We start from the raw sequence: 53,931 nt of genomic DNA, 5'->3' as shown, positions 1-53,931 counted from the left end.
ATGGAGATAAATTGGCAAAAACATACTCCTCCTCAACTGTCATAGCTGATGCGTAACACCATTGACGGTAACACGGCTTGACATTTCACCCATTTTATGTTGTTGTGCTAACTGAGGACCTCAGAAGTTCCACCACAACACCTTCAATTCATGTATTTGTATGCTTTATCTGTGTTTTTCTACATGTGATTTCTAATTCAGATTCTTATGAATATGTTGATAACACAGTTGTCAGGCAATTTTCCCGCTATGAGAACATGAGAAAGAATGGATTAAATTATGGAAGGATGACTTACCAAAAAGTCTTTCCATATCCTGCCAAAGAGGTTATGACATCACGTGATGTTATTCGTATGGCCTAAGACCAAACCATTACTGATTTATGGAGGGGGTTTCAGACCGTGACACGGTTAACAGTTTTTGTGGACACACACAAAGTTGCAAATTTCATGTATAATGGAAAGCACAATGGTCTTTCTCACAGTTTTGTCATATGGTGATGATTACTGTGAATCAACATTTGCAATCGTCTTGGGCAAAACAAGTTTCTTTACATGCTAATATGAAGACTGAATGTGACATTTGGAAAACGGGACGGCATGAAAACGCCGAAAACCAGTATTAAATATTCATTCTTGCAGAGGGAAATAATGCCATGTCTTCACTTTCTGTATTATATGAAAGACAAATATGTGCTAATGTCCAAAACATCATTGGATGCAGTTAATAGTTAGTGGAATTGGCAAATAAAATCCACGGACTTAAAAGCACAGCCAAATCGTATAATGACCCACATACACACATTGTGCACACACTTTAAACTAAGTAGGCCTACACAAATGAAAATGTAAAGGAGTAAAATCACACCAAAAAGTAAACTTTTACTGCAACATGGATGCCGACTCTCCGGTACAGACAACCCCCACCCCACCCAGCCACGCACACACACAGCACAAAAATACACTTAAACATTATCATACATACATTCACATTCACACATGAACACACATGAGCGTGTGCGTAAATTCACGGACGATGACCGCTCTTACACCAGTGGTGGTGGTGACCACCGCGTCTCTGGCTGGATCCAGTTTTCTGGCTCACGCTTGGTCACTTGACCAGGCCATCATACAGGAAGCGAAAGAGGAAGGACACCCCCCTGTGTCCTGACCCAGGCCCCCATCTCAGTCCTGTTGCTCACGTGAGTCAGCACACACACGCACACGCTTACATACACATCACACACACATGCACACTCTCACACACACACACACACACACACACACACACACACACACACACACACACACACACACACACACACACACACACACACACACACACGCATGCACAGCACACACATCACACGAGCACACGCACACGCACACCCACACCCACACACGCACTGTGCATGCACAGACGAGTGCACAAACGGACTGGTTCTGACCAGACGAGTCAAGCTGGGTACCAAAGGGACTGATGGGGAAAAACAACTTTTTTCCTCCCTTAGTATTATAATGAATGTCAGCTGATATGTAACATTTGTCAGCAATGTTGAATTGACATTTACACACACAAAAAATCTGGAGCATAGGTTCTTCTGAAGGCGGTATGGGCAGGCAGACATTGTTGAGGCAATATTTTAGAAAAAGAGGAGCAGGCAAACTCCCATGCATGTAATTAGTATAGGATTATAATTTTTCGTTCACATTTTTTTTTTCATCCAAGATTTGTATCTTATAAATAGCTATATGTCATCACTTTCAATGTGACCTCCCTCATTTTATACAGGGAACCCTCTTAAAGGTGCAGTGTGTAAGATGTGGACAGAATAGGTATTGCAGCTATGCTTCTCATTGAAATTGTGCTACGTATTGCCAAATTTAATCTTTCATGAATATTTACTAAGTAATAAACTACTATTTACTAATATGAGCAAAGTTAAAGTAAGTTTTGCAGCTAAAAATGTTTATTTCTGGAAATTCAAAATGGTGGACCATGGAGAAGATCCCCCTTTTCATGTATGAAAAGTGCAATTTTCCCAGTCATATTGAATACTTTGAATTTGATGATGGTTTTAAGTATTTGTTAAAAATGTAACATTTGTGGATGGGCATCATGGATTCTGGAAATAAACAATTAAAAATATTACACGATGCACCTTTAAGTTTTCCAAGAAAAAAAAAATCATGTGAACTCTGTTAGTCATCTCCTTCTGTAGTTTTCCAGTTGCTTGTTGTGATGTTTTGCAATGAGCTGATTCCTAGATGCCTTCAGCAGAACTTTAGCACCAGGGCTGGACTGAGGGAGAAATAGGGCCCGGGCACTTTGCAAAAATGCTAATGACCCCTCATAATTAACCTTTTTTTTTTTACATTTCTGAAAATATGGGCCCATGAGGGTGCAGGGCCCACCGGGAAATGCCTGCTATGCCAGAAGGCCAGTCCAGCCCTGATTAGGACTCTTGCTTGATCCTGATGGTCATCATCAACGAAGCTCACCAAAGAGGTGTGGCAAATGTGCAATCTTTCCTCGAACTACAAAGGCCTTGCACCTAAAAATCAGTTCTAATGGCTCATTCTTTTGACCCGAGTTCGTTCTCCTGACATACCCATTCTATTGCACTTTCCCAAGGCGGAGGTCAAGATTTCCAAGTAACGTGTTTCAAAAGAATGAGCCATCAAACTTGGAGCAGAATATCTTGCAAGGACTCCCTTAAAATATGGCACCACAAATTACAGTTACCAGTTACTAGCCTGGCTCTCGCGAGACCCCTAGTGCTTCGTGCATCTTCGTTACACTTCGTAACAACCATCGAGTGAGAACCAGGTTAACCAGTTACCGCAATTGTATGGTCATTTTAACGCAAAAATGGGGCCTACGTAGGAAGAGTTTATTTTTGTTTTATGTTTTTTAATTTTTTTATTTATGCTTTGTTGCAACTATGTTTCCCTCACAGTTATGGTGCTGTATCATTTTGTGTTTTGCCTTAGGCCTACAGCAGACTTTTTCACAGGCCCCCTGTCAACAATGCACAACTTTGAGATCTACTGCCTTATTACAGTTGTGGACTAAGATTATGATTTACGGTAGGCAGATTTCTACGCTGCACTCACATAAACACCCCTAAACACCCCTACACCCCGTCCTCTTAGCCTCTTTCTCTTCTTACATACACTCTGTTCACACATAGCCCCATGCTGCCCAGCCATATGCATGCACGCGCGCGCACACACACACATACCAGGGCTTAACACTAACACCCGACAGCTAGCCAAATGCGGGTGAATTTCGGCTTTGGCTAGTAGATACCGAAGGTTCACTAGCCATTCTGGCGGGTCCGTTAGGCCTACTATTCTGAATGATTAGGCACCGCATTTGGTGGATTTTTTCCTCTGACCGTCCGTGCTACAAAAGCAATACGATGCGATTTCGCGAGCCTACAATACACATGAAGCACCTGTGTCACTTGTCACCTGTGTCTCACGCACGCCAGGAATCTGATAGAGCTAGTCTTGCGAAGAGGAGTGGCAGCGCGCTACCGGCACATCAGCGTGCGTTTGGAAATGTCACTGAACCTTCACATGAAAATAAAGTAGCGAAGTTCATCTCAACTGACCTGTTTTGCGATCAGTCATTAGTTACAATACTTAGTAGCCTGGTAGTGGACATTAAAATGACCAAGGCGAGAGGAAAACAGGTCAGTCTGTCTTGCGAAATTCGTGAGACTAATTAGCGCAGTGATAAGACAATGGCATTAATAGGCTAATGTTCGGTTTAAATTATTTTCTGATTTGCCTGTATGTCTTCATACCTTAATATTCCACCATGTTTCTTGTGCTGTTGTTCCCGACTGTCAAACCGGGTTTAAACAACGTGTGGTAGTCTTCCAGACGGCACAAAAGCATGTCCCTTCGTAGGTGTCTTGCCTTGCGTCCGTTTGTAGGCCTATTTTAAACAACTCACTATTAAACGGAATGAAATGAAGTCGTAGCCCGTAGGCTAGTTACCGCATCTGTGTGTGCTTTCTAGTGGATACTTTTATAAGAAAATATTCCAGAAGGTGTTATTCCACATCTATTGCCGAGGACAGGCGAACTTGGCAATGACTTTGCGCTATCTACTTTGCGCATCAATTTAGACGGCGACCTCCACAGATATAGGCATATATAGGCCTATGATATGAAGAAAGTGCCCTCCAGATCAAAGACGAAAATATTTTGCTCTCATGTAGCTTACATTTGTGCCCTTCCACAACACTGTGCTTGGTGTTTCTGCATGGTCAATAAAGTCTATACCATTCCTCAGATCAGTAAATCTGTTCTTTCTATAGCATGCATGCATGGGCCAGTTAATAGGCCTAACAATTCTAATTATTAGGCCCTATAGCATATTATATTATATTATATTATATTACATTATATTATATTATATTATATTATATTATGTTATGTTATGTTATATTATGCTAGCCTACATTACATTACAGCCTATATTATATAATTCATTAAAGCTGCTATGATGGTTAAGAAAATTATGGCTAGTGAAAAGGCCCAATGGCTAGTGAGTCAGGAAAACCACTAGCCAAAATGGCTGGTAAGCGAAAAAGTTAGTGTCAAGCACTGACACACACACACACACATACGTCTCTCATTCTCACACTCACACTCACACTCACACGCGCACACACACACACACACACACATACACACAGCCCTCTGCTGCATTCCGGTACACCTCACGGCACACTGCTTCACATCTCATGGATTCCAGCGCCTGTGTTTTCTGCGAAATGCACAAGCAGTGAGCAGAGGCCACTGACCTCCCCAAACCACGAGCACACACACAAACACACACACACACACACACACACACACACACACACACACACACACACACACACACACACACACACACACACACACACACACACACACACACTTGCAAACTGCAGTGACGTTTCTGTTCATGTGCCTACTTGGTACGTATCTTCATTCACAAATTTATTTACAGATTTATTTCTAACAAATTGAAGCATGCCACATAACACCTTAATTACAGTGAAAACAATTTGTTACGTAAATAAGAAAAACTAAAGAAATAGGTCATGAAATAGGGCCAACAAATAATGAAGTTGTAATTATTTAACATTGACTAACAATTGTTTGGAAGAAAGCAAACACAAAACACCACACTCTTCAATTCACTGTATATAAATTATAATACACAGGGTGAGCCTATAGCATCCATGTAACACACACACAGACCTTAGCATCCGTCTGCTAGTTACAGTAGCGGCGTGTGTCACGTAGCGTGAATCGTGATGCGATGACCTCACTCCTCTGAATGTCATGGAGAATTTTGATGGCGTCTTGCATTTTCTAATCAGAGCGGGCATCAGACAGAAAACATGCTGACAAGTAGGATGGGGCCGAAACGCTGGGGGCAAAGTTATCATAATGAGATGTTTACACGGTATCCAGATACACTGCACTGCTACCATCACCGTTCCCCCAGCTTTTGGATTGGAAAGCTAGAAGAGCAACAAAAAAAAAGAGTGCAAAAAAATGAAAGAGAAAAAAAAGTGAATGTTTCCAACCCCGATGAGATCCTTTAGGATAAGGTTGCAGCTGGCCAGACAAGTATTTATGTCCATGATTACTGTGATACCCAAAGTCTGGTGGTATCAGGTGCATGGTACAGTATAGGAGTGTGGAGCACATGTCCTTGTGAAAGAGCTTTGTGGATGTGAGAGGGGGGGGGGGGTCGGTCAGAGTTGTGTGCTGTGCATGCGTGTCTCACTCCCTGTTCATCCCTCCCGCCATCTTTCTTTTCTCGTTCTCACGCTATACCATGCTCATATCCACCTCTCATGGATTCTCTCTCTCTCAACTCCGGTCATAACTCCAATCACTTTAGTATTTAAAAAAATTTCACTCATTCATTTTCTGATTTTTAAAAAAATCTTAATCTTTTTTTCTTTTTATATATGTTTGCAATCTCTTTTTTGTCTCTCCTCCTCTGCTTGCGTTGCCATTCCAAATACTTTTCTCCCAGACTTCCACTCGTTGTCTCACCTAACCTTTTTTAATTTCTCTATCTTTTTCTTTCTCCCCCTTTTTTCGCTCATCTTTTTTCTATCTCTTCACTCTGAGCCTCAATCTCATTCAGTCTCACTGCCTGCCAAATCCTTTATTTTCCCGTCTATTCCGCTCTGTCTATTGCTCTTTTTGAGGCTTTCTCTGTCCCTCTGTGTCTATCCAAACTCCCCTCCCCTCTCCCCCACACTCATCCTTTGCTTTCCCTCATTCTCTATCCAAACCCCTCTCTCTCTTCCTTCCTCTCTTTTTTTGCCTCCTGTGCCTCTCTCCACCCCTCCCCCAGTGGTGCTCTATCTCTCTCTCTCTGTGCTGTGTGTAAGTATGCGCCTGTGTGTGCATGTGCATGTACGTGTGTGTGTGTGTGTGTGTGTGTGCGTGTGTGTGCGTGTGCATGTGCATGTACGCGTGTGTGTGCGTGCGTGCGTGCGTGTGTGTGTGTGTGTGTGTGTGTGTGTGTGTGTGTGTGTGTGTGTGTGTGTGTGTGTGTGTGTGTTTCTTTGACGCCACAGGGAAGCAGACACCTTCGGTTCCTGCTGACTCAGTCTTGAGCCGCAGGCTGTGTGGCTGACTGGGGGTGGGGGGTGGGTGGGAGGTTGGATGGGGGAGGGGTAGTGGCGGTCAGCCCTGTGGCACACTATCACATGGCTGAGAAAAAGAGCTGGCTAATGCCTTTCACAATGGCACCCCTCCCAAACGTGTGAAATGGGTGGCAAACAGCAAATATTGCATTTTTCTCGCTAAAAATGCACTCTCTATATACGCACACACACTCACTCACCGTACATTTTTTTCATTGGCGGGGGGGACGCGGTGGATACAATGCATCTGCATTTCTTTTTATATGCACGTTGAAAACGTACACACACTCACACATGCGTACGTATAAAGAAACGTAAACACACACACACATAGAAATACATCGATACGTACAGTAAATTAAGGTTAAGGATTAGTGTAGTCTAAATGGGCGAGCTAAATGTGTTTGACAAGTAGCCATTAGCTGTAGCCTTTCCTTTTGGCTTTGTTCTGGTTGGCTTGGAGTCTGCCACCAGGGAAGAGTCCGGGTGTTGACTGGAGCGAGTGACTGCAGAATAAACAGTGACATTCATGGTGCACCGCATTCCTACACAGTCCCTAAATTCACTCTCGTCCACACTGCTGCCTTCGCGTGACGAATTCATACATAGCACACCGTGAATCATAGCCAGATTGCATATAGGTTTTTTTTTACATTTAGATTTGGTTATAATAATAATAATAATCTGTTAATTATTAGAAATTATAGTATTACCTCACAGGATATTATTTCATAAGTACAAATATTTTTAAGGCATAGTTGCTCTGTTCCTCCTCTAATTTCTTTCCTGAATATTTTGTGGTAAAATTATTTTTTGTTACTTTTTTCAAAGATTAAAAGAGACACTGACGAAGGCAACAGCCGAAACGTTTGTCTACACTTATGCTTTGTAAAAAATAAAATAATAAAAAGAAGAAAAGAAGAACCTGAGCGATCCACTTTCTCACCTTCTAAAGATTAAATGTGAAAAATCATAATGCTGAGCCTTACGATTCAAGACATCTTTTTTGAGGGAAGGCTCCTGCTTAGGAACGAGAAATACATTGATGTATGGCCTCAAATTACCGTTTCACAGAGAAGTTACAACACGCTTCCAGTCCACACGCACACACACACACACAACCAGCTCCATGGCACAAACAGCTGACTTTAGTCTTCACGGACCCGAAACAAGAGGGATGTCTTCAGCCAAGCTACCGTACGTACAAACAACGTCCTAAAGAGGGAAAGTGTGTCGTAATTCTGTCTCTTCCTTTCACAGTCCTGGACTGTCCTGTCCTGTGCTGTCCAGGGTGAGAAAGTGCTTTTGCACCTGTGAGTCAGGACTGTCCGTCACAGGCGGCCCTCAGAGAAAGCACAGGTGGCCACGCGCAGGCCGCAGCGGTGAGGTCACTCCCGTGCACGCACACGGCTACGGAGCAGTTGACAGCAGGGCCAAGGGGTCAGAGGTCAAGATGAGGCACCTGCTGTGTGAGAGCTTGGGAGAGAGAGAGAGAGAGAGAGAGAGAGAGAGAGAGAGAGAGAGAGAGAGAGAGAGAGAGAAAGAGAGAAAGAGAGAGAAAGGAGATCTGTGTGCAGAGGAATGCGACATGAACAAATAGCTAAGACGTGCACAGCGTTGTTTATAATCTCACTGATGGAGGTCTTCTTCAGTGATGGTAGTAGTGAGGGGCCTGCTACTGCTGAACTGTGGTCAGCTGCTGAGAGGGCCACACAAACAGGCCGACAAGTGGCCAGACAGAAATAACACATCTCAACATGAGGCAAAAGTCTTCGACTTCATTAGAGAAAAGCTGTTATTATAGATGTGCATTTTCAAGACCTGGCACCATACTTTGGATATACACACGACACGTAGTCAGACAATGAGGCTCGAGGCTCGTAGGTCCTTTGAATTACTGGATTTTGTACTAGGGGTGTAAATAATTATCGAAATGTATCGATCCATCGATATATCGGCCGGCGATTTAATCGAATCGCATCGTATTGTGGGGCATTCTTAAGTATCGAAAATAATTTAATTACTGGCCCCTGTCCATTGCCCTAGCTCCATAACATAATAGTATTATCAAAAATAATCTAATGCCTGCTTTAAGAAATCGATAACGTATCGTATCTTCATGTAGGCTGTGATTTACACCCTATTTTGTACAGTAGTTCTTTGCCACATCTTTGTGGTATGAATGAAAAAAGAGCCAAGAAGGCTAATTATAATAATTTGAATTGTTCATGTAATTGTACATTACTTTCGTGGAAATTAGCACACATGATCCAGTAATGCAGGGGTATGGCAGCCGTAGCCTAATTGTTTAGCGAGGTGGTCTTAAGATTAGAGGGTCGCCAGTTCGAATCCCAGCCTTACCTCTCCCTGCAAGGCACCTAACCCCACATTGCCCCAGGGCCTGTAACCAATAACCTGTAAATAATTGTAAGTCGCTTTGGATTAAAGCGTCAGCTAAGTGTAATGTAATGTATTTTCTTCTGAGGGAAAGGAGGCTTTAAATGTCAATGACCTGAGAGATTTGAAAAAAAAACAGGGGCACCTCAACTGAGTTTCCAAGCAGAACCATACTGTAAAAGCTTCCACATTCTGGCTGTTGTTTTGTTTTAAAAGGAATTTCGATGGAAGCATACAGCACGCGGACACTCTTTTCCTCTTTCTCTCCCCACCCCCCCTACCCCGCCGCTGCTCATACCGTCCACGGCTTCCTCTATGGTGGAGGAGCGCTGAGCGCTGCGCCTTTCCTCTGTGCCCGAGAGCGAGAGCTGACTGGGGCCGATTTCCACCTTTGCCATTATCTCTCTCCCCCATCCATGCAGTCTTCTCAGGCAGGACCTCCCCCCCACCTACCCACTACCGAACCTCCCTTCTCCATCCCTTACTGCAAAAATACCCCCCCACACACACACACACCACTACCATCACCACCACCATCACAGCACAGTACAGCGACTAGGGGTCCTGGAGGAAGCAGGCCGCTCCAAGGGTCAAAGGGTAGTTTGACAGAGGAACACTGGTGGCAGCTCCATCCATACCCCTCTGGAGAGAGACAGCCAATGGGGAAGGACAGAGGCCAGAGGCCACGATTAGGGGGCTGGATGAACTGGAGTGAAGATCAAGAACGAGGGCTTTGTGTAAAGTGTAAATAAAAGAAGGTGCCAAACTACTGTACTAAAAATACAAAACGATTAAATTGCTTAGTATTAACACATCCAAGAAATTAATCGGTGAACTAAAATTTTCTAGAGAGTCGACACTCATTTCACCTTTACTGTCTTGAAACGACTAAAGCCCACTAGCCTTCGGCCTCTAGGCAGCCATTGCTTATTACCACATACAGTACAAATGACGACAATACAGGATCGCAGACCTTTTTTTCGTGAGGGTTTGTCATGCAGATTGAAGAGACGTGAGATGTGATAGATGTATGTTTGCAGAGCATGTCCCTGGACATACACACGCAGGTTTAAGGCAAGCTCCTGTTTAGTGCAGCAATATACAGTATACGTGACGCCAGACACAATGTCAGCTGACAGGGTGTGGGAGATGGGTGAAAAGCACAACAGTGACATTGTTTTGGCCATCTCTTGTATTGCCTGTCCTTGAAAATCTGCAAACACTACAGATACAATACACACATGTATGCGCAAGCACACACACACACACACACACACACACACGCACGCACACACACACACACACACACGCACGCACACCCACCCACATATGTCTGCATGCACACGCACGCATGCATGCAAATATAAAGCTACAAGAAAATTCATACTGTCAAGAACCCACCATCGCATCATATCCTGCTGTGAGAAGATTTAGGAAGGTCATGGATTTCAATAAAACAACAAAAGGCTTTAAAGCGGGAAGGCGTCAGTAGTAGCCATTGTGTGAAAAAAAATATGTATTTTGAAATTAATAAAAAGTAAATCCTATTTGGTGTTACAACTGTACAATTTATCAGTGGTAACTACAGGTTTAATCTTGATAATTAAGAGTAATTTGAAAGATTTTTGAATGAACAAAGCAAAAAAAGGTCTTGCACGATGTGTGTGAGCAGGCTCAAAATATTTGGAAACATCTGTCTGTTCAAACTGTATTAAAGAATGCAAAATTCTTCAAATTAAAACAAATCTGAACTTCACAATTTAACAACAACAACAATTACACAATATGTGTTATGATGTAATGATTTTAATGAACAACTTGCAAAACATCCCCATACCCCGTAAGATGAATAGCAAAGGAAAACAAAAATAACACATCAAGAGTTTAATTTAAACAAAAACATATAAATGAACATATAAAATTCTGCTTTGCATGAAAATTCAACAAACATAGTATATTCAACCAAGGCAAAAAATGAAACACACTGCATTGACTGCACACAGCAGGCACATTGTCTTATGGGGTGTACAATCACATTCAGAGGTGGAGACACACTCACTTCCACCAGTTTGTCAATAGCCAACAAAACACTCTTTAACATAACATCTTTAACAGTGAAATGGGCATCGGGTGATGTGATCACATTGCTGTTCATCCACTTTAAACAAAACAAATGGGCTTCTATGAAATTCAGAGTTTGGGGTGACAATATGGTTATATGACGTAATGTCTTGCTGGCCTATTTCATCAACATAAACATAGTTTGCTTTTTTTTTTTTTTTGCTTAAGCCATGACACAAACGTTCAGCTGAATAGAAACTGTGATGGAGGATAGATTACATTTGGTATTTTTGTTGTCCAGGCCAAAAGAATAACCTGTGAAAAAAATCATATCAACAGCAAGTTCATGAAGTACTGCTCAATAACTGTACCAAAGTCAAGCAGAACAAGACTAAAATCCCTGACTATTTTTTACATTAGGAAAACAAAAACTTTGACTAGAATTGATAGAGAATAGAATAACCTCGTTGCATAATAGCACATTAGACAAAAGAACTAGAAACGAGAAATCCTATCAGTGACCAGCACAACTGGTTTCTCTCACCACTTTAGTCATTTGCATGATCATAATCACAGGATCATAAAACAACAAGCGATGAATAAATATGTTTATGAAGAGAAGAAAGGATAAGAGGCCGGTGTTCATTGGAACAGTTCACTTCAGAGTGTCCACCTGGCTTCATAAAGAAAGAGACTCCCTTTCCAACAAAAATCTGGTAAAAGAGTAGCCTATTTTATTGCAGTCCCTAAAAGCGACTACCTTAGCTCGCGCAGCAAAGTCCCATAACAAACTCACATTAAAAATTCGGGCGAGGACGGACTGTCACTAGTGGACCCAGTTTCGCGAAAACCGTTGCCTCCAGCCAGTCTCTCACACTTGAGTTTATATGCGTCTCTTTCTCGAACCAGGCGGTTGAGCTCCAGCTTCAGATGCTCCACCTGAGACACGAGGCTGGTTTTCTCGTGCTCCAAGACGTGCTTCTGCTGCACACGTTTGTGGCGGCAGGACTGTGCGTAACCCCGGTTCTTGAGGGTCCTGCGTTTCTGCTTCAAGCGGATCACGTCCTCTTTGGTCAGGCCCCGAAGATGACGGTTCAGCTCCCTCACTGACATGGACACAAGCTGGTCGTCTGAAAAGCGGCTCTCAACCCCCCCGTTCCTCTCGTGTCGAGTCTGGTGATATTGCTGATGCTGCAAACTTAGCTGCTGTTGTGTCAGCGATGGCGACATTTCATCGAGGTCTTGCCTGCTCGGGTATTCGCTCTTCCCTGCATTTGGCACCCCGGGGTGACCCTGGAGTGAGCCTGGGTGATGCGGGAGCCCATACTGCTGCTGGAGATGATGCTGTGCCGGATATTGTTGTGCTGCTCGGTACGCATCAAACTCTGCCTGCGGATAAGACGAGTGCATCTGAGGTGACGATGGATGACCATGAACTGAGTTTGCAACAAGGGCCTCCACAGCATCTTCTGGTAGCCCCAGGGCATGCTGGTCCAGATGAGACGGGTAGGCGCCACTGGCCATGGCCCAGTAGAACTCGTCTTGGTTGTTCCTTTGCCCAGTTGGACTGAAGCCAGGCGACGAGGGCTCGGAGTTGCAAGGGGTGCTCATCGGTGTTGTGGACAACGAGCCTGGAGTTTGGACCTGGCACTGCTGAATGAAGGTGCGGTCGAGTCCCAGTAATTGTTCTTTTTTTACGTCAAATTTCATGAAGTCAAAGTCGTTGGCGAAGTCCAGTCCCCCTTGATTCTTTGCAACGGTCAAATGGTGTAGTTCAGCTGCCATGCTTTAAAAAAAAAATCAATACCAGGAAAGCTGGTCAAAAGCCCGTAGCCAGCACTTTCCTTTTACGCATGCGAATGTCCGTTTAGAACTCGACGGCAGGACGTTCTGAAGTCTTATGTTGAAAAAACGCAATCCAAATTGCAATCCAAAGTCTCCAGATAGTACAGCAACAAAGGACAGCCAAATAAAATCGTAAACTGTGTCCCGTGGAAAACACAGACTGCTCGTCGGCAGGAGCGGTCGGTGGAGCGCACTGCCTCAACGGACATAAACTCCAGCGTGTTAAACCTGTCAAAGAAACACGCCTTCTTATTGAAGCACCCTTTCGTGATGTCATTGCTAGGTGGCCTACCTCCTCTCTTTCTTCCAATCAACGCGCGATAACATTTGTGGATGAGTAACAAACTGAATTTCAACCATAGGCGTTCTTTGAAGACTTAACAGCCGCTTTGACAACTAATTGTTTAAGACAATGTTCTTGAAATTACATTTAATGCTGCCACTTTGGCTATTGCGCTTTTAGACTACGTTTTGTTGTAGGCCTATGGGTCTAAAAGTTTAGATTCTGATTTGACATCGGCGAAGTTGAGTCAGAGTAGGCTAATTTTGCATTGTATTAAATAGAGAATAGAGTAGAGTAGGCCTATCATTTATTGATCCCAAGGGGAAATTAAGGTGTCCAGTAGCCTACACACATAGGCTACATACATACAGAAGACATACACACGAGACATTACACATAGGCTATTCTTATGCATAGCCTATATTAAACATACTAACATATTAAAAATTCAGCCCAAGGCAGCTCTCTCCCTCTCTCTCTCTCTCTCTCTCTCTCTCACACACACACACACACACACACACACACACACACACACACACACACACACACACACACACACACACACACACACACACACACACAACCACCCCCCCACACACATACACCCAAACACACACACACACACACACACACACACACACACACACACACACACACACACACACACACACACACACACACACCAAATGATAGTGTCCACAGTGTCACATGTGCCTTAGCTGAGTGGCACAAAGCACTAAATATTAAGTTGGTGAAAAAAATTAAAGGTTAAAAATCTATTCAAGCAGCTGATTTTATAGGGAAACATACACGACAAGTTGGGCTACCACTACATGACGGAGTAAAACTATATCCCCTACATTATTTGTTTGTCTTTATTAGACAATAATAATAAGACAGACACCTCTGACTTTGTGCGCGAGCTGTGGAATTTAAAAGGAGGCGACCTGCTGACACCTTGTGGTCATTGTTTTGAAGTGCTAACTAAGCAGGCCTACAGCCACGGACGGGGCAATCTCTCTGGGACGGGGAGAAGGTTTTTGATTACATTTTAAACAAACAGAGGAATCATTTGTTGTATAACAAATCATAATTGTCGACTTACTTTATAGAATATGTTCATGAACATGATAAGAAAGGTTATCGGGACTGAGCAATTAAGACAATATTGTGTGTGTGTGTGTGTGTGTGTGTGTGTGTGTGTGTGTGTGTGTGTGTGTGTGTGTGTGTGTGTGTGAGAGAGAGAAAGAGAGAAAGAGAGAGAGAGAGATAGCAAACTGAGACAGTGAGGCAGGTAAGGCAGTATTTGTGTACATAATATCATCCAACATTGTGAGTGGGTGCTTTCAGACCTTTCTTTGCTTTTTGGTAAACAACAAATCCGAGACTAATAGGGCTTTGGGTAAAGAAGAACGAGGCAGTAAGCCACCCAAGAGAGACTGAAGAACATGGAGAGAATGGGAAGTATTCACAGGAAGGTTATGGTCAGACAACACAAGGCTGAAGTCATGATCGCTGGAGAGCAACTCAGGTAAGAGAATAACAAAAGAGAATAACACAAGAGAGTGCTAAGAGGAAATGTGCAGTTTATTTTAAAAATCGCTATAAGGTCATAATTTTGTGGTAATCTCTCCATGCAATTCATGGTAAGAACCAGTTTAACTTAATTGTACACATTGCCATGCCGTGTCCAAACAATTCCTCACATTCATTTCACACGTACATGCATACATGTGCACAAGAAAACACACACAGTGCATTTTCTCTGAATCTCAATTGTAATCGTGTGTGTGTGTGTGTGTGTGTGTGTGTGTGTGTGTGTGTGTGTGTGTGTGTGTGTGTGTGTGTGTGTGTGTGTGCGTGTGTGTGTGTGCTCTTTTTTGGTAGTCTGGGCCATGTGCATAAACTATGTTTGCGTGGTCTACAGATCTGTGGACTGACAAAAAGAAGGGCCAAGCAATTCACAAAATTTTGCTCAATATCTTGCATCATTGGGAGCCTCTTCATATGGAAACGCAGGTGCCACCTTTATCCTTAGGACATTATGAACAGAAGATTCTAGTGCTGTATTGGACTCCTTTTAAACCAAATTTGGATTGTGCCATGATAATTGTATATCTGTCAATCCAAATAAAGAAGTAAAATGTGTGCGTGCGCATCGTGTATGTATGGATGCATCAAATTCATGAGGCTGAGTAATTGTTTGAAAGCTGCTTGCATGGTTAAATGATAATTACTATGGAATAACATAGAAATCACAATAAAAGTACCGCCTTCTTAGCAATCTATATTCTGCACTCCACTCCAAAAGAATTCATTCCTTTTCATGACTTTTTCTGCAGTTTTCTCTCGTGTTATTCAATAGTAAGAAACAACAAATTCAAAGTCATAGAAGTTGGCTTAGGCCAGCACGTCTGTCTTGTCATGCTTTCCAGATCAGCCATATTAAGACATCTTACATTCGAGAGTGCATCTTCTCACTACTGATTAGCACAAGAGAGAACCGCAGAAAATGAGCAATTCTAGTAAGGATAAAACTTTAGTGCTTGTGTCTTGGGACCCCCCACACTGATGATGAGCTGAAACAGGGACCCATTTATATTTGCTCATAGTATTTGGCACTGTATAACAAAGTCCAGTTTTTAAAACAACATTAGTTCTTGTAGCTTTTACAGTACAGTAGCACTGTACTGTACTGTACAAGTCAAACGCACTATGTAAATCTGCGGGAATGGGCCCATTCTGTGTAGTTCAATAGAGAGATCAAGTCAAGTCGACTTTATTGTCAATTTCTTTACATACAAAGAATTGAAATTAAGTTTCCTACTTTCCATGCAGACATAGACATAGCTTTTAGGTGTGGACATAGACAATTAGACATAGACAGTACACATAGCAACGATGGATGGCTCGTCTGAGGACGACCTAGAGAGAGCACATTTTTGTTTTGAAAAACATGATCAAATCGATCAGATTGTATCAATATAAAATATGAGTGTACAGGAGGCCTGGGACAGGTTCAGGGCATTTGAGTCACCTGGAGGTTAGCTTGAGAACTACAGTGTTGCTGAATGCAAAAGGTGATGTTGTTACAACGTCTTCTTCCAGCATTACTCTGTTTGCCACAATGTGTTGTTTTCAAGTGAATTGTATTGTGTTGTATTGAATCAAGTAAATGTATTTAAAGACATTGTTGGGGGGAAAAAAGACTACATATGACAAAAAGTATAACAAACCAAAGATTTCACAACCGCCCTGGTGTTCCCAACTGCCTGTTAGAGAGCTCTGCTTTAGAGGCAATGCAAAATAGTTTCTTTCACAATAAAATTATTTTACAAATTGCTGGATAGTAGTTCATCAGCATATAATAGTGTTTAAGTCTTTGGAATTCACTTTACTGCCTTTCAAATGCACTACGTAAATCTGCGGGAATGGACCCAGTCTGTGTGGTTCAATTGAGAGATAATATCACCGGGGAGGAAAGCTACTTACTATTACCTTACTATCACTGTTACCTGTCCTGTCTTGCACTTTATGTCAATCTGTAAAATGTCAGTCCTGTGTATGTCTATGTCATGGCATGGTATAGAGAGAGAAACGTAATTTCGTTTTCCTTACATATGAAGAAAGTGACAATAAAAGTTGACTTGACTTGACCTAATAATATGTTCTTACTGTAAGTGCACTGTACTTCAATTGGTTCATGTGTGTGTGTGTCCGTATGATGTCCATATGTTAACACATAATGTGATAAAAAACATATGATAACACATCCCTGTGTTTGTTTTATTTATCTATAAAATAGTTGGAAATCATTTACAGATTTACAGCTCATAATGACTATGATCTTTGAATTGTTTGCCCCCCACAAAATTGTGCATTTGAATTTCAGGCTGAGACTCCATGATGGCAAATTGATAAAGGATCACAGATATCACCTGCGCACCTACCCAAACTGCTTTGTGGCCCAGGAGGTGATCGCTTGGCTGGTCAACCACAAAGAGGCACCCAATCGCCAAGTGGCCCTGCAGCTCATGCAGCACCTGATTGAACATGACATCGTCCACCATGGTACAGGATAGGACTAGGGAGCTGTTTCCACGTAGCAGGATATTTTTATATGTGGATCTTTCTTTTTTACTGTGGAGTCATTGAAAATAATTTACTGCCCTAGTACTGCACTACTACCACATTACACAGAGTTTGGCACATTTTTGACCATTGTTACGGTAGCATGAGAGCACTTCAGTGCACTGAATTTAAAGAAGTTTTCAGTGTGGGTGCCCTACGCACTGAAACATAGTGGCAGAAGTGCACACATGCACCATTTGGGACATGAAAATTAGTGTGAAGTGAACTGAGAAGCATCCAATTATAGAAAGTACAATCTATGTTGTCAAAAGTGCTATTTGTGCCTTGAAGAAATGTTCATATTCATTGAAAATTAATTGGGTTATTATTAGTCACCGCCTTTTTCTATTTATGTCTATATGACGTATAAGGTATTAATATTATTTTGGTTTAACCAATAGAGTTTGGTTTATTATTCTGAAAATAAATTGTGCTGTGTATTTGTGTCTGCAGTGTGTGACAAGAGCCCTGACTTCAAGGATGCCAAGCTGTTGTACCGCTTCAGGAAGGACGATGGAACTTTCCCCTTCAACACTGAGGTTAAAGTTTTCATGCGCGGACAAGTCCTTTATGAGCAGTGAGTAAAATGTTTTTCAAATGGTCTCACAATGATTTTCCACATTCCACAAAAACAGAATGTCAGTGTAAAGTCCCAAAAGGACTGGGAAAAAAGAGAGCATTTTGAGTGTTTGAGAGTGTTTGGTTGATTAGTTGGTTACTAGGAATGTTAGTTACTTAGTTGGTTACATGGAATGTTAGTTGAAAAGGTTGTATAGTTTAACCAGAGACGTTCCATTAGAATTAAAAGAATCTTTGGTTTAATATTGATACCATCCTCAAACTTTTGCAAACCAACTGTACGATACGATTTACAATCACACGATTTACTCGGGAATCACGAAATGTCCATTTGGAAACAACATTATTGGCACTGAAATGGCTAAGCTATCAATCAAACAAGCCTAAACTGTCAGGGTTCATGAGGGCATAAACATTTCATCTCAGAGTCATCATCTCTGTTGTGTAGACTAAATTGGCTTGAATAAGGCTAAAATGACTGATTTTTATCTTTTTTGTTTAAAAAATGTACAAATTTGTAACAAATGTAAAAAAATAATGTTTCATACACATACACACTCACACGCACACACTTACATGTGTTTGTGCTCAGTCTCAGTGGCAGGGACTCCATCCTCCAGCTACGGGAGGAGAAAGGGGTGTCGTACCAGCGCTCCTTCCCCGGGTGCCAGCTCATCGACTGGCTGCTGCAGAACGGGGAGGTGCCAAGCCGCCGGCAGGGCCTGGAGCTCAGCAGAACCCTGCTGGAACATGGCATCATTCAGCATGGTCAGTCAATCACATCAAACCCCCATCTTGAATTAAATAAATGCATTTGTGAATGAACCAACGCAATGGTATTGAAATGTGAAAAAAAAGAGAGGAGGGTGAGAGGGGGTTCTGGCAGCCATAATTTTAAATAAAGAACCGCCTTAGATGTCTTTGTATCGTGGGAACGTTTACATGCTTTTTCATATTCATCATAATCACATTAATAATATTTATCATCAAACAGCATGGTCAGTCAAACGCATTCAAGTTTTGTTGATGGTGAAATACTGCGTCAATTGAAGAAGCCCCTTCAATTACATAGCGTATGTGTCAGTGGCTGCTCTGAATGCATATACCATACACGTAAAGATGGGGCACATCATACAGCGTTTTCACACCTGGTCCCTTTCAGGGAACTCAGAGTAGTGACTCAGTCAGCATTTTTGCCGCATATGTGAACGCTCGAAAGCGAACCCAGACCCCTCGGAAGCGAACAGCACTGAGACCTTGGTTGACGTGGTCTCAGTTCGGTTCGCTTATGAGTTCTGACAAGTTACGCTTGTGACCAGGTGTAATCACTTAAGGAGGGCTGTAGCGAACCGGGTGAGATAAAAAAAGAAGACTGACACACCATAAAAGTCTACCAGGACCAGAAAGATCAGCCAGTTCTTTTTGTAATAGGCCTACACTCACAATATGAACAAAACAGAACTGAGTCCTTTTGCTGTCGGTTTTGCTGTCGGTTTTTGGTCCACTAAGTTTGAGGACTGAGTTTGGTTCACTTAAAGGGGGCCAGGTGTGAAAACCCTATAAGTGTAATACATTTTTGGAAATCACTTGTTCAAATGTTACAGATTTTGCAAACTCCAGAACACATACAGCAAGACACTCAAATGTATTGTACTAGCACCCCAAACAGAAGTCTCCTTATGCCGTGTACAGACCAAGAGCGAACGAAGCGACGGAAGTCATTATTTCTCTATGGAGGGCACGCGACCTGCGCTACCAAAGCGAATTCGCCAGGAGCGAAGCTTCTTGGGCGACCAGAGCGAATTTTGAAGATTAAACTAAATCTAATCGCAGGCGAATTCGCTCTGACGCTGTTCGGCGACAACCAATCGGAACGTTCATATCTCCGAATGTCCCAGGCTGTCAAGCCAGAGCCGTTATGTGATTAGCTGAATCAAACATGCCAATGCTGCGTCTCGAGCGAATACAGCTAATTCAAGGCGAAACTTCTTCTGCTACCCACGCTACCAGGCAGCGTAGTTCGCTCTTGGTCTGGACACGGCATTAGACAGTCATATGGAGAAGACACTTGCACACGTATATCTGGCTTTATTTAAACCTGAGTCTGTGTTTTATATTTCACTCCTGATCCATCTCTATTCACCATTACATTATTCTTCTCATATTCACCTTTCCTCCGCTCCACCCCCAAAACAAATACAACCTAGAAGGTGTTAAATTGACTCTCTAAGCATTGATTTAACACTGCAGTTTTTTACTGTACATGTACCATTATCCTACAGTCTCTCTGAAGCACCACTTCTTCGACAGCGCGCTGCTGTATCAGTTCTGCATCAACTTCCGGCGGCGGCGGCGTCTATCGGAGCTGCTGAGCGAAGGGGAGGCGGACGCGGAGGGCGTGGCTCCCCAGCGGCAGGAGGAGGAGCATCCCGACAGCCCCTTCGTCCTGCGCAAGAACGCCCCGCCACCTGTGGAGGGAAACACAACCTTCGTGTCTGGTGTGTACTCTACGCAGCACAGTCCAATACTGTTTCCCATTAACCCATTTTAGCCTGATGACTTGTATATGTTGTTTGACCTTTGGTGCCTGAAGTGACATATATGCTGCATTCAGGCTCTTGAGATTTTAGCTTTTTTTAATAAAAATGTGGGTATGTTACAGCTGAATGAACACATTCTAATGCAAGATTAGGGTATTATTGTTTAAATGCAACTCATTTCATGTTTTTATGTCCATCAGAGGCTGAAATATTTAGGTTTTTATAGGCTGAGGGCAACTTTCCCAACAAGGGCTTAGGCATTCAGCAGGCGTTTTTAGCAGGGGCTTTAGGCATCAATGGATTAAGTAGAAGGAGGAACTGGGGAAGCTGACAGGTGGGGGCAAAGTGGCCCTGGGAGGAACCATAACCACACTAGATAGCTACAGTATATATAGTATATCTATGGGACAGGGCTTGGCATTGGCGCCTGCCAACTGGCCAAATGCTGGTAAAACTTGGCTGTGGCTAGTAACAATTTCAGTCTCAATAGCCACTTTGACAGGTAACTTATTCTTTGGTGTGGCAAATCACAGCAGTTGCATCAATTGCTTGTATTTAAATGCAAGAATATTAGAAAGAACGAAAGCTGACAACAAAACTCTGGCTAGCAGAAAGGGTAAATGGCTAGTGTCTTTGGAAAACCGCTAGCCACAGTGGCCGGTGAGCAAAAAAGTTAACCTCAAGGACTGCTATGGGAGAAAGGGCCTGACAGTCCCGGTGTCCTGTGTAAGAATGGCCCACTGGACGGAAACACAACCTTCATGTCGGTGTAGTCTAGCACAATAGTGCTCTCTTTCCCATTAGTAAAGACAAACACTGGAGATTATGTATAATGTTGTGTTGAGTAATTAGATTATGCCTGCTATTTCTTTGCATCTTTTCAAATCAATAATCATCAATAATTCAGGGAAACTGCTACATCTGATCAACCAAGTACTTGCGCAGCTAGGAGATGAAGTGCCACAAAGCTGAAAACTGACTTTCCCCATTTATTGTATTGCACTTGTGGTTTCTCTGGGGACACCACTACCATCCTTATGCAATGGCCACGAGCCCTAGTTAACAACAATAGGTCAGATGGCCAGATACCACGCATGCATTTCCCTATGCCACAAAGTACAAATAACTTCCTGCTTATGATATGGAAGCCATGTGGAAACTACGAAAATGGACCTATAGTTTTTCATTTAGGTGACAAACACAGACAAGTACACACTGATCACACCTATTCACGACGTAAATAAGTCATAGCATGATGGCTTATGCAACATCGCTCATACTCCAATGCCCATTGTGAATAGACATATAAAGGAGCTAAATATAGGGTGTGGCAAAGAAAATGTGAAAAGAAAAGAAAAAGTTAAATACAACAAGCTAAAAGGGACAACATTGTTGACAACTGATGTTGTGATTACTGTGATGTCGATATTCCTAGTTCAGCGATCCGATCTCAAAGTTGCATCTGGAGCACGTGGGGGCGCTATAACAAACCAACAGGCAGGCAGTGGCTATGGTAACCCCAACTCCCTCTCCTCAGTACCTGTGGTGAGGTGCAACCCCAAATCAGGTGAGTCATCGCTGTGTCTGTCTGTAACCTGTTACCACACACTGCCACTCAGACTGAACACTGGAGTATCACACAACATGGTTACGTGATAAACCTGGTTACGTTCACCTACACTTTCAACAGAAAGAGGTAAACGTGCTAACAGATAGCCTGCTGGCGTCATTTAGTCAAGAAAATGGGCTTTTATTTGCCGATTAAATTAAACTGGATTGCTATTGAATGACCTCATTGGAATACCCCGCCCCCTTATCACAGTAATCCAATGCACAACATACCGAAGACACAGTGTTAAGATACATAATGTAGCTTCTTAACGACAGAGCAGATTTTTCAGAAGATCTAATAGTAGAACCAAAGAAGTACTGTATAACATTTGATCAGGGGTGCATGAAAGGGATCGAGTAACTAAAAGTCCTGCCAGATATTCCTTCTGCCTGTGGTCCCAGCACAGGTATTTTCACTAATTAGTGCATCGATCTGGCTAAATGGATGTAGTAATTAGGATCAGCTGTTTAATCTAATTGACTGGAGCAAATATGCATGAACGGTGTGATGTGTGCCATGTGCGTTACGCCTCTTTATGGGGGAAAACATTGGGGGAAAAGCCAATGCAAGTCAATTGGTGGTGTTGGGAAAGAATAAACGACAGATAAGGACCTGTAGACTAGCGTTGTTCACGCTCAACATGACGAAGACGTGTTATGTTGTCAGCTGTTCAAATATTATAGCCAAACAGCCATGGCTGAAGCATGGACTGTGTTCATTTAGGCTAGCCAATGTACCATGTAAGTTAATGAGATATTCGGTTTGTTTCCCCCCCAAAAAGGGGCGTAACGCACATTCACGAGCAAAGTACCCGGATGGTCGTTCATATTATTGGCTGGAGCAAATACTGTATGTGGCAGCAGGATTTGACTTTCTGAAGCCGGGATGTGGGCCTCTGCATATGATAAATGTACACGTACCATTATGTTGACAGTTCTGAGGAGAAATGTCACCTGCGAAGAACTTCTGTCCCCGGGGGCTCCTTTCATTAGAAGGGTTTTAACGGTAGGAGTTCAAATTTGGTTGTCTATTTATTTTTCCAATAGCATTATTTAGAGATACAAAATTGTATGGTAACAAATCCGTTTTAAACATATTTAAGCGTAAAAATGTAATAAACTGTAATAAATGTAAAAAAGCATGAAAAACGTCAATGGGAAGTTCAGACACTGAGATGTATTCTTCACAGGTGTTTGGGGATGCTTTGGGCTGGGGGTTGGTGGTTAGAGGACGATCGCCATGTTATGTACAAGCTGTTGATCCCAGCAGTCCTGCCGCAACTGCAGGTGTTAAGGTTGGACAAACACACAAACACACACATATAAAACAAACCAAATGTACCTGTACTGTGAGTTACTGTGTGTGTGTTTTTTTGTTTTCATTTGACTGTCTCACCTGTGCAGGTTCGTCAGTTTGTCTGCCAGGTGAATGGACGCAGCGTTCTCCATCTGGACTACAGAGCATTGAGGAAACTGGTGATGACGGGACCTCGCACCATCGTACTCGAAGTGATGCAGCCCATTGATTAGCTGCAACGATAAAGAATAAGACAATGTAAGATATAAGATAAAACGATAGGCTAAAGGACAAATATTGGACAAAAATTGACAAATATTTCAAACAGTCCTTGTGGAGTAGGCTACTACATGAAGCTTAGGCCTATGTAGTTTTTCTTAGTTTACTTTGTATTACTTTTATGTTTTATTTCTCGGAAGCCTGTCTGTGAAGTCAACATCTGGAAGACCTGATTAAGAATTGCGGGCTGCCCCCTTGAGGCATAAATGCAATTTCGTTGTGTGCAGTGTTCACTTGTGTGCTGTGGTGTGCTGTGTCACAATGACAATGGGAGTTGGAGTTTCCCAATGGGCTTTCATTAAAGAAGCTCCTCTAATAGGCCTAGAAGCTAAATATTTCAGGCTTCCCTAACATAGCAACACTGACAGCCGACACCAATACACCATCTTGCTATGAAGGAGGAACGTTACATTGTATGTATTTTAAGGCAACAGTTTTCATTGCCCAGCAGAGGGCATGAATGTTTAGAAATAAATCACGAAATGATATGTTCTTCTGTGTCTCACACATTAAATCATGACCCCCTACTGGTGGCGGTATTGGCAAGCAGGCAATGTTTACTGGCCAGCGGTGTTTATTCTCTTCTCTCCAGCAGACACACTGTGGATCAGCGTTTCATGAAAATACTGGCCTACCACGAGTATGATGATAACTACGGTGCTCATCAACCTCGCTGTTTAAAAACAAGTTCGCGCTCGCCGCATCTGGATATGAGATTTTTTTTTCTTTTAAGTTTTACACAAATATATGTCACTTCCGCTGTACTCGGTTCGCCATTTTGGACAGGCTTGGCCCGAGCCATGATGAGGAATGGTCTCGTTATAGGAAAACTTGCCGTTTATGATGCTTCGTCGTTGTGTAATTGATTTGAGGATATTCTCACTAATGTAGAACAACACACTGCATCGCGTAGGCCAGCGCACACCCCAACAACTGGGCACATTTCATTTACTGAAACACATGGCACAGATCATCAGGATGAGTTGCATAGCCCCACCGGCAGCCGAGTTTAGACGAAGGACAACTGCAGCACCGGGTTGGACACAATAAACGGGAGTCGATTTCCTCTGTCCTGCGGGTTTGGATGGAGTAACGTACAGTATCCGAGGGGTGAACTATTTGATGTCCCGAAAGAAAGAGAGGTACATACTAGCAAGGCTTTTTCCTGTACGCAACATAAAGGATTGCCTGTTTTCGGTGTTCAACCGCTTGACTACTGTAAACACCATCTAAACTAAGATAGCCCGCGAGATACAATTGTTATGGCCATCAGGGGCACGAGGTGAAAGTTTAATGTGCGATTAGTTAATGTTCTATTGGACTGGGGATGTTCTACTGATGTGGATGCCTTGCTGGTTTCAATTTGTTACTCCGAGTAAGAACAATCAGATCGGATGTATAGATTGAGACCTAGCCAAGCAGCTAGCGAAAGCTGGCCTGTTGTAGCTTCAATAGCAAGTCTAACGTTATACGCAGTGGCATACCCATTGCTATCCAAGACGTATGGCTAGTCAATTAGCCAGTGCTCGCTAGCTACTAGCCATCGATAGCCGTTTTCCCTTTTGTTGCTGAGAAATATTGTTAGCTGAAGTGTGTTGGCTAGCCATTTCCTTAGCCAACTGGCCTGCCGTTCATTGCATTCCCCATCTTTTGGATCTTCAATAATGTAGTGAGCTAGCTCCAGTTAGCCTGGTTTGCTATCTGTGAACTAAGTAGCGGATAAGAGAAGTAACAGTTCGTGATTACTCTTTGAAAAGCGCGGCTTTATTACGATTTCCCTGATAGTCGCAGTAAATTGGGCTATGCCCACCATATCCGGATTGCTATTCTACGTTCATTACTCCCAAACAACCTAGGATTTTAAGTTCACGACTTTCTGGCGGGAGCAAACACGACTAGCTTACAAGAAAGCCTGATTCATAATGGCCCTCCTTGATGCCTGTGTGACAGTGCTAGAACTACTGCCCCGAGTTTGTTCGGACAGTGCATAGAAATAAAATATCAACCAGGCCATATCCTGTAACATAAGCACCCACTAGTTGTAACTGAGATGTTTACTTACTCCTTGCATTGCACGTTGAATAACATTCCCCTTATCTTTTCTGTCCAGCAAAGATGTTTCAGCTACCTGTGAACAACCTCACCAGAATACGAAAGGCGAGGAAGTCTGTTAAAAAAGTACTCGTCGACATTGGCTTGGAGTATTGCAAGGAACATGTTGAGGTATTTATTTGTATTTCATACTTACTTGGTTTGGAGTGGAAAATACAATAGAAATACTTGTTTTGGTTAAACCATGTGTACAGAAACTCGAAATTGAGATTCTCCAGTTACGTCTGTAGCTTTAATGCGAAATTCTGATTTTGTGTATCATCATCTAATGTTTTTGTGTTCTGATCCCTGCTACTTTTATATGGTGCATAGGATTTCAAAGAGTTTGGTCCAGATGACCATTATGTGAAGAGTCTTTGCTGGGAAGATGTCTGTCTGTGGTATCCACAAAGATCACAGGTACGAAATTAATTCATTCTTTTCTGACTACATTAATACATTTGCAAATGGCCTGTCATTGTCACACGTTCATACAAGCCAATAACAAGCGTCTTTTCTCTGTTTTCTTTTTTGTTTTTGTTTTTGTGGTGCTTTACAGGACTACAGGTCAAAGCAGTTCTGCTGCTCCGAGTGTCCTTTCGCTTCCAAATACTTCTCGGGGTACAAGAACCACTTCCGCAATGTGCATAGACAGGACTATGAGAAGCACATCCTCCTCAACTGCCCGTACTGCATGTACAGTGGCAACAAGAGGTCGCTGGAGACGCACGTGCGGCTCTTCCACGCGTCCAACAATGCGTTCCGTCAAAACATGACGGCCAACCAGGCCAACATGATGGCCATGAAAGACGGCTCGCTCCAGGCAGTGTACTTCTGCAAGTCGTGCACCTTCCAGGATCCCCTGTACAACGTGGTGCGCCGGCACATCTACCGGGAGCACTTCCAGCACGTGGCCAAAGCTTACGTCGACAAGGCAGACTCCTCGGATAGCAAGTCTGGTGCGGACGGCTCCGCCTCTGCTGGTGCTGGTGGTACTGGTGGTGCTGCTGGAGGTGCAAGTGGGGGCGTGAATGGCATCCAGTGTAAGATATGCCAGTTCGCGCCGCGCTCTTACGAAGCACTGGTGCAACACGTAGTGGAGTTCCACGAGAAGATCGGGTACCAGGTCACCGCGTTGATCGGGCACACAAACATCCCAGTGTCCAGGCCCTCATATCAGCCCGTGTCGAGGGGAGGCGTGATGACTTCTGGAGGCTGGCGACCACAGACTTCTCAGCAGATGAACCGCGGCATGATCCCGCCCAAGGGTATCCCCGTCTTGGATCACTTGAAGCAGAATACCATAGGCTACAAGCTTCCCATGGGGCAACCTATACGTCTGGGCCCTGCAGACAGCGCAAAACTGCTGGCGGCGTGCGACCCCATCCCTGTCAAGAAGCCTCACAACGTGTGCACCTCGCAAACCCAGAAGTGGAAGATCTGCACGGTGTGCAGTCAGCTGTTCCCAGAGAGCGCGTACAGTGCCCATTTCGAGAAGGAGCACCAGGCCGAGAAGGTGCGCGTGATGGCTAAGTACATCATGAAGATCCACAACTTCACGAGCAAGTGTCTGTACTGCAACCGCTACTTGCCCACAGACACACTACTGAGCCATTTGCTGGTTCACGGGCTCTCCTGTCCACTTTGTTACACAACGTTCAACGAAGTCGAGAAAATAGTGGCGCACAAACGGCAGTGTTGCCCCGAGGAGACAAAGACTGCGCCTGGCGAATCTCCGCTAACCTTTGACCTCACTGTTGCGCTGGGCAAGCCCAAGAACATCCAGCTGATCGTTACTACCTACAACATGAAGGACGCCTCCGAGCCATCCTCCACTAAGGCCCAGTCCTTCTCCTCTGAGCCGGCTCCCAGGAAGGTTCACGTCAAAATCCCTGACAGCCACGATCCGCCGCCCCCAAAGGTGCCGCCCGCGAGCCTCGCGCCCAAGATGGAGGTAGGGAAGACCCTGTGCCCCCTCTGCTTCTCCATCCTCAAGGGTCCCATATCCGAGGCGCTGTCCGGACACCTGCGGGAGCGCCACCAGGTGATCCAGACCATGCATCCTGTGGAGAAGAAAATGACCTACAAGTGCATCCATTGTCTGGGGGTGTACACGAGCACCATGACTGCCTCTACCATCACCCTGCACCTGGTGCACTGCCGTGGCGTCGCCCAGTCTCAGGGGGGCTCGGCCAGGCCTAGCACCGCCAGGGCAGGCCAGGGTGGCAAGACCGTGGCCACCCTGCGCTCCCCGGGAATAGGCACCCTGAAGCGTGAGCTGCCCCCGCCAGACAGCATGGACGCCAAGAGAAGGAAAATGGTGGACCACACCCGGTTCTACCCAACCGTGTTTGTGGAGAAGCCCGAAGAGCCGGTGGTGCTGGCGCTGGACCCAAAAGGCCATGCGGAGAAGACCTACGAGGCTCGCAAGGCGTTCCTGACTGCCTACTTCAACAGCCGTCCGTACCCGTCACAGCGCGAGGTGGAGAAGTTGGCCGCTAGCCTCTGGCTGTGGAAGTCCGACGTCTCCAGCCACTTTGCCAACCGCCGCCGGTCGTGCGAGCGCGACTTCGTCACCAGGAAGGCCGTCGTTTTGCTCGGCTTCAACATGCGCGCCTGCAACCGGGTCAAGCATGAGATGGAGTTCGACCCAGCGTTCCACTTCCAGAGCTTCGACGACGATGAAAGGCGGGTCTCGAAGCTCACCAAGTCCCGTCTGAAGGATGTTGGAGGCTATCAACACAGTGAGAATGCCAAAGCAGCCCAGCAGACTGCCATCCGGCAGCCTGTGATCGCAGCAGGACAGGGTAGTCTAACCAAGCCGAGCAACAGTGCCTTCCCGCCCAAACCTGGCTCTTATCAAGAACCCATTAACATATCGGACAGTGACTCTGACGTAGAAGAGACGTCCAGCTACACCGTGCCCTACGAGCGACCTCATACCGTGTTGGCGAGGGGAATGGGCCCCCACGCGGGCCAGCAGCCAGTGTTTCTCTCTCAGGGGAGGCGAACCCGGGCGCAGGAGAACAACTCCAGCTCTTCCTCTTCGCATGCCTCGGCCGGCCTCCTGGACGGCGCAGCCTCCATGGGCCACTCGGCCCGAGACGCCGGCAAGAGCCTGGACGGCTCGCTGTCGGTGTCCAGCCCGGAGGACGAGCCGTGGGCTCACGGGAGCGTGGCCCTGGACGACAGCAGCTACAGGCCGGCCGGCCTCTTTGAGGGACAGGGGAAGGAGGTGGGGTTGGTGGGCAGGTGAGCAACGAGGTGAGACTGGGTGAGGTGAGGTGAGGGCGAGGCGACCATCCTACCCGACTGCTGCCAATCTCCATGCCCCTCCTCCACGCAGGAGAGAAGACAGACCTCTGACTCTGACTGATTGACTGAAACGAGAACCTTGACCTTTTGTTTATGGCTATTTTAGAGGAAATGGTTACACAGAGAAGATATGGCTAATTCAAAAAGAAAGAAAGAACGAAAGAAAAAGACAAAAACTTTCAAATTACATTTGATTCACCTCTGGTAATACAGGCGTGCTGAAAAGTATACATTATGGCAACTGGGAGAAAAAAAATATGCATTTTAGATGGTAGACTCCATCACTCCAGTGGTGTTGAAGTGTATCACCGGCAGTGATGAAAACATGGCTGCTGGAAGTACTGTTTGGATTTGTCTGAGATGTTCATGGACCTCTATTTTCCCAAATTGTATAATTTAACTGTCTCTTGTGTATATTTTATATGCATTTCCCTCTATTTAATCACGTTCTTAACAAGTAGTTGCTAAAATCATGGAAAGAAATTGGTTTTCTTCTCTTTTTTTTTTCTTTTACAATTTTGTCAAAAAGGCAATCGTAGCCTAAAACTCAGTAACTAAAATGTTTTGACATACAGACAGTAACCTTTCAGCTTATAGAAGCTAATTTCAAGCATTTGATATCTTTCTGATTTTTTTTCCTATTTATTTTCTTTTGGCATTCTTCCTGGCTTCAGACCATTCCCTCACACAAAGAACATCCCCACCACCACCCCACATCCCTCAGATGGCTACGCTCCAAATGTGAACGGGCTTGTTAGACGTAAAGACCTCAGTTTAGTTCTAAAGGGTGCAGGTTGGGAGATCAGGCAGTGTTGACGTGAAAGTTGATGTGTGCAAGTGTGTGTGTGAGAGAGTATGCTCTGTCAGCTCCTGCTTTTATTTCAAGTGCTTTGATTAATAAGATGCTTAGGATAATAATAATTGGAGGACGTTTTTTTGTAACAGAAGACAACATCCCTCTTGAGCTAAATCTACCTGTGCAGGCTTGAACATTTTGTTTTCTGAAAAGGGCACAAAACAAAGGTCTGGTGATGGCTGTTGTCCCTGGGAGGATGACATTATTCTACTAGTGATAAGGGTCTTAACTTGCATGATGTGGGCACCGTAGATTTAGCCTCTTTTAAAGACATTTTCCCCCCTCATTTATCGATGGCAGTCCTGGAGAAATGGCTATTGCCAGAATTGCAAATACTTTTTGAACGCATATAAATGAGACGTTTTATCTGGTCAGATTTGTTACCCCACAAAGATTAGATGAAAGCTTAAAATAATGTGTGATTCTTGGGAACTCTACATTTGTCAGCATTTTCTTTCATGATCGTTGGGATTTGCTTAAAAATTAATACAGTGTTTATTAATAACTGTCTTATTGTGCTATAAAACCCCACAAGTGTTTTTGTATTTTTATATATGACGAGGGAGGGGGGATCAGATTATTCTGTAATCATTCAGAGACAGATGCCCATGTTTATTGTTTTCTTTTTTCCCCCCTTTTTCTTCATTTCGTTTTTCTTTTGGAATGTAAGGGTTCGTGTAAGGCTCTCGGAAATGTATGTGTTGAAAGTCATGATCATTATTCACTGTCTGAATGCTAGGTATTTGTCCTCTGTGTGACTAATGTGTAGCATCTTTTTGTTAAATTATGTAGTTATTTTGAACAAACTCCTTTTGGAAAAAAAATAAAATAAAAAGAGAACTTTTTTGTTGAGACACCCCTAGATAACCACTCAGTGTAAACTTGCATAGCAATGAGTCGTTTGTGATCAATAATCCCCCAATACAGGTCTCTGTGTAGTTAATCGGTCAGACGAAAACAAATGTTTATGAAGTGTTGATGAGCACCAGCTGAACGCTCTGGCCTTCATGCATATTAGGGAATGCTGGGCTAAGTTGGTAATGTTAAAGGCTGTCTTGGAAAAGAATGGAGGTAACACCGTCTTGGTATTTAGTTCTAATTTAGCTATAACTTATTTTTTGACACAAGATTGGCAGATTTTGTATTTTTACACAGAATCAATATTGTACTATTACGCCTCCAAGAATCGATCATTTTGTAGTTGGCAGGCTGCCTTTCTAATTGTCTGAAAATGGACCAATATAAGCTCCCTATCTGCACTTGCATATGTATGTATGGTATAGTTTTGTAGTGGGCTATGTGGGGCAGCCATCGCTCAATGGTTAGGGTGCTGGCCTTTTGATCAGAGATTTGCATGGTTCAAAGCCCTCCCCCCTTACCAGCACCTTCATCCATTGCTGAAGTGCCCTTGAGCAAGGCACCTCACCCCACATTGCTCCAAGTTGCTTTGGTTTTTTTTTTAAAGCGTCACCTAATTGTAATGAAATGTAATGTAGAAAGTATACTGACATGGAAGTGAACTGATGACTTGGTTCACATGACGCAGTGGGCCCAACTTAAATGAGTTCCTGCAGTCCTCACCTTTTTCTTGTGGCCTGGTGCTTTGCTGACTGCTTAATAGAGGTGTGTCATTCATGAACGAGCCGGTTATTTTGAACGGCTCCCTGAAGTGAACGATGGGAACCGGATCACAGCTGGGGGAGCCACTCGACCGTTATTTCGTTCATTTTTCATTCATTTTAAGCACGTGACCTTGACCAGAGTAATTCAATTTTGGAAAAAACACAATTGTTTGCCTCAAAGAAAGGCAAAAACGGTCTTTAGAAGCAGGAGAATAATCAGTTGTTGTTTGGACAAAATTACCTTGAGGTGGAGTCAAAATACTACATTCTTAACACTGAATAAATAATTTAAAAAAGAGCCAAAAGAGCCAGTTTTTTTAACGGCTCTTTGAAAGGAACGGGGGGGCTTTTCCCCATTCAACATCCTAATTGCAAAATGAGAAAATGACCATTAAATTGTGCCTTTGTGCGATATTCTATAAAACTTTTGATATCAATGACACCTTGCCTCCCATCACAAGGCCACAAGCAAAATGATAGGATGGAAGCTACTACATTGAGTAGACATAATGAACATAATGTTGTTCAGTTCACTCCCTATGAGGAGCAGGGACTCACCTAGCCAGGCCGAGCCCTCGTAGTGATGCAACACCTTCAGCTTTGCTACCAGTCAGGCCAGGAGCAATACAAATATTGTTTCTGAGCTCCAGAAAAATCAGGAACTCCTCCCACTTTGTTGGGAAGCAAACAACCAGTGTCAAACCAAGGGAAGTGGATCAACCATATCGTTTGGGAAATGTCAACTGTTATGCTCTTGGTCAGACCAAGTCTCTAAGAAATTTGAAAGTCGATGACAATCAGGCTAGGACTCGCCCCACTCTGCGTCGGGATTGGTATGATCTTGCTTTTCACCAGTAGGGGGTGGTCTTTTCACATAAGTGAAAACACCCTTCTCTTTCTCACCATTTTACCCAAGATGTTTTTTCTCGAAGGGTACGCAGAGGGCGCTGAACGCGCACATTTGAAGAGGGGCAGGAAGGGGAGAGCACAACCGCTTACTCAGCAATCTTGCTCTTCCTAGGAGTATGAAGTAGGCCTAAATGTGATGATAAACAGCTTTTGTAGAGAACATGGCGTAATTGGTCTCTCAGTAGTCATAATAATGATTGATATGCAATGTCATAATGTCTTAACTTGTCTCAGTCTCATTAAGACCAAATGGGCCTATCCAAGTCGTCGCATACTGACTATAATGTTGTTAATGGCAAGTTTTTAAAGAACACCAAATTGCTGCGTATCAATTGACAGGCAAATTGCATAAACCTTTGCAACTAAACAACTGGCTGCAATGTGAGTACCTCAGTTTAAAGACAGCCTCCTCTGGCAAAGCTGGACATTTCAATAATATTTTTTTGCTTTCAAGCAATGACTCCTTTCATTCAGTGTCTAGAAAAACTAAGCTATATTTCTCCCCTGGACAATCCATGAAAAACCAGTAGGCTATGGTCACACTACTTGTAACTACTACGGTAGGCCTACTACTGACCACAGGCACTTTAAACTGGTTTATAGTTATTTGACCTGTAGTGAAGGGGAGTAGACTTGCCTCATGGGGGGACTTAGACTTTCTGGGGTACTAAACTGGGGCTCTGACCACTACACCAAAGGAAATGAGCAATTGTCATTACATGCATCAAACACATCGTTTTATCAGAAACACTTGCACTTGATTGAACACTGGCATGCGGACATTTTAGTAGGCTAGGTGCTGAAGGGGGGGTTGGAGGGGCTGCCTTACTAGGCTGTAGGCTATTAGGCTACATGCATTTGATCGTGAAGCATTTGTAGATCATAATATTAAGACAGGCCACAGTACAGTACACTGTGACAAACAACTGTCAAAAGAGAACTTTCAAATGGGCATGTTTTTGTCCAGTAGGGCAAAGGGGCAGGTGCTTTAGCACCACCTCGTCCCTATGGATGCACACCTATGTGATTGAACACTTGTCTGACATTTTAATGAGGTGCTACTCACAGATTCAAAAATACAGTTCAAACTAACAAATGATGAGTGAATCCATGCGTGGGGCCATTGTTATCTGAAACAACTGTTGCATTTCACTTATTTGTCCCTTCTCCACTACGTTTGAAATTTGATGCCACTTCTGTGGAAATCCCACGATCCTTATAGGTACTGCATTGTCCTTTTGCTGCAGGCAGAGTCCAGAAGTCCTTTGTTGAGACTAGTCAGGCTAATTGTAAAGGTCCACCTAGCCAACACATAATGTAATAATGAGGACCCAACTCTGGGCCACCTCTCCAGGGCCTGGGACAACTGACCCCCTTGTCCCTCCCCATTGGCTTCACAGCTTTTGGCCCTCAAGACAGACAGATCCTATGCATGGCCGCTAATCTCCAGCTGTCACCCACCGCCATTTCCCCTGTCCCCCTTCCCGCCAGCTTGCCACACCAGGGCAGCAGGGAACCAGGCAGCTCCACACAAACACAGCAACATGGGAATCGCAGAACGCAGTGACAATCTCTCTATCTCTCTCTCTCTCTCTCTCTCTCTCTCTCTCTCTCTCTCTCTCTCTCTAAGAAAGGGAAGAACTGGAGATTTAGACATTAGAGATCATTAGAGACATTAGAACGTGCACATCTGTCAGAAGTGCAGTATTAATCCAATATCGTTAGCCTTCAGTTTTCGGACATTGTTAAGAAAGAAATTTCTTCTCGAATTAAATTCATCTAAGTTTTTGCATTTAGTCCCCTCCATAATGGCACATCAGTTAACAATGTGAGGCCTAAATTGTAATTAAACACTGCCTGCTGGTCCCTGCTTGTGGCACCGAAGGAATCTCTCTCTCTCTCTCTCTCTCTCTCTCTCTCTCTCTCTCTCTCTCTCTCTCTCTCTGTCTCGTGGTTATGAGAAGAGGATTATGAGGAGAAGACTGGCATGATAATGATGCGTGCCATGTCTGAGATTTGCCCCCTCTTTCTCTCCTCCAGATAAGTTTACAGTGACACAGAGCACCAGGGCTGGACTGGGCCCAAAGAAAAGGGCATTTTTTGGGAACCCCCCTTCCAAAAAACAAAAAAAGAAACCAAAACATATTGTAAGCCAGTTTTCTATGAAAATACAAAGACCCAAACAGCACTGACCCCCTGAACACTTTTGGCCCATCGCGAAGTGCCCTGTAGGCCTATGCCAGATTACCAATCCGGGCCTACAGAGTTCTATAGGGATTACTGTTAGTAGTAGTAGCCTATATCCAGAGTCCTCTGAGTCATCCAGAGCTTACCCGTACCCATGTGCTTTCCGTAGGCCTGGCGACCAGGATATACTGTAGTAGTGTCTGTGGGTCAGGCAGGCGAAGCGTTGGCTCAGCCACTAATGAAATTACACGCCGCCGCTGTGCTGTGCCACTGGCCGATGGGGTTTACAGCCTGCTTCTCATTCACCTGATATGTTTCCCATTAGCGGGGCAAGTGCTGTGTGTCAAGACTGGTGTGTATTGGCACACACACACACACAATTGACTAGTAAATAACAGTGAAGAGCAATGGGATGTTGTGTTATTGCAGGGATGTCAAACTCAGGCCCGGGGGACAAATCTGGCCTGTGAAGTCATTTCATTTGGCCCTCGAAATAATTTCAAATGTCTATTACAATTGGCCCACATATGCCATAAATGTATTAAGTGTATTAAGACTTAACATAATTCTTTTGTGTCACAGAAATATGAGTGGGCCCAGACCAGTGAAACAGCTCACACGCATGTGCAACAGAATATGTGCAGACACATTTGACCAGGATGGGAATCTGTTTGTGAAATTTAAATATGGGTATTAATAAGTGTGTGCATGTGCACAATTTTAGTCTGTTTATAAATAAATATTGAGTTTGGCCCACGACTTCGATTGATATTTTGATTTGGGCACTCGGCCCATTTCAGTTTGACACCCCTGTGTTATTGTGAAGAGTACCGTAGAGTAACTGAAGGAATGAAAGTGAGGCAAAGATTATAAATATTGGAATGCACCTATGCGTATACAGTATCTCTTCTTCATATAACTTCAGAGACTACATACTCTTGGTGGCCAGCTAATTACTAAATCATTACACCACCTATTAACTGCCTATCACTTGGCTGGATGAGAATTGTGCACAATAAAAGTTTGAGTTTTACTGTCTAATAGGCTAAATGCATGGAAGGCTACACAAATTTAGCTGTTTTGCAGTAAAGCCAGAGACAGTCTATTGGGAAGAACTAGAAAATCTTTGGTAAGTCATTAAGCTGATTTTAAAACCGATAACCCATTTTATCTATGAAGTACATTACATTTTCCTGGGATAGCCCACCTTCATTTAATAGTTGGTAATTGTTTAGCTGGTTATAATAATCTATTTGTGAGAAACATCTAATGTGCTTTCTTTGACACACCAACAAAGCTGCCCTAATTGCTCAACTTTAACATTTCCGATATCCAACACTACAGTATGCCTATAGTAAATACAGTTTTAACAGTAAATCATTATTAGTTGTATACAGTATATAGGCCGATACACGCTCGTGTACTTTGTTCTTTGCCACTTAAAAAATGTTTTGCCTGAAGCATACAATGACTGGCCAATTTAACCCCTTTGACCAAAGCCAAAGTTACAGTATGTCTCATAAGTGAGTACACCCCTCAGATTTTTAAGTATACATATCTTTTCATAGGACAACATTAAAGAAATTTCACTTTGACACAATGATTAGTGACCTGTTAACAGCATATATAACCGCTTAAATTTGTTAATTCACAAAAAATAAAAAATACAGCCATTAATGCTTGAACATGTACCCACAAAAGTGAGTACAACCCAGATTAAAATCCATCCGGTATCATTCAATGACTGGCTAACTTAAGATGGTAAGTGTTCTGTTCAGAAAAAGTTAGGGATATTTGGCTTTTCACTTCAGTCAGGATTAAGCTGATATAAAATAGACTTGCACAAATCCTCATCCTTAAACTCAACTTCATGCACAGACTCACAGTAGCTGATACTACTTACACTAATTCACTTTCAACCAATATTTTCACGTTCAACTTTTTGTGACCCTGGTATTTTTTAAGGACCTCATTTCATATCATATGAAGGTCATGAAACAAACTGACACACGTACCGGGCCCATGCTCTATGGCACTTCCAGACCTCTCACAACCAGTCAAGCAATGGCAATAGCCCAGGGCCCCCAAGGCCCAACTGAAAGGGGGCCTTGGAAATTACTGGTTATGTACTTGTATTCAAAGGACAACCATGACAACTTTGTGAGTGTGGCAACACCTAAATTCAATGACCAAAATGATGCACAATGATTCTGCGATCAAAATCTCTCCTGAGGGGGCCCTCCCCAATAGCTTGAGGAGAAGAAAAGGTTCCCGTCCCGAGTCCCTCTTTGCCTAGGGCCTCCAAATACCTTGCACTGGCTCTAGCAGGGCTGGGCTGGCTATGAAAAATGGCCCAGGCATAGACTGGCATACACAGGCCACTTTCATACTAGATCTTGACTGGCTGAATCCACTGTCTATATTGCCTAAAGACCAATGGGCCTCCCCACCTAAATTGTGGGCTAATCCCCTGAAAAGCAACCACAACGGTGGCGGCCCACCGGGAAAATGCCCTGTATGCCAGATGACCAGTCCAGCCCTGGGCTCTAGGACCCTGTAGTGTAGTAGTTCTCAACCTCCACCTCATTGGAAGCCTGCCAATGCTCCCTTGATCTCATCATAGTCCTGCCTACACCTCCATAGTATTAAAAAATGAAATAGACTACTGCCCATCATTTGTGCGACCCCCCCCCCCCCAAGTGGGTGTACCTGTGTACCAGGGGGAGTGAGTGATGGTTGATTTTTGCGAGCGCCTGTTTGGCCGCTGGTTGTCGTTTTGGTGTGTGACTCCTTGGAGATAAGTTATCAGTGTAAGAGCAGATGCTGCACCCAGAGACCCTTGGCCTGTTCTATTCTCTCCTCTCAGAGAGAGAGGGAGCATCAGGGCCACATATCTACTGTAAGGTCATGCCCTGTAGTCCTCTAGTTCAGTGGTTCCCAACCTATGGGTCGGGACCCCCCTTATGGGTCGCCAAAGATCCACAGGGGGTCGCGAAGGCCTCTTGATTTAAAGGGGTTTGATTTTAATACCATATATAGCCCATGTTGAATAAATGACAAAGCATTTAACTAATATACGCATAGAAGCAACAAAATGTTAATGCTATTAAACATTTATTCTATATTTGACTGAAGATGAATTGAGGAATAAAATGACAAAAATGAGTTTTCGCAGGAAACAGAGGGTATTATGTGAATCCCTCTCGTGCAGGCGCTCGCGCAGTTGGGTCACCAAAGCTTACAATGGTAAAAACATGGGTCCCTGAAGAAAAAGGTTGGGAACCACTGCTCTAGTTTACAACTCCAGAAAATAAGGGAAACTACATGCTACATGCATACTTTTTTTCTTTTTAAAAATATTTTTTTCTCATTTTTTTGCCAGGACACAGGGGAGGAGGGACAGGAAAGGATCTGCAAATGACCCAAGCCGGAATCGATCCCTGGTCATCGGCGTAGTAGTAACCCAGTGCCCTACCATTAGGCCACGGCAGGGCCAGATGTACTTTTTTCCGGCTTTATCCTAGTACCTTGTTAGTGAAGACAGACCTTGCTTGTAATCACGCTTTCAGCTTGTCACATACAGTACATTACCTCCTTGTCTTGTCTCTCCTGCCCCTCCCTCTTTTTCCTATTTTACGTGATTTGAATCTTGTAATTCTGTTCATATTCAATCATAATAAAAATTTGATCCAAAAAAAAAAAATGACTGCATGAAAGTGAAGTGTATATTCTGCACTGTACAGTAGTAGAGGTACTGTGTTGAGACCAGGCATTTTGAAGTGCTGCGCTTGACTCACCCACCCTCCCCCTCCCCAAATTAACTAATTCATTAGTTAATCAATTAATGATAAACAAGATTGGTGAGCCCAATACACATGCCAAGCCTTGCTCTACATGATTGTAATGTATGGTGCTATGGTACAGCTCACGTTGTACACCAGCAAAAACACACACACACACACACTTACGTTCTCCAGACAGTACACCAGATCTGCACCCCTGGCATTATCACAATATGTCTAATATGATTGTCAGTGTGTGAGTCAGACTTCGCAGTCCGCAGTTCACAGTTAGAGTCAATAAAAGTGGCTTGTGGGCATAGCCACGAGTCTAAATTTAGTCCGCCTTTGGCACAGGCAGGCGCGCTTGTTAAGTGTTTAGTCACTTTCCGCCAGCTTTATGGAAAGTGGTGAATTTGCATGTCCGGTGCTCCCTCGGCCCAACCGCCACACACACACACACACACACACACACACACACACACACACACACACACACACACACACACACACACACACACACACACACACACACACACACACACACACACACACACACACACACACTCAAGTGCTGGAAACAGTTGGGGACAATGCCACCATTATTGGCCACTGCGGGAGGCGTGACAATGTGTCTACAGGACCTGTGACCACAGCACCTGAAACAGGGCAAATCATTTAAATGACATTTACACATCGAAAAAAAGGGCACCTTGAAGGTCAGCAGAGTCATTTGTGTAAAGCTTAACTGAAGCCGAGTGGCAATTCTCTTGTGGTTTTTATATTCCCTATTGTCGCTGTTGGTGGTTTTCAAATTCCAACAGAGCAGTGTTTGTTGCCTCGGTCGTTTGATAACCTGTTTGATTACGTCCCGAGGTTTACCTGAGTACCATAAAAACCACCACGTACCACAGCCATGCTACTGTAGTTGAGCATCGTGCTATTCTGTTGTGTAAGAACATTTGCAGAGAGCAATGTCAGGCACCTCATTGTATTATATTTTATGAATTCAATTAACATTCACAGCTTGTAAAAAAAGAGCAACTCTTCACATACTAAAATACACCTGCATGAATAATCTCTGTAAGTTTTTTACACGTTATATTAAATGCTGGTTTAAATCAAGAGCATACATCTTTCACAAAACTATATTCCAGTGTTTCACAGTCTTTTGTTTGGACAAGTACATCTTCATTTGTACATTGCAGTTGTAAAAACATGTTTTTTAAGGACAAAAAAATCAATCTTCTGTAAAAGGACATCACATGAACAAAATAGCAAACTTAAAAAATGCTTACTTTAAAAAAAAAAAAACTAGCAAATATATAACAAAAGAGGCAGAATAAGTTTACATTCATTATTTCCACCACCGTCAGACACAAAGGTCTTGGATGGCCAAAGCTTCTCTCACTGTCTGCCTACCAGTTTATACACAATACACAAGGAATCAGGTGGCTCCTCTCATATGTGTCTGTGCTTACAGTCCTGAAACGCTGTGTGCCCTTTCCCCCGTGTCCACTCCTCACTCTTCAACAGGGGCGTAGGTAGCACCAAATGACCTATGGGCCCTGTGGTTCCAGCTCCATCTGACTCCCCACCCTCCTCTTATTTATGTTTTTTAATGTATTTTTTTTTATCAGACTCCTTGTGGGCCCTGCTGATATGTGGGGCCCTGGTTACTCAGTCGGACTTAACCCCCATATTTCACCGCCCCTGCTCCTCACACCAGTTCCTGAGGCTGGCTGGTGGGTGTAGGCTGATATGAGGGGCTGTGGCCTCTCCACTGTGTCTCACACCAGGGTGGGCACCATGCCTGAAGTTGGGTGGTGGGTATAGGAGAGGCTGGCTGAGGGGTGTAGGTGGTTGGCTGTGGGGGGCAGGAGGTGCGAGGGGTGGCCGTAGGACAACAGGGGCCCCGGGCCGAGAGAGTAGTGGCCCCCCAGGTCGTCAGCCGGAGGTCCTCCGTGGACCAGGTCTGGATAGGCGTCGATGGGAACGCTCTTCTTGCCCTTTTTGTTCTTGTTGGAGACTTTGCGGTTCCTGGTCTGAATGCCGTCCTTCTTCATGGTGAGGGGTCTGTTCACCTGCAGTACAGTACATAAAAGGCCAGCCATGAAACTCCACCTCCCATTTGTCATTGTGACACAGCACACACGTGCATACACTGCATACATAAAAATTGCATGTATGCCTGTCGAGTCGGGATATTACTCTATGCTGAAGGATATTGCTCTATTACTATTATTTACTATTATTTATTATATGCCTTTACCGGCAGCAGAGCCATAATGTACTCTGTTCTGCCAGTGAAATGCTTTAATAGCTGTTGAAAAGACTTTAATACCACAGTACTACACAATTACGACTTTACACAAGGCCTTTAGTAATAGGCCTACATTACGACTTGGCCATTACCATTCAACAGGGGCCTTATCAGATTAAAGTTTGAGGTTAGAGTAGCTAGGAACACAGAGAATATATGTACGGGAGGTAGTTGGAGTTTGTGATAGGGTTTTGCGTTTGTCTAGCCACACAGTAACCTAACCTAACCTAACACAGGCAGTATAATTACAGTTGAAGCAACAAGGAGAGTAGCCGTGGCAGTACTGTAATAATAGTAGAAATATGAGCCTTTTATCTCCCGTGCGGAGTGATAACTGATACTGCCTTCCCTTTTATCACTCACATTATGCAGCTTGTAGTAGAGTCCGCAGGCGTTGCAGACCGGCTCGCCGTTGGTGTTGCGTCTCCAGAGAGTGGTGGTGCTGGTGTTGCAGTTGGCGCACTGGGTGCCGGCCCGCTTGCTCACAATCTGGGAGAGAAAAGAAGAAGAGATGAAACGGCAGAATTAGCCTACTTATAGCACTAACAAATCCAATGATTAAATAAAATGAGTTTGTTAAACTCTTTAAGGCAAGGCTCCTGTTATAAATGTGCTGTTACCAGAATGGCAATAATTAAGGCAAAATGTATTACCAAAGACTACTATGGTCTTTTCATTAGTACTGCATTCCACTGGCGGAATGGTACACATTAGGATAAAGTAAAACCAAGGAAATGGCAGAGGAATGGAAGCTCGAAAGTATTTAACAGCCATAAGTGAACATGTTGGGACAATTTTACAGGCCCAGTATTCATAGGGGGGGCTTTAAAGATACCATTGACCTTGTAGGATCCAGGACTTTTTTATAAACCTTCACATTTTTTATGAAACTTAAAAGTGGACTACCATCTTACTACCTCACGTAGTGTTATATCTATATGCCCATACATACCAGTCTCTTCTTTGGGCGAATGAGAGGCCTGTTTTGGCCGTTCATTTTGTGGTACAGTCCACAGGCATTGCAGAGGTAGTGGCCCGTACCATCTCGCCTCCAGAGAGGGGTGGCCGTTGCCCCGCAGTTCACACACTCTCGTGCCTCTGTGCAAGGACGGCAAAGATAAGACATGTCAACTCAGAGGCTGCTGTTGTGGCAAAGTACACAAAAAACATGGCCAGGTGCCAAAAACTCACACACATGCACTCAGACACATAGGCTACAGTACATTCTTTCTTACACATTAACTACGAAAGAGAGAGAGACAGAGAGAAAGAGAGAGAAAAACAGGCAGACCGAATGAAAACTAAAACAGAGAGAGAGAGAGAGAGAGAGAGAGAGAGAGAGAGAGAGAGAGAGAGAGAGAGGTGTATCATGCACCAGATTCAGAATGTGGTACTCCATAAACTGTGAGTCCCCCACACACACATCTGGCTTACCCGGCGGGGAGAGGCGCATCTTGTTGCGCAGCTTCGGGGAGTAGGCCGAGGGGCTCATCCAGGCCCCCGAGGAGTAGAGGCCCGAGGAGCCGTACTCCTGCTGGGCACTCATGTACGAGCCGTAGGGGCCCAGCAGGCCGTGGGAGGAGGGCGTGTACATGCCGGTGGAGGCCACAGAGGAGGTCAGGTTGAGGAAGCTGCCTCCAGTGGAGGAGCCAACACCTCCTCCGACGCCTCCTCCGAAGGGACTGAGGCGCTCGGCCTTCAGGGCCTCCTGCAGCCTGGGGCTCTCCTTGCCGTCGTGGCCCGGCGAGGGGAAGCTCTCCTTGGAGGAGCCGAAGGAGGAGGAGGTGGGCGCGCCGGTGGTGTACAATGTGGCGGAGGGGTGGGGGTGCAGTGGGGTGGTTTTGGAGAAGGGGCTGGTGGCCCAGCTGGAGGAGGCGGTGGGGGTGTAGGGGGTGCCCAGGGAGTGACCCGCCGGCCCATCCAGCCACTGGATGTTGCTCAGCAGCGAGGAGGAGGAGTACACCTGGCGCACTGGGGGTCAAGGGCACAAGGGCAATGGTTAAGCAACACTGTAGCACGAGAAACAAAGTCATTCAATAATTCAATGGAAGCACTTCACAATAACCTTCCGTATAAATAGTTTACTAATAGTTTACTGTACACTTGTAGTTACATACTTAAACACTTACAAAGTCATTAAAACACATTTATTAGTCATTGCATAATCATTTATAGCACATAATAATTTATAGAACATAATATTAAGTTGCTAATTGTATTATTAAAAATACTTGTATTACTAATTTATTAAAATATTAACAATAACTTAATCAAAACAATAATAATAACTTAATAAAACACTTATAAAACACATAAACTATTAACTAAGTTTTACTTAATATATTACAACTATAAAATGTACAGTAAACCATAACTATTTGTTAACTATTTATAGCGGAAGGTTATTGTGAAGTGCTACCCAACCAGACTAGTGATCTTTTGTCACACACACCAGCTGTCAGGTGCATTGGAGATGACCCATTGGTCGCTGATCAGAGAGGGCTACGTTCACAGGCCCACGTCGCATGCAAACCCTCTAAAAAGCCAACCGACGTCCGACGGCTTGACTGAGACAGTGTTGTGTAGAATTGTGGTACGCGACTAAAAACTATAAAACTCCCACACACTGACCATTGTAGTTTAACTTTATTCACAAGTTTCAGTGGCTGAATTTGTGACACGGTGAAAGACTATTTTGAATTCACTTTGCCACAATCCTCGGCCAAGAAATGCACCAATAAGTTTGACAAAGCATGGTATCTCTCTGTAGTGTAGTTCTCTCTATAAGAGACAAATCTCAAACTTTTGATTATTACAATTTTTGTATTTACTCAGTGGGATGGCACGATACATGGACATTTCAGCCTACGCCATCTTCAGCGTCTTCTTTAACCAGTTAAGACACGGCGTTACAAATTTGCTGTTACCAGAATGGCGAAAAACATTACTAAAGGTCCTGTATAATTGATCTCATAGTAGTGTAGTACTGTGGTGGTTAACTTTTCAATGACTATTACAGCGTTCCCCTGGTGGGATGGCATGCATTATGGGGATACAAGAAATGTGCTGATCTAGTTGCTCGTGCCTAAAATATTTTAAAACTATCGGGAGTTGAGGGCAGTTCATGAAAATGCAGAAGGAGGTAGCATGTCAACCTTTTTTTGGAAAGGATTCAGGTGCCGTAAAAAGTCAAACAAAACAGTAGAGCAAAAGACAATTCAACATCCTCAAGCTCACCTTCACCTCACTTAAACAGCGCGCATGCTGAATATAGTGTGGGATGTCGTCTCCAAATCATGCTTAGAATGTACATATTAAAACTATTATATCATGCCAGACTATGAGTAAATTAAAGACCGCACATCCAAATGTCTGACCTGGGAGCAGGGCAAGCAAATGACCAGAGAAAAAAGAGAAAAGTCTTCAACCAGGGTTTTCTGCTCCCACTTACTTTATTTTTTTTCTGTGACATTTCGGGTAATCACCCTTCTTCAGACGCCAGACTATACCAGGCTCTGTCTGTTTAGTTCTAGAGAACATGATGGACTTCTGAATGGACTATGCAGTGTGCCTATACTCTATGGAAAATGTGTGCCATGCACTGTACATTTCCAGACAGACAATGCCTCTACCAGGCTGTGGGTGTATCGAGCAGATCTTCACAGACCATGGAAGCAGAAAAATATTGGGAGTATAATGTGCGTTCCAACATTTTCTGTGGTAAGAATGGTTTTGTCCATGCATAGATGACTAAGGTAGATAAATAAGGGATTTCCAATGAGAAAGGGGGGAAAATGGCGACCCAGGTTCGATGCCCGGCCCGGGTCATTCCCCAACCCTTCCCCATCTCTCTCTCTCCCAGCCAGTTCCTGTCTGTTTTTCACTGTCATGTCAAATAATAAAGGCACAAAAGCCCTAATATATACGTATATATACTGTATATATATAAAAAAGAATATGTTCCACTCACCTGGGCTGTGTCTGTATGCGGAGGAGGCCCGGCTCTGAGCCCCGGTGGAGAAGTATGAGGGCAGGCTGGTGAAGTCTGCGTCTGGCATGGAATAGAAGGCCTCCACCTCGTCCCCCGGGGGCAGCAGGCTCTGCTCCGTGGAGAAGGGAGGCAAGGGGTCACCGCTGTTCAGGGATGGGGACACCCAGCGGGTCGCCTCTGAGGAGCTCTCCATCAGGTTGACGAGGGTGGGGGAGGGACTTCCTGGAACCTTTGTGGATGCAAAGTCACATTTGAATTTTAGTTTGTAATGGGACATCATTTTTATAACGTGAAGAGAGAGAGAGACAGAGAGACAGAGAGCGGGATAATACAGTGGTTCCTTAATAGCATAAAACTTCAGGTGCAGAAGAGCAAGGGTTGGGGGTAAGAGAGAAGGCCGAGGCACTAAGTGGAATTTAAATCCTTTATTACATTGGACAATAACTATATTCATGATTATGTAATAACATTTACTTTTTGTGTTTCACTTTTGTCCACAACATTCAAACAAACTAAGTCAAAAGAGTAGCATTACGCAGATGTTAAGCTAACACTACCAACATTTGTTCTGCCCTGGGTAGCTGGAGAACATGGACCAGTCCCAGACAGTCAGTCTTCGAGGAGCTTGTATCTGTAAAAATATGCTGATCATTTCACCCAAAGTCGTGATGATATTTATGGAATTGCAAAGTAGCAGCAGGAGTTGCAGGTTTAGGTCCCTGGAGCTTAGCGTTGCATTCTGGGATATGTCTCTGCACAGGAGTCTATTAGAGGCCATTGCCACGGCTGCTGCTGCTGCTGTTGCATTCTGGGATATGTCTCTGAACGGGAGTCTATTAGAGGCCATTGCCACGACTGCTGCAGCTGCTGCTGCTGCTTCTGCTGCTTCTGCTGCTTCTGCTGCTGCTGCCGTAACTACCATTGAGGACACAGAGGTCATGTTCTCTGTATTTTTTTTTTAGAAATATAAAATTTATCTATGATGAAAATCGATCAATGATCGACAATGATAAATTCAGTCTGTACACATCACCCCCATTTATTGCCAAGACAGAGATTTATGAAAATAAACAAGAGTTTGACTGAAGAGTTTGAAGCATTCTAAATGTACAACATGCAGTACAGTACGCAGTATTTGACCTCTGTATTTTAAAAGCCAAAAGGCCCTGGCTGCAGCTGCTATTTTTGTGGCCCTGTGAGGTTCAGGGAGACTGTACAGTAGAAAGCTATATGTCTGAGTGACTACTGCTTGGGGTTTTCTTAAACTTCCCTTTAAAGATCCCCGTTTTGTTTGTGGCGGAGAGTAGGCCCCAAAAATACGTTATCTTCAGTGTGCTGCTCTGCTGTTGCGGCCGTGATGCTGTCTGTGCCACATTTTGTTGGCTGACTCCTCTCGAGAGACATGACGGTTCAAATTGGGGATGTGGAATGCTGGTGGGCCACTTCTGGAGATGGCTATGTCTCAGTTTTAATGTGATGATTTCCCCAAAAGCAAAAACAAACCAAAAATAGTGTCAAGGTGCTCGTCGGGTGTCTCTGAGGGAGTTAAGGTGGCTATTTTTCCCTTTTCTATATTTTTTCTTTGTTTGAAATAAACAAATTACATTAAGTTGTTCATTTTATTGGTCCATGTTGATATCCCTACTAAAAAAAAAGAGAACACCACACCTCAGGATTCATCGAAACAGACATGAGCGCTCATATCAGTAAGCCTCAGCGATAACAATGAAAACAGAAGGCAGATAGGTGTGAGAAAATCAGATAGGCGAATTATTATTGGCCTTACATTGAGCGCCTTATCCTAACAGCTATTAAAATACACTGTCACATAATCTGTTGATGGTCACCTGAACCCCTTACTTGAACGTTTGGATATGTTTTCAAAAGACGCTTTCCTGTGCTTATGAATTTACTTCATAGTTCAGTTGAAGGAGTTGAGTAACACATACATGTGCAACATCTCTATGGTTGAGACATTATGTTCACATACTGTACATGCCAGCTAACATGGCATACTTCAGTGACCCCCCATCCTGGTCATCTAATTTATTTTATTCTATTGGTAATTATTTTTAATTGTTAATTGTTCCTTATTCTGCAACATTAGCAGAGACTTCGTTTTATCTGCCTGCAGTGGTTTGTGGATGATGTTATCACTTAAAAATTAAAAATAATACACATTTGTAATAAAAATTTAATTTACTTTTTAAAGTATATTCTTATTTGTAACAAATAGTAAATGTAAAAAAAAATCTTTGAGTTTTTAAAATAGAAAACTAGAACACTTGCTTGATGTTTTTTTTATGTACGTACTTAGCTTCTTATCACTCTTCGCATGTAAGATAGCTTGAGTGGTTCTTACACAAACTGTGAACATATCTGGTGTAAAATATAGCAGTGCTGCCAAATCACTGTTTCTTTCACAGTTAAGATAAAGTTCCATGTCTGTCTGTTGTAGAACAATGTAGAAAACAGATAAGTTATAACAATTACTACGTTTACATGATGTTTTTAATTCCGAATTAATAATTCAGAATTAAATAGTTCCGTCAAGTTTATTTTTATCTTTCCTTTAATTCCAAATCAAGAGGTGTTTAAATGACAGTTTCAAAGAGGAATGAAGCTTTATTCAGAATTAAAGTCAGTCTGTTAAAGTTGCGATGAAGCTGATGCAGTACATTCACACAGCACTTGAGGAACCACATTGTACTGTATCCTCATAATGCGCACATTACACCAGTGGAATATTATAATATATAATTTATTTATAATATAATTAATTAATTTTATTTAATTAATAAAACGACATCGGAGGTGCTACACTACACTCCAGAGTCTTCGGGAAGACATAATGACTTGGTCATTGCCGTTAGGCCTATGGCATGCAGGGGCCTTGTCTTAGCACATTAACGCACTTTGCCAGCAAATGCACACAACCATGTGTTTTTAAAATATATATATACGACTATAATACTACAAATAATATAGGACCCATTACTAAATATATTACTACAATATATATATATAATACTATACTATAACTACTGTTCAACATGCATGGTGTGAAAAACTGTGCTGGGTAAATGCATAGAAAACCTTGGTAATATCAAAGTGTATCAAACAATAAAAAAACTAAGAAAACCTGATCAAAAAATAGGTCTACATAAGGATGTATCTACGAACAAAAAAAAAACATAATTGGCTATTGGCCCCTTGCCAAAGCAACAAATTCAAGAGCGGTTCAGCTCCAGTTCTATGTTCTATGTTGTTCGAGTAAAATTGTAGAGGGACAGGCAAAAAAAGACACAGAGGACTACTTTTTGAACAATGTGTCTGGGCAACGATACTTCAAAGTGTCGTATGGGCTCTTTATCACACATCGTTTTATCAAGAGAACTTCATGAACATGAATAGCCAATCGTGATGTTGCCCGGCAACATTGCTCAAAAAGTTGCCCTGTGTATCATTACCATGACCCCTCAAAAGGTTAAAAGATCACATTTGTATTCATGAGGTGAGTTCTAATTGTAGTAGCACGTTAGACCCTCCTCTTACCTGGTGAGTTAGCTCAAGGTGGGCTCCTTGTGTAGGCCAGGTGTAGGCAGCGCAGGTAAATTCAGGTGAGCAGTGATGGAGGCACTTCCACAAGCACACAGAGGATGGAGACTGAAGTGTTGATGGCAGGAATGGGTCTCTTCACTGAGTGATTAACCCCCAGCACACACACACTCTCTCTCTCTCTCTTTCTCTCTCTCTGTCATACTCACTTGGCTTCAAGTTGGAGGGAAGGGTTGGGATGGGTGGCTGATTTTTTTTTTTGCACTAAACGAAAGACACACCTCCTCTTCTGAAATGAGTTATGCTATCATAACTGGCTCATGCACTGCCTTCGGTGGGTGAGAGTGCTGGTAACATCCTCATTCATGAATCTTAACTTACCTTTTTGAACAGTTGTTGATGCTTTTTCCACGAGTAAAACTTGAGCATTGTACATGTCCGAGAACAATCATCAAAGTTGAAGCATCACATAGATACATAGCCTGCAGAATGCTATATATTAATGTACAGTAGTGTATAGTTCACATGCGTCTTAATAAGGTTGTGTGAAATATGTCTTTCAGTCGTTGAAGTTTGTGAAGTTTGTGATGCACAAGCGCTGCATTTTACGACAGGTCTGGTGGAGCAGAGAACTGCTGCTGAGAGATAAGTTGATGCTGACCTCAGACAAACCCATGTGAGGCATGACAGTCCACACTTTGGTGCAACTGTAAGCCATAGCATTCCTTATAAACACAATTCATGGTATCTTTCAATAAATATCCTTGAACAATATAGTTTGTCACCCCAACACTGATTGGTAGAGCTGTGTAGAACTTGTATGCAACCTGCAGCATGACAACACTAGTTGACATCTAATCTAAAGCTATGGAGAAACACTGTACAGTGCTGCCAGCCATGCACCTGAAGCGTGACAGCGGTAGAACAATAAGCCATGTGGAAAAGTAAATGGGACGATTCAAACAAAGCAAATGAAAGCATGCAAAATAAAATAATGTTTCTCTATGCGGTGGTGGCACAGTCCCACCAAGTGCAGCAGGCTGGGATGCAAATGAGGCCAAACGCTGCAGTTATGAAGCCACTGGTCTTACACACCAACACCAAACACACACACATTAATGCACACACAGACACACACATAGGTACGTACACACTAATTCACTGTGTGTGTGTGTGCGTGTGTGCATGCGTGCGTGTGTGTGTGCGTGCGTGCGTGCGTGCGTGCGTGCGTGCGTGCGTGCGTGCGTGCGCACACATATGTATGCCGGGCTACAGTTCCAACAAAGCCAGCCCAGCTACCCCCATAGGCCCCAGACTGTAATAGACATTTGATAGTCAAAACCCCTGGAGCTTTCCACCTCCACACTGTCCATTTACAATTCTCAGGGAAATGAGGACTAACTGTGTCTGGTCAGGCATAACCGTACTCGGCACAGTACTGTATCTCACTCCGCTGCTAAGAGGACTCATTTCCATACTGGCGTGGAAGGTTGCATGCTGCTACATGCACCGAGCCCATGAAGGCAGGGTCACTGGCAACTTTGACTGCAGCCCCAGACAAAGTAATCTGAAAGGCCCCCCATGCATCCTCAATACAATGTATTGAGGACCCGATTCTGAAACTAGCTTGAACCCAGTGAGTGATGGAGGGAAGGAAGGGCTGTGTGTGTGTGTGTGTGTGTGTGTGTGTGTGTGTGTGTGTGTGTGTGTGTGTGTGTGTGTGTGTGTGTGTGTGTGTGTGTGTGAGTGAGTGAGTGAGTGAGTGAGTGAGTGAGTGAGAGAGAGAGAGAGAGAGAGAGAGAGAGAGAGAGAGAGAGAGAGAGAGAGAGAAGGAGCGAGAGAGAGCAAGAGGGAGAAAGAGAGACAGAAAGGACAGTTGAGTTGATGAGGAGGGAGCAGGGCGAGTGTTTCAGGGATGTGGCCGATGTCTCAGGCGGCTCGGGCTGCTAGGCCTTGATAAGGCTTTATCAAGATGGGTGGCAAGGCTGGGTAGCGGCCAAGCAACTGCACACACACACACTCTCTCTCTCCCTCTCTCGTGCCCTCTCTGTGTCTCTCTCTCACTCACACACACACACACACACACGCGCACATACACACACACACACATATATGTGCACACACATACACACACACACACACACACACACGCACACGCGCACATACACACACACACACACACACACACACATACATGTGCACACACATACACACACACACGCACGCACGCAGGCAGGCACACACACACATGCACGCACAAACACACACACACGAGCAGGAACGCACACACAGGGACAGATGGATGGACAGCAACACCCATGAAGACAGACTAAAAGAATCAGTGTTAAATACATTGTTTTATGTTTCATTTAGACACATTTATGGATAATACAGGTTACAGGTCATCATCAACATCAACATCAACATCAACATCAACAACAACAACAACAATCCCCATAAGAGTGTGTGTGCATGCGTGTGGGTCTATGCATGTGTGTGTATGTGTGTGTGTGTGTGTATGCGTGCGTATGTGTGTTTGTGTGTGTGTCTATGCGTGCATATGTGTGTGTGTGTATGTGTGTGTGCATGTGTGTATTTGTGTTTGTGCGTGTGTGTCTATGTATATGTGTGTGCGTCAGGGCTTGACACTGGCACCTGCCAACCGGCCAAATGCTGGTGAAATTTGGCTTTGGTTAGTAATACTTTCAGTGTCACTAGCCAATTCGGCTGGCAGTTTATTCCTTGGTATGACACACACATCATACTTGTAGTAGCCTACGTGTATACTCTGTTGTTTTCCCCTTGTGTATCAATTGTTTGTACAGGTATTTAAGTTCAAGACAAAACTCAGCAACTCAGTTTCTATTTGCTTGATATACTTCCATGTAGAAAGCTATACACTCATCTTGCTTTAGCATCTCATCTTCTTTGACGTACACTATCATGATAAAGAAAAAAAAACAATGTAAAATTTGTGGCTAGTGGAATACCTGCATGGCTAGTGACTCGGGAAAACCACTAGCCACAGTGGCCGGTGGGTTAAAAAAAGTTAATGTCAAGCCCTGGTGTGCGTGTGTGTGTGTCTGCTGCATAAACGATGCAATGGGGAGGAGCATTACGATGGGTAGCCTCCAATTCCTCTGAAGCTGAAGCTGCTTTCTGTGAACGTTGTGCTCTTATCTGGACGCCACAGCCAGCTGAGCAACACCATGTCATCACAACACGCTGACCCTGTGCCTGCCCCCCTCTCTCTCTCTCTCTCTCTCTCTCTCACTCACTCTTTCTCTCTCTCTCTCTAGCTCACCATCTCTCATTCTTTCTCTCTCACACACTCACTTACTCTCTCGCTCTCACTCACTCACTCTTTCTCTCCCTAACTGATTCACTCACTCACTCTCTCTCTACCTCACTCACTCTCACTGATTCACTCACTCACTCACTCACACACACTCTCTCTCTTTCTCCGCTCTCTCTCTCTTTCTCCGCTCTCTCCCTCCCTCCTTTGTTCGCTCCCTAAAATGTTTAATGGCTATTAATGGTGCCATGATAGTGTGCATATCTAGGAGTACTAGCGTTACAGTGTTACAACAAAAACACGCCGGAATGTACAGTATAATGTCTATCATCATTGTGGATGCCTACCTATCACAGACAGAAAATGTCCTGTTTAAACAATGTGTAGTTGACATTGTAGAAACGAGTGTCCTCTAAACAATATGAATGAGCCCATGAACTCAAGTGTGTGTGTGTGTGTGTGTGTGTGTGTGTGTGTGTGTGTGTGTGTGTGTGTGTGTGTGTGTGTGTGTGTGTGTGTGTGTGTGTGTGTGCGACTGTGTGCGTGCATGGTTGTAAACACACATTTTTGTTTCCAGTTGTAGCACCAGATGTAAGAATACACACACTGTACTCCCTGTTGAATGGTGAAGACCAGATTCACTGCAGAGGGCTTGTGGGGACCAAAGAGGCTGAAGTCCTGGTTTCACTGCCTTCAGATAAGAGGATGTGTCTGCAACCTCAGAAGCAAGGCTACCGTTGCTGTATTTTAAAGATATATTGGTAACACTTTAGAATAATGGATGCAAAAAAAGCATTATAAAGACTTAATAAATAATTAACTATTGATGAACAAAACATTAACAAACGTTTGTAAATGATTAGGAAATGTAAACAAATGCTTGTAAATGACTAGGAAATGTTATGTTAATATTTCATATTTATCAAACATTTACAAGTTGCTTGTAAATGAATAAAATAGTCTGTTATAAGGTGTGTAAAATCTTGAATATATCATTTGTAGATATTTTATAAAGCATTAATAAAGCTTAGTTAATAATAAAAACATTTGTTAATGTTTTATTCATCATTAGTTAATTATTTACTGAGTCTTTACTAAGGAACATTATTATAAAGTGTTACCGATATATTTATTGATTTCACATATAAAAGTAAATCAATGTTTCTAGCACTCCACGATTGAGATACAAGTCCTGGTGCTCCGTTATGCACACATCTCGAGATGTGCTATGGCATCTAGACTATATGGAACGATGCAATCTCCATCTGTTGCATCTGGGGAAACTAAAGGCGGATTCATACTTGGCGTGACTGGCGCTACCCTCCTTCATACCTCACTCGCGACGATGGCGCGCGCCGTCACGTGACCCAAAATTTCGACACGGCCCCCGTCGTAAGCTCAAAATTCCGCGCGTGTCGCAACGTCGTGCACAAGAGGATTTTTCTAACTTGGCGCGCGCCAAAGCGGAAACAGCTGACAGAAACAACAGGAAGAATGAGCAGGATCAACGAGGAAGAGAGAGAGGTGACCGAGTGGGTCAGGCTGCCAGTGTGCTCTTTTTTGTACTTTGTATATAGCCTAGTCTATATATTTTTTTCTTATTCGTATTTCACACTTATTTGAAACATGTGCGTCAATTTGCGTCAAATTGGCAATAAACCTCCTCAGAACTACAACCTGTGTTTGGTTATCTATTCCTTTGTGACACAGACGGCAAACCAACCCGTCAAAATGTTAAATGTAAAATGAGATATGGCGAAAATAAGCCGATATTAAGTTCTCGTGGGGTTGTTGTGAGACACTGTTTATGAGCTCACTTGTTAAATGTTATGGCAAGACAATGGCTGCGTCCCTGAGGAAAAAAAAGCCAACATGAATTTCTCGTGGGGTTGTTGTGAGACACTGTGAGCTCGCTTATAGGCCTATGTAAAATAGCCTACATTGGCTACGTGCCAGGCGAAATAAGCCGACATTAATTTCTCGTGGGGTTATTTTGAGACACTGTACGACAGTTTCAATAGCCCATAGGCTTCTGCCATCGCGCCATTTTTTTGTTTGTTCTAGACTTCATGTGTAGGCCTATGTTTTAATATGAATACTGGGCAGGTAGGATGTGTGAACGAGGGAGTGTGACGACAAGACCGACAGGCATATTTTTCCAGTTGCCAGGATCCTGAGTGTACAAGCCTCTCTTCCAAACTGACAGGGCTGCGGTGTGTGCGACTGTGTTTAATGAAGGGTTTTATGCGACGAGCCAACTCGTCGAAACAGTGAACTGTCATTCTGAAGTAGCCAAAGTGCTT

The 53,931-nt window shown here is 43.6% G+C and overlaps 4 protein-coding genes across 5 annotated transcripts; 2 read left to right on the top strand and 2 right to left on the bottom strand.

Moving 5' to 3' along the window:
* Nucleotides 1-10,862: 10,862 nt before the first annotated feature.
* On the bottom strand, nt 10,863-13,195 carry mafbb (v-maf avian musculoaponeurotic fibrosarcoma oncogene homolog Bb). Its single transcript, XM_063216492.1, has one exon. The coding sequence runs from the start codon at nt 12,920-12,922 to the stop codon at nt 11,930-11,932; it is 993 nt and encodes a 330-aa protein (XP_063072562.1). The 5' UTR covers nt 12,923-13,195; the 3' UTR covers nt 10,863-11,929.
* A 1,518-nt stretch (nt 13,196-14,713) lies between these two features.
* Nucleotides 14,714-24,055, top strand: si:dkeyp-97e7.9 (DEP domain-containing mTOR-interacting protein). The gene is made up of 9 exons (XM_063215517.1): nt 14,714-14,796; nt 17,158-17,336; nt 17,850-17,973; nt 18,568-18,743; nt 20,258-20,473; nt 21,951-22,082; nt 23,062-23,132; nt 23,317-23,421; nt 23,531-24,055. Exons 1-9 carry the CDS (start codon nt 14,714-14,716, stop codon nt 23,654-23,656), a joined length of 1,212 nt encoding a protein of 403 aa, XP_063071587.1. The 3' UTR covers nt 23,657-24,055.
* A 263-nt stretch (nt 24,056-24,318) lies between these two features.
* adnpa (activity-dependent neuroprotector homeobox a) lies at nt 24,319-30,435 on the top strand. 2 transcript variants are annotated; one of them, XM_063215515.1, is made up of 4 exons: nt 24,319-24,844; nt 25,818-25,925; nt 26,127-26,213; nt 26,353-30,435. In XM_063215515.1, the coding sequence occupies exons 2-4, from the start codon at nt 25,818-25,820 to the stop codon at nt 29,047-29,049; spliced, it is 2,892 nt and encodes a 963-aa protein (XP_063071585.1). In that variant the 5' UTR covers nt 24,319-24,844; the 3' UTR covers nt 29,050-30,435. The 2 variants fall into 2 exon arrangements, with proteins under 2 accessions (XP_063071585.1, XP_063071584.1); XM_063215514.1 differs by having other exon boundaries at nt 25,813-25,925.
* Nucleotides 30,436-39,438: 9,003 nt separating this feature from the next.
* Nucleotides 39,439-48,517, bottom strand: gata1a (GATA binding protein 1a). Its single transcript, XM_063215513.1, has 6 exons — nt 48,331-48,517; nt 44,755-45,004; nt 42,219-42,755; nt 41,737-41,882; nt 41,148-41,273; nt 39,439-40,545 (listed from the first exon to the last, which is right to left on the bottom strand). Exons 2-6 carry the CDS (start codon nt 44,966-44,968, stop codon nt 40,252-40,254), a joined length of 1,317 nt encoding a protein of 438 aa, XP_063071583.1. The 5' UTR covers nt 44,969-45,004; nt 48,331-48,517; the 3' UTR covers nt 39,439-40,251.
* Nucleotides 48,518-53,931: the final 5,414 nt, after the last annotated feature.

The sequence above is a fragment of the Engraulis encrasicolus genome, chromosome 14, assembly GCF_034702125.1.
Source record: "Engraulis encrasicolus isolate BLACKSEA-1 chromosome 14, IST_EnEncr_1.0, whole genome shotgun sequence".
Classification (NCBI taxonomy): domain Eukaryota; kingdom Metazoa; phylum Chordata; class Actinopteri; order Clupeiformes; family Engraulidae; genus Engraulis; species Engraulis encrasicolus.
This window is presented reverse-complemented; position numbering and strand designations above follow the sequence as displayed.

Excerpts from the sequence above, each read along its gene's own strand:
- si:dkeyp-97e7.9 (XM_063215517.1), top strand. The coding sequence starts at position 14,714 with ATGGAGAGAATGGGAAGTATTCACAGGAAGGTTATGGTCAGACAACAC. Across the intron at positions 17,337-17,849 it reads ACATGACATCGTCCACCATG|TGTGTGACAAGAGCCCTGAC; the intron begins GTACAGGATAGG and ends TTGTGTCTGCAG. Across the intron at positions 22,083-23,061 it reads GAGGTGCAACCCCAAATCAG|TTCTGAGGAGAAATGTCACC; the intron begins GTGAGTCATCGC and ends TTATGTTGACAG.
- gata1a (XM_063215513.1), bottom strand. The coding sequence starts at position 44,968 with ATGGAGAGCTCCTCAGAGGCGACCCGCTGGGTGTCCCCATCCCTGAAC. Across the intron at positions 42,756-44,754 it reads CGCATACAGACACAGCCCAG|TGCGCCAGGTGTACTCCTCC; the intron begins GTGAGTGGAACA and ends CTTGACCCCCAG. Across the intron at positions 40,546-41,147 it reads TCTACTACAAGCTGCATAAT|GTGAACAGACCCCTCACCAT; the intron begins GTGAGTGATAAA and ends ACTGTACTGCAG.
- adnpa (XM_063215515.1), top strand. The coding sequence starts at position 25,818 with ATGTTTCAGCTACCTGTGAACAACCTCACCAGAATACGAAAGGCGAGG. Across the intron at positions 25,926-26,126 it reads ATTGCAAGGAACATGTTGAG|GATTTCAAAGAGTTTGGTCC; the intron begins GTATTTATTTGT and ends TATGGTGCATAG. Across the intron at positions 26,214-26,352 it reads GGTATCCACAAAGATCACAG|GACTACAGGTCAAAGCAGTT; the intron begins GTACGAAATTAA and ends GGTGCTTTACAG.
- mafbb (XM_063216492.1), bottom strand. The coding sequence starts at position 12,922 with ATGGCAGCTGAACTACACCATTTGACCGTTGCAAAGAATCAAGGGGGA.